This window comes from Corvus cornix, chromosome 7 (assembly GCF_000738735.6).
Source record: "Corvus cornix cornix isolate S_Up_H32 chromosome 7, ASM73873v5, whole genome shotgun sequence".
NCBI classification, from domain to species: Eukaryota; Metazoa; Chordata; class Aves; order Passeriformes; family Corvidae; genus Corvus; species Corvus cornix.
The window spans coordinates 12,776,758-12,848,846 of NC_046337.1; the positions used below are offsets into that span (position 1 = coordinate 12,776,758).

At 39.0% G+C, this 72,089-nt stretch overlaps 1 long non-coding RNA gene across 1 annotated transcript; it reads left to right on the forward strand.

Annotated features, from left to right (window-relative positions):
* The first annotated feature begins 20,563 nt into the window (after nt 1-20,563).
* On the forward strand, nt 20,564-54,225 carry LOC104693995. Its single transcript, XR_752670.4, has 4 exons — nt 20,564-20,668; nt 43,195-43,261; nt 44,056-44,223; nt 52,641-54,225. It is a non-coding gene; the product is annotated as an uncharacterized LOC104693995 (long non-coding RNA).
* The last annotated feature ends 17,864 nt before the right edge of the window (nt 54,226-72,089 follow it).

Sequence of the window (72,089 nt, forward strand, 5' to 3'; positions counted from 1 at the left end):
TACTCCTCAAGCACTGAAACAAGCAACTGGAATTAGTATTAGAAAGGAGGACCACTATGAGGTGAAACAAGTTTATTTATGTCCTAGTTTCAGTTGTGATAGAGTTAATTTTCTTCCTAGAAGCTGGTACAGTGGTGTGTGTTGGATTTTGTATGGGAATAATGTTGATAACACATTGATGTTTTAGCTGTTGCTAAGCAGTGCTTACACTAAGTCAAGGATTTTTCAGTTTCCCATGCTCTGCCAGGATGCAGGTGCACAAGAAGCTGGGAGGGATTATTCCATGCCACAGAACATCATTCTCTGTGTATAAGATAGGAGGATTGGCTGTGAGGGATCAATCCCTGCTCAGGGACATGCTGGGCATCAGTCAGCAGCGGGTGAGCAATTGCATTGTGTATCACTTGTCTTAGGTTTTATTCCTCTTTTTTTTTTCTCCTTTTAAAGTTTCTTTCTCTCTTTCTATTTCTCCCTTTTCATTATTATATTGCTATTATTGAACAGTTTTTATCTCAACCTGGGAGCTTGACAGTTTTCCCCCCTCCATTCTCCTCCCCACCCAACCACAGGGGCACATAGAGAATGGCTGCATGGTTGTTGTCTGGGTTTGAAGAACCTGCACTCAACCCAAATACAGCCTCAGTTGGATCAGGAGGCATTCAGGTCAGCTTGCAGGAGGACCCTTTTTATGAGAAGGAAATAGAAGTTCAGATTGCCAGAGGAATATGCCAAGACCTCAGCTCTGGGCCCTTTTGAAGAGGTAGATGAACTTCTGTCAGGAATAATTTAGATGTAGTTTTTCTTGCTTCAAGAAGAGATATGGAGAATGTGCCTTCTGGAAATATCTTTCAAATCAATTTGTCTAGCCTGCTACTTATTGTTCTGTCCAGGCTTAAAGATGAAGCCCTCCCAGGCTGAAGATTCCTAGGGAAGGCTGGAATTCAGATCAGATAGGCAGTATCTGATTCAGCCTGGCTTAAAGGATTCATGCTTTAATGACTGAGCTTTAAGGAGTCCTAGAAGGCATTTTATCAATATTGCCTGCCTCCAGAGACAGGATGGGGGTCATGGGATGCAAAAGACCTGTGTTCCTGACAGAGCAGTGTGATTAAGAACAAATTTTTATGAAACTAAGAACTGGGGGAAAAATACCTAAATTAAAGCATAAAATTTTTATTTTAAACTTTAAACATGTGGACTGGAATTGAAGAAAATTTTGGAGAGTCATTTCAGATGTGTTTAATACTGGACCACGCATATTGGATCATCATGAGCACTAGTTAATTACCAAGACGATATACTGACACAGAATGACTCACTTTCCACTTCTGGGTGAATCCTGCAAATTCTCAGTCTTGTCTATTTATCTCAAATTCAATGTGTCACCCCGCAGAAAAATAAACAACCAACATACAAACAAAGACTATGAGATCCCTCAAAAACCAAGAGAAACACACAGAGATTGTTAAAGAAACAATAAGCAGGTGATAATGACCTTTAACTAAGTAGTTAGACTACAGGAAAGAGGCTGATTTCATCCTTTATCTTCCTTTCTTAAGTGGATGCTTCATATCATTAGACTGTATTTACTGACCACTCACACTGATTTTATTGTAATACACCTTCAAACACTTTTAAAAAAATGCCAAACTTACAACAGAAAGTGATCAGAAACTTTTGTTTCAGTGCCAAATTTACAAAAAAATTAGTTCAAAAGCTTAGTAAACATAGAAGACAAAAAAATTATCTAGTATCATGATTCCTAGAAGCTCTTGCCTCTTTTCTATTGCTGGATCATGTTTGTCATAGCACAAAATTAAATTTGAAGGGGCCCACAGAGTTAATTTTCCTGAAATAATCCCTCCAAGTGATGGCTACGTTGATTCAGACACATTGTATCTGCACATTTGCATATTAAATAAAGGTCTTTCTTCCCCCAAGATGTTAGCATAGCCTTTTTAATAAATTCCCAATTAATTTTATCAAACATATTTGAATAAATAGAAGATGAACAGAGAGATGAGGTGGAACTCTGCCCTCTAATGTAGAAAGCAAGCAGAAACAAAGGTGGTTTTTTTCATTTTTTGGTTAATTAACTTCGTCTTCTGGGAATAAGAATGAGCCTTCAATTGAAAATATGCAACAAAGAACAAAAATGTGTATAAATAAAGAATCTCAAAGGAACAAAAGGGAAGGCTAAAAAAAGAGTACACTTTTTTCAAAGATAGCTATTAATTTTATTAAAATTATAGTTGAGGCTGACATCTGTTCTAGAAGGCCTACAAACTACCACTGCTAAGAACAAGTATAAAGGCTAAGGCAAAATATTTTTATAGAAGACCCATTCCATGCCAGCTTACTGCAAGGTAACATTCATCTCTTTTTGAAGATTTCATTACTGATCATTATCTTCATACTGGATTACAGGTTTGAGTCATCAGAGACATTCCTGACTTCCCATTTGTTAAATGCATTGTCCAAAGGAAAAAAGGGGAGAAGTATACTTTAGACTGATGAAGACTGTTCTGGTGATTTATTTCAGTTAACAAGGAGTAAAAAAAAAAAAAAAAAAAAAAATCAATTGTGTCTACTCCTGCAGTACACTTGAAAACCTTTAACTTGACTTTATGCAGAATGTTAATACAGAGATGATATGAGTATGAAGTCAGAAGAATACATACATGTAAATGTTTTTTCCAACTTGATTTGATTTTCTCAACTGTACTCTATACAAAAAAACGCGTTCAGGGTGAGGCCATAAAAAGTTCATCTGACAGTACTGGCTGAGGCTGATTACAAATGTGGCTCGTTGCACACAGAAAACACTGCTCAGAGCATAAATCGGATCAACACATCTCCCTGCAACTGTTTATTTAGATGTTCCCTCAAGGCTAGCTCAGCTTTCAATTACTCCCACTAATGAAATAAGGGAAGAAGGCCAAATGGTAAGTGACTAGAAGTTATCTCTTTATAAAATAACAGAATGGAAGGGAAATAATACCAGAATGCCATCATCCTCAAAGGAGTGCACTGGGCAAACCAAGGTTTGCTGGACAGGCACATGTGCAAAACTACCCTCAAGTCAATCTTATACAGTCAGAGTTTATCTACCACCCCTCTAATATATTTCCAAAGCTCCTGCTCTGTGTACCTCCTCTTTTCTATCGTTTCCCAAAAGTTGTGCTCTCTGAGCCTCTGAGAACTAGAGCTCCCATCCAGGGTGGGTCATTATGCTACTTACAGAAAATACCTCTCTAGCTCTCTCTCTCTTCATCACTCCTTCTGGAGCCTTCTCACACCCAGAAAATTCTCCTACATTTTTATTGCATAGTATGTTATTATTCCTTGGTTCTGCAGGCTTGAAAATATAATAAAAGGTGACAATAGCTGGACATCAAAATAGACCCTATTGCAAACCTACCCATGGATCTCATAGCCACATGACTTTTTCAACACCCCATTTAAAAGCTTTAAATTAAATTTGCATTTTGGTTTTCACAGAAGATGGGGATGATGAGGTGCTGCAGAGAGCATCTTAATAAAGTTGGCATAATATTAATTGTCATTCTTTTCCAGCTAAATATTCACTAATGATAATGACTCATTTTGCCTCATTATTTTTCTATTTAAGGGCGTTATATTGTCAAGGGTGTTACTCTTCCTTCTTTGCCTATCTTTCTAATCCACCGAGGTCTTTCTCTTCACCCTTCCTCCCTTATTCAAAGCCAGCAAAGTTTTCACTACCCTCGTTCTCTCAGGAACAGGCTTTTTGTGGTTTAGCCCAGCATTTTTGTGTTCAATCATCTTTCTTTTCTTTGTTGTCAACCCTTTAAAGATGTTCGTCTTGCTTTCCTGTAATTTATAGCTTCTCAAAAAGTCTAATCAATTTTTACCTTCCTCACAGATTCAGATCTGGCTTACAGTGCTGGCTGTTTGAAATTCACTGTAATAGGTGTTGCATTTTTGATAACACATTTACCAGCGTGTTAGCCAGGATGATTTATAAAGGGTGCGCAGGAAGGTTTGATTTTTTGCCATCCTTAACACAGATGAATTAGGTGAAATATTTCTCAATCAAAAGCTGCCACACAAAGCTTGACTTTCAACCACAGCATAAGCTCATTCAGATGGGATCTCTGAGCTTGAGGCATGCCACAACATACAGCACTACAGCAGACGGATCCTTCCGAGGCAGCCGGTAGCCATGCAGTGGGAGAATACTTTCCAGACTACTGGAAGCTGCTAAAACATTAAGCTTTCCACAATGAGAGCACAAAATCTATGCAAGTCTCAGCACACATTGATTTGCTTAGGTTAGCTCCTACACGGAGGATTTGTGGGCAAACCATTTTCTTTCTAAAGTTCTAGCTGGAGTAAAAAATCCTCCAAGCAATATCAGTCAGCCTGTGATTTTTGAGCACAAAGGCACATTAAGGGCCTTGAAATGAGCAGCCTCTCTAAGACACGAATCAGAAAGGGTTATTCATGTAGAAACAATTTGATAGGCATATTCAATTTCCCCTTCTATGGAAGGATTCCCCTGACATGAGATGTTAAAGGTCAGCGCTTTAGGACCCACAAACTTACTGAAGCTTCAAGTTGGCCCAGAGCTGCTCTTTCACTGCTCCTGTGCTTCCACCTGCTCCCTCACACTGAATTCCAACATTTCATATCCCTGTGCTTACAAGAGTATTTGGCCTTTGAGCCAGTGGTAATTATCAACACTCTAAGGTAACAGTGAGAGAACACAGTCTTCTTTCCCTTAATATCTAGTATCTGTTCAAGGACCCCAGGAGATGCAGACAGGAAGAAGTGAGAACAGAGAAGCAGGAGCAGCAGTGAAGGTGAATTTCCAGCAGAAGTCACGAGAACTCCCATGTCTTCTGTGATCTTTCATTAGAGAGAATGTGTGACTATAAGGTCTTTTCCTTCTTCAGAATCAGTGCTAGCTAACACTGCTTCTGGAATCAGAAAGCAGAGAGGCCTGAAATAAAAATCTTTATCCCTACCAATAAGCACTTATACAGAAGCACCAGTGACTTTCTAACCTGCATATTTTCATAGTCAGACCCATATTATATTGCCAGGGCTCTGCCTCCAGAAAAAAATCCCCTCACTTATGATTTACACTGGCACCAGAGCCCTAAATCAGATAAAAAAAAAAAAAAAATCCTTTAGCCTGCAGTCAGCAATATCCACTCATAGCACAAGTTTCACCACCCAGTGACCTTTGCTAAACTTGGCCAGCCAATTTGTAAATGATTACTACTGAATTGTTTCCTTCTACTCCTGCCCTGAAGGCAGAAAACCCAAACACAGGTGTTTCTATTGCAACTAGTGTCTGAACCAAAGTGTGTCCAGGTATTTTCCAGCTTCTACAGCTGGAAACTCTGATATTCTCTTCCAGGAAAAATCTGTCTGCAGTCAACTTGCATAAGATATCTGATTGCTTTTATACTTCAGTGTTTGGAAAACTATCCATGAGCTTGTCTTTCCACAATATTGCTAACCCTAACAAACTCTTACTGAATAGAATAAATTTCTTTTTATTATGTGACACTGTAATAATTGATTAGCTGTTAATGTGAAGGTGCATAAGGTGATTGTTTTTATTTGCAAAAATGTATGCCATTCTCTCCTCTTAATTGGGAATGGCTTAATTTTCTCACCTCATCTCACAGAGCAAACTCAGTGAAATAATTGCCATAGTCCACTTTTAACAAGGCTGAAGTTATCCATCTATGAATGGAACTGGCTACAATCTGAAATTCCTTGGCCTTGAGGATCTATTTTTTGTTCCCATTTATTAGAATGAGAATAACCACTTTTGCTGTACCACCTGGAGATACTCAAGTGCAGGAAGTCTAATATAACCCCAGAGGAAAAGACACTGCATGTGCACACAATCAGAAAATCTTAGCACTGGGATTTTCAGATAGAAATATCAGAATCCTGCTGAGAGCCCTAAGGGAAATTAAGGCAGTACAGTCTCAGGCAGATAAGACACTTCTCCTTTGTAGAGGTAATTGACATTTCAATTTTTTAAAAAATTTAAAAAAAAATCTGTTAAGAGAAAAACCCCTCATAATTATCAGTTGTCTGTGAAAGACAAGAAATTTCTGGACATAAAAGAATTCTCCCTACAGTCTTCTTTTTGGGGGGCTGCCATAAACTCACGCTTGGAACAGGACTCTAAGACAATGTATCTGGAAGCTTACTTTGAAATTAAAGGTACTGAAAGGCCTGGGATCCCCAGGTTTACAAAGTAACTTGTTCAATAATTCTGGAAGCTGAGATTCTGAGGTTGCTTATAAAATCTGTTGCCCAGGAATTAGGACATGGGAAATTTTACATTTCCTACCTCTGTAGTATTTACATGATGGAATACTCTCCATCACTGAGATCAGGCTTCTCAGCTGGCTAAGGAAATGGAGTGGCAGTACCTAAGTGTAGGAACCATGCCCAAACTTTGTGACAGCTTTGGGAAAACGAATCATTCTGTGTCACATATGCTTGCAAATTAGCAAGTATGGTACTAAAATGTAAACATTTCTTAGTAAACCCAGCACTCCTAATAAATAGCTAATAAATAGCCCCTAATAAATAGCTTTCCAAAGGCCAGACAAAATGCTTTCCAAAAATTCAATCAATCATCAAAGAACTGCCCTCACAAAAATCACCTTTCCTTTCGTCTGCATGTTCCTAAAGCCTTCCTTGGATATAAGAAGAAAATATGAATGCAGTCAGGAAGGAAATGCAGTATCTCTCAATGCAACAAAGTTCCAGAGTTATTCCTCAACAATTTTGAGAGCTTTCATCTGCTTTCAAGAAGCTTCCCACCTGGTTGATTACATTTATTTTCACTTCCCTCCCAAATAAAAACATCAGCACTACTGATAACCAGTAATCACTGGTCACTGTTCCTACCAGGGTTTACTTAGGTATGTTAGAATTAATGTCTCTCTGGTAATTAGTTTTAAATCATATTAATTCATATTCATATAAAATTCATTAAAAATCATCTACATAATGGGAATAATTCTTCTCTTTCTTTTCCCCCCAGAGTTCTTCATTATGCATCATATTTTCTGGTGAATGGCCACTAGAGAGGAGATAAAGCATCCATTACAGTTTTTGGAACCAAGAATAATTATTCAATGAAACCAAGTGAGTAAGGGATAGGGAAATGGTTTAATGGTCTGCTTGTTAAGGAGGGGCAAAAGTTGATGGCCTCAGAGAAATGGCTCAAAATTGATCCTCAGAGTTATGGGAAAGCACTGTTGCAGGTGAAATCTCTGATAAGTTACAGATGTGAGAGGATATCAGTTTCCTGGGGTATGTGTGCTTGTGTAAGTGCTCAGTGAGTACTTGAAAGTATACATTTTCAAATAAAAAAGAAAGCTGTTTTCAAATAAAAAGGAAAGATGTTTTCAGTATGCTTATATATATATATATATTTCTTGATATTGGCTCTAGGGCAAGAACACTTCCCTTAACTTGCTCTCCTCTTTCCTTATGGGATATTTTTGGGATGAATTTTGAGGCTTCTCCTGTAAGCTTCAAGTGACATAGAGTGTTGAGTAAATTCTTATGAAATAGATGTCCTCTAAGTGAAGCTTAACTCACAACTCTTAAACACTGTCATTGTTTCATAATCCTGATCCCCTAGAAACAAGGGCTACCCTTAATGCTGGGAAAGCCCCAAGCAAGGTACAGATGTTCTCCTAAAGAAACAAGAGGCCACGATATGCAATGAAGGCATAATGTAGCTTTGTTGGTTTTTTTTTTCTGATTCAATATTTTTCTATGTTAGGAAATGAGAGAGAACGGAGAATTTTTCAGTAAACCAAAAAGAGTCAAACCACAAAATGTCTTGTAGCACCACCCTATGAATCTTGTCAGCAACATGACTTTACTTTAAATGATGGCTAAAATATATTGTTTGCCGTGCCCCTTGATTTGTTAAACCATAATCATGAAATTGAATTACAGGACAGGAACGATAATAATAGATGAAACTATTATGTGTCATAGAGAGGCAATTATGCTGTAGCTAATGATCTTTACTAATGGGATAAGATATACTTCCACATGTGCCTTGAAGACCATCATCAGATAAAACAGAGTAATCCATCAAGCAAACCTTTAAGGCAGTGTTTAATTTGAGAGGTGAAAGAAATAAAATTGGACTTTGGAGGGCATTGCGAATTCCATCCATGTAATGAGATAGAATATTGATCTGATGAACTACATGAAGTCTAGACTGTATCATTTACCTGGAGCCTGGAGCAACTGGATGCACACACATGCATAACCAAAATGTTGGTGGAGTATAAATTAACTTTTCTCACTCAAAGGCAGTACGGTGTTCTGCATAAGCTGGAATGTGATTACATCCTGGCTACAGATTATGCATCACACATTAACAGCAGGATTTCTACTGAATGCTGTATGGCTTAATCAAAGAACCTGGGCATTGGTGCCTTGCATTTGTCCCTGCCAGTGACTTAACAGTATAGAAAATAGGGTGTTTAGACAACGGTCAGAGTTTTTTCGTCACTGCTGTGTTTCTCATCACTAGGCAATTTCCCTATTATTAACTGCATCCATTCTTCATTCTCCACCACGGTTCTTATGAAGTAATTCTTTGGGCAGCTCTATCCAACAGCAGCAGAGGCTACTCTTGGGCCACTCACACCAATCGAGCTGTCTGGCTACAGCTGATAGCAAGCATTTGACTGGATTATTTTCATGATGAATACCCCTGTGCACCAAGACAAGAAGGTATTTAATTTGGCATCCAAAAGATAAATGCCTATGCCTCACTGTGTGAGGGATACATGTAGATATTTATTCCTAAAGTCTCTGAATGGCAGCTAAAACAATTGCAATTCATTTGCAGCAGCTTGAGAAAAGCAGGTGCCAATAGACAGAAGTGACATTTATAAATACTGACTAAAGGAACAGTGTAAAAACAGAATAACCCCCAAATCCCCATGCCTTCCCTCTCTTTCTCAAAAGGACTCCTGCACTTCCTTCAAATTTTAAAAGGAAGACAGCAAAACCAAGTGGGAATAATCTACTCTTGAAATTTTAACTGACTGTATTATTGAGTTTTCTGCATGACAGGTGTTGACCTATATTTAGGACTTGTGTATAAATCTGAGTAAAAAGGGCTGATAATAAACCTGTGTTGTGCTGTGTGTGCTTTGTTCTCCATCCCTCATCATACCATGTGTTCCATGTTTTTGAGTATTGATGAAAACTGTATTGATTGGGGAGGTTTAGGAAGCAGGCTTTCATTCTTAGAATAATGTTAAGTCTCATATAGGCTCTCTGTAAATTTCAGACGATTTGCATGAGACTGAGCCAATTACCTAAGATGCAGCCAGCAGAATGTCAGCAAAAGCCAATCTGAGTTAATACAGACAGTTCAGTTTTGAGTCAGAGACTGCAGAGCCTCAGAGAGGTAGGAACATAATTCTGCCTCTGATTAAACACAATGCGATGTGCCAGGTGATTCAAGACAAATTACTGAATCAGTCAAGAAACTACAGATATTGTAGCAGTCCTGTTTCCTTTGTGCATTTTGGCTTTGTTTGTGCATTGTAGCAAGCATGGTATTAATCTAAAGAAAATCCTTAACTTGTTATGGATTTCCACTTTAAATCTGCTATCTAGCATAAGTGTTATCTTAAACCATTTATGTTTTACACTTGGATTTAATATAGTAAAAAACACAGGAGATAATTCTACCAATTACTTCTTGTAACATTTAGCTATATGTGTGAGAAAAAGACCAACATGGGCAGGTGGCTATTTTAAATGTCTGTAAAATTCAGTTCATTCTGGTAGGGGAATCTGTGAAATTTCATTTTAAGCAGACTTTGAATGCTCTTGTCTTCTCTGTCAGTCTGGTGATGTAATATGAATAAATGTTTAGCCATATTAAATGAAAATAGAAAACTCTTGACTGGAAAGCAGTGCATGGTTGGTAATATGGACAAAAATATGAGGTTTAAAGTAAAGGCAGGTGCTTCAGACAGTAAGCAATCTGGATATAAAATTAGCTCTGCTGGAGCCAATATTCATAGGTATTTTAGAGAAACTGAGCCTTCTACATAAAATAGAAAAAAATGCAGCAGGGAATCTGCCCCACAGAGGAAGTTAGAAAAGTGAAATGTCAGATCTGTGATTCCCATCAGGCATCTTGGCAACTTATCAAAAACTCACTTCTCATAATAAAACATAATAGTAAAAAAAAAACCCAACAAAAACTGGAGGAAACACTTTCTGTTAAAAAAAAAAAAAAGGGGCAGAAAGATTTAATAAAAATTTTTCAACCAGACTAATTTTCATTGCCAACTACATAAGCAGTACTCAGCTGCTTGTTTTTTTAGGATCAAAACAGCATTAATTAAGTCATTGGGAAATACCCATAACAGACATACTGATAACATGTTTTAATAGGAAGGCACCGGGGAACTTGGATGCCTTGTTTCATTCATGTCCAACCAATGGAGGTAGCACAGACATTTTAAGGATTTATTTAAGCTATTAGACACTCTACTACATGTGCATCTTCCATGTAAAAACAGTGCCAATGGCAACATGCTGACTCAGTTTAATGAAGTTTTCATTAATTCCTCTTTTTTTGGATACTGAAAGATTCATTGGCTTCATAAAGACGGTCTTAAAGAGGATAACTTCAGACTGAGGTGGCCAGATCTGAGTTGTTGTCAGATCCCTTAACAAGGGACTGTTTCATCTTGCTGATATTCCTAGGCTTGGAAATCTTCATCAGGAGTATATTTTTCACTGTCTGCCATGGATCAAAATTCTTCTGTTCGTGGAGAGGATGGTGACCAACTGAGTGCTTCAAAAATGTGGATCAAAATAGAAAACTGTATTGTAAATAAATTCAGGAGTTTAATGAAAAACTTAGTTATGGTTGAGCGTATTCATAGCAGTTGAAACTTTGAAGAAGGCAAAGAGTTTCACTCTGTTCCAGCTGGTGCTTGGGCAATCCTCTCCAAAATCAGCCATACCCAATCAGTGTAAGCCGGCCTGGACTGACCATGGGATGGGACAGAGATACAGAGAAATTCTTACTTTTCTCCAAGTATTCAATAATACTGCACTGCTTTGGGGCATCCAACACTTTCAGCCTTGCCCTAAGGAATTTCTTTTTCAAGTCATGACTTTAGAATAAAAATTGGCATGATTTAAAAATATTTCACTATGAAAAATTCCTTTAAATCAAAAAAACCCACATTTTCCATAGTTTTATCATCTTCCTGCATTTTCCCATTCAAACATATTGAACATATAACTTCAAGAATCTCAAAATTTATAAAATGATCCTATTTTTTCCCTTTTTTAAATTCTACCTTTCCCCTTAGGTCAGGATTGTTGTGTTAATATTCTATGGGCAGCCTGATGTACCATTTAGAAACCTTCTCGGTAGCTCTGCTATGGCAAGGTGGATAATACATGACAAGATCAATCCATGTAAAACAATTCTGCAAGTTGTTAGACTGTAAATCAATGCATGAGGGACAGGAGTCCTTCTAAAGAAATTTTGCCCCGTGGGGAAGATCTGTGAAAGCCTCCTGATATGAATGAAGCATTCTGCTCGTTCCTCTCTGAAGGGGACACCTAATTATTGTGCTGCCATGAAGAGTATCAGAAGTTACACTTTCTCCTCGGGGAGCTCCTCTTTGATTAAATACAAGCTCTCATTTAGGTTGCTTCAGTCAAGGGGTCAGGAAGGCAAAAGGAAAAATTCATTCACCCACAGCATTTGCATGTTAATTGTCAAGCTTCTTAGCTGTTCAGATGTGAGGTAAGCACCCGACCTACAGATATGTGGACAAGAAATGTGAAGTCTTTGAGCTGAATTCTTTCTTTTTTTTAAGGCAGTATAAGACCACTGTGGTATTATGGACCATGGGAGAGCTGCTGCAGAATTGCAGTGGAGTATGGCCTCTCAGGCAAGCCATGAGCCAACAAGGTATCAAAAGGGCAAAATTAGCTTCTGCTTATTTTTCCACTTGCTGACAATGTCTTTGGGCAAGTAGGAGATAAAATATCATTTAAAAACCTGCAAGAAATAGATTTCCTCAACATGTAATCAAATCCCCTCTCTACTGCAAATATTTCTTAAGCCTGACTTGGAGCTTTTCAGCTCTGTAGCTGATTTACACAGTGTGTACACCCACACTAAGCTTAGTCACTAGACTCTATATGAGAAGCTAAAACTCATTCACAGACTGAAAATTTGCTGCAAAGCAGAAAACGACAGGAAATTCATCAAGCATCTCTCTTAAGGACACAAATTGCTTAAAGGTGACTTTCCAGTCATTTTGGAAGCATTAAGAATGTTGCTCTTTCTTTTCCCTGCATAAAAAAGTGCTTAAAAGCATTGATCTGAGTGGAAGAGGCAAACCCATTCTTCTTCCCACTTGCTTTTACTTTAAAATATTAGGCATGTGAAAAAATATGCTCTTTCAGACACTTGGGATATTATTTGGCCTTTGCCACTTCAAGTAAGTGTTTGACAGAATTAAATCTTTCAACACAACCCTGCTTTGGAAAAGGTTTTATACCATTGGAGATACAGTTTATACAAACCAACAAAACCTCCAGCCTTCAGCTGAGTGCCTCATGGCGTTTAGACAATTTTACAAAAAGTGCAGATTTTTCCAGAGTAAGGCATGAATATCACCTCTGCTTAGCCTGCTGCATTGTCAGGTGGTTCCAGTGTGCCCCTTTCCATACTAAAGTACAACGACTGCCAGATTTGATAGATTAGGATGAGGATTGTCAGTGGTTTTCCAACTGCAGTTGTTTTGGGAACATGGATGGTTTTTATTGGGATTTCTGAATCAAGGGAACAGAGGAAAGGAAGGGGCAAACTGGGATACATAGTCCTGGGTACCGTGACCATTCAACAGAAATCTGACTTCAGGAAGCCCATGGAAGATATATAGCACACACCACCACATGTACCAGGCCACAAAACATTTCCTAGTGTTTGAGTTTGAGACTCAAAGAAAAGCATAGCAAGAATTCTGAGTAAATGGTGGTGAAGAATAAGTGAGATCACAAGTTTTGGTAGTTCCTACAGGCTCTTGTGCAGTAATGGATTAGCAGAGTGAAACTGCTAGAGATTCAACAAAACAAGTTTAATTTCACACTGCAGAACAAAGGACAGAAAAGGCCTGGGGTTTCTTACTAATATTAGTTTTCTGTAAATTCTCCCCTTAGAGTTTTGAAAGAATTTTGAAGAACTGATGGCTCTGACTCAACATCGATGTGTAGAAAAGTTCCAAGACTTTCACATTCTCAGTGGCATAGCTTTTTTTTTTTCCTTTTAATTTTTTTCTCCTTTTTAAACAAAACTCACAGCATTTGGTTGGCTATTTAGTTTTATAGGATATCTATTCATAAAGTAAAGGATATAAAGAGAAAAGAACAGATTAAGAACATCTGGATTTTTTCACTAGCACTACAGAAGACTTTGATTAAGATACTTCTCTAAGGGAAAAAGTCAGATTAGTTCTTGATTCTTCTTTTCTTCAGAACCTCATCTGTGTGTCAATGGGATGTTTCTTTTACATAGGGACTTCAGGGCACACCAGCACATAGTAACTAATTAATGTGTAAAGAGCTGACATTAAAAGGGGGAATGGAAACTTGCACTCACACAGCTTGGTGGGAGATTCTGTCCATGTAGGAATCTCACAACCTCAACAAACAAAATAAAATTAAATAAGTATAGCACAAAATAAGGCAAAAAGGAAGCAAGGACAGGTAGTTTGGATGTAATACAGAGAAACTGTCCAAGCAGCCAGGGATCAGATCCTGGAGGAATACCAGAGGTTCTACCACCATCACTCATGGACTCAGCCTCGGGCAGCACCAGCTCTGTCAGACAAGGTGGAAGCTTCCGGCAGCTTCTCACAGAATCCACCCCTGCAGCCAAAACCTGTTCACAAAAAGCCAGTACAGCTTTACTGGCTTTGTTTTGTAAAGCAGACCATTGCTGCTAGAGAAACACACTGAATAATAACAGCAAAGCCAAACACTGGTTTCCCACATTTCTCCTTTCCTGTGAGTTGTCCTAGTTGGGCTGCTAACTGAGATAGTTCAGCTTTTTTGGTAACAGCTTTTTTGGTCCAACACAGGTCATGGGAATATATTTCTACAGTCTCCCACTGTAAAGAAAGGTCTGGTATGGTGAAGTTGCCCATGTGCTTTTGAACAACCTCACTGTGGGATCATCACTGTTGCTAAAATTGTCAAGTGCTAAGTGAAGTGAAAAATATCTTGGCATTTAGGACAAAAAATAAACAAATACAAGAAAACCCCAAACAAAGCTGAATAATTAAAGGTCTACTAGAAAAAAAATCAACAATTTTTAGACATGCACAGATGTGTGAAATGAAAATTAAATTAGCCAAGTGCAAAGCTTAGGTTGAGAAAACAGAGAGCTTAAGACTTAAACAGCATATATATAGACACAGTTGAAACTGAGTTGAGCGCCCCTCTAGGCTTTAGTGCAAATTGAATAGACATTGATGGATTTGTTTTCCTTTCAGATTAAATTGAACTTTTGATTTGGAAGTAGTTTACCTGCTCCTGTACTTGAAAGCTACATTTTTCCTTAACTAATTTTCTCTTGTTAAAGCACTTTAGTTTTATAGTGGTTTATAGTGGTTTACAAATCGACACTGTAATTGTCTGGAAGGAGCAGGGAAAGAAAATCATATAAACAATACTTTCCTGTATTGCTTTGCCCCCACAGTGGCCTGTTCTGTTTTTAAGAAGCCCATTTTGTGCTGTTATGCTTTTAAATACACTTGAACTGATTTCTAAAGTCAGATATCACAGCTTGCACAAAGTACAAACCTTTCTGACAATTTTTAAGGTGCTGCTGCAGTACATAATAATATAAATAACATAAGTAATTGTTCTAGTCAATTGGTATTCACTATCAGCCTCGACCCTCTGCATGTGCAAACTATAGAGTACAGCCTTTGTACTTTTGGTTCTTTGAGCCCTTGCAGAGTTCTCAGACCTGTTCTCACATCTGCCTACTCTGGGGCATGGGCATGACTTCATCCTATCTCTGGATCATCTTGGCATGACTCAGGGAAACATGTTGCTCTGCCCTGAATCTTACATCAGACTCAAGATCATGTCATGTGTTGTGGGAATGTGCTGTCATGCCCTGTGGCTGGGCTTAATGCCTAACGTGTCCCACCTATTCTGTGACAACATCATGTGGTTAAATTGGCAGGCAGGAGTGAAATTTTCTCACAGTGGCTTCAATGTTTCTTACCTAAAGGGCAGAGGGGTCTCCAAACGCTTCCAGAGCAACCTCTGTGTGTGGAGAGCAGTCTCTGGAGGTGGGTGGCCTTCCATCTGGCCTGAAACTGCCTAGTTGAGGCTGGCCAGCAGAAAACAATACTGCATCCCAGGGAATGTATGCTTTGAAAAGAGAGAACTTTATGCTTGTCTTGTCATTATTATCTTGAGAAGAGTGACATCAGGTAATTCCAGCCAGAGATGCTGAGACACATAGTGAGCTATATTCCTTTGTAGAAGAACCAAACCAAACCAAACCCACCCAAACCAGTCAAAAAACTGTCTTCCAATCTAAATTAATCAGTAGAGAAATAATTATTATATCCTACTGGCATGCAGGGAAACTAAGGCACAGAGAGCTTGTTTGGCTTGGCTGTAATCATACAGTGGGTCTGTGGGAGAGCTAAAAGTCAGATTTTCCAAGCCCATTTTAGTTGTCAAACCACAGATACTGGGCATCAGTACTATCAAACTAAACACTATGACCCTACTTATTCAGGCCACTTTGCCACTAAATTCCGTGGCAATATTCACACACAGGAAACTGAGGTTTAAACTCCAGTCCAACGCAGTAACAACTAAAGCTCTGCTGAGTAGTCTTGTGACTGACTGTGTTGAGCATATGGTCCTAACATACAGGTGATTGGACCATATATGGACTGGTTGGACCAACATTCAGGAACACTAAGAATTGTCATTGTATCTTAACCTTTCAGGGAGGGCACCAGATTGCCTTTGTTTTGCACAGAGATTTCTTTGCTGCTTGGCATTTAGAACATCTGTTCCAGGGAAATATCAGTCAGTGGGTTTTCTGCTTTGTGCACAGATTAATCTCATAACATCAAAAATTAATGACTTATGCTCAATGTAAAGGGAAAAAAAATCTTTGTTTACCACAGCATCCTGCCCCAATCCCTGTCATGTCCTTCTGTCCAGGTGTTTTCCTCACAATACAGAGAAGTGAAGGTGGAGAGAGAAAGCTGAAGTTACCCACTATGGACTTCTGAACTATTAAAAATAAGCTTAAGAAAGGAAGAAAGTAAGGTAGGAGCTATGGGTGTGTGAGAATTGGTTGCTTTTTCTTGTCTGCCTGCTAAGGAGTATCACACACAGAGGCAGAAACTTTTCCTTCCCCTTATTGTGTTACTGAGCACCTTAAAAGGTTACACATTGTGCCCACAAAATTAAGGGTTCTGCTAGAAATCTCCCTTTGCTTATTTCATTTTCATACACACAGAAATAAAGAAGACAGGAGCATAAACTGTTTTTTCAGATATGGATTACAAAGTAACTTATTTCCTGCTCCATCAGATGCCCAGGAACCAGACGTTCAGTCAAGGTGAAATAGGTACCTGTATTGACTGCACTTGAGCTCTGATGGTTAAAACAAACCAAGCATCTTTCACTGTGCATGACATTCTCTCACAGAATGGAATGTCTTCTTGTACAGATGAAGAGGCAACTAGAGCTTGAGAGATACATGAAATAGAATCCTTAAGGATGATTGGATTATCATGGTCTTTTCAGACTGAGAGTTGCTGCAGAAGCATCTATCTCCAGTGGCAGGATTTAGGCAGATATTTGTTCCTGAATCCAGCCTTGCTACTCAAGCCACCAAATCATTTTCAGCTGGTAGCAATTTTTTGGATTTAACTAAAGGTCAGAAGGTGACTATAAGAGTCTAAGTCAGACTTTACAAATAATTCAACATCTACACTGGAGTGTAGAAATTGTTACAGTCAAAGCCCTGGCAAACAGATGAGAAGCCTTAGTGGTATTTTCCTGCATTTGCAAGACAAAATTTATAGCTAAAGCTGGTATCCTTATCAGAAGGAGTTTAGTTTTACATCTAAAGCATTAGACTGAAATGTATGTCTCAACTTTTGGTCCTCCATGACATAGAGAAGTCTTGCTTTTCTCTGTTCAAAAGAAACATGAGGTGTGGAACAGTGATGGGCTTTTAAGTCTCTTACTGATGTTTTAACTTTAAATTATATTTTACCCCTTGAATCATCCAGACAAAGAAATATATTTGGAGAAAAAACTATTGTAGAATATCAGAGGTGTGTATTTTATCCCATTCTCAGAACTATCAACCCCACCCTGGGCTCCTAATCTTTGAGGTACAAACAAATATTCAGAAAGATAGCTGTTCCCTGCCTAAAAAAGAGCAGGGGGGAAAACTCAGGTGGACATTTTCTGGAAGAAAATTCAGTACATCTTCATCAGAGCTGGATGGGAACTAAATGGTGGAGAATGCGAAAATTTACCCTCAGTTTTCACCATCTGTTTTAGTTCAGTTTTAATTTTGTTTGAGATATGATTTAAGGTTTCAATAGCAGAAAAGTCTTCTCTCTTCCCAGACAGCCAGCTCACCTTTAGTTGTTTCCCTGTCCTAATATGAAAGAAATTAATTTACTGGAAGAATCAGTGAGTGCCAGGCTGTTTTTCCCATGACAACCCTCGAGTTTATGCAGTACTCTTAACTTCTGCCATAAGTTTCGACACAACGGCCCTCTTTCCTTGTGGCTGAGCTCTCCCTCCAACAGCTCTGGGGAAGGATGCACAGTGAGTGTAAACAGCATCAACAGTGACTCAGATTCTTCCCTGAGGGGGTTAAAATGCTGTACAAATAATCAGAGTTGTACCAGGAATTAATGTGGCCATTCATGTGAGCAAGGGAATTGGGAAGTGTTGACTGCATATGCAGGCCCTTCAAAATGTGCTCTTGTGATCCAAATTCAGGAATGTGTAGAGTGAAGCAAACTTTTAAAATTTCTGTTTGAGAGGCTGTCATGTAGGATCATGATGTTGTATAATATGATGCATCATATTCCATAATATAAAAGAGGAAGATAAACCTTTTTATTTAAAACCTGTGACAATGCCCAGTGTTGTTGCTGACTGAATTCCAATTACCTGTAAGCATTCAGAACATCACATTTCAACATGTCATCATTCCTAAGTGGAACCAATTGCATTAAAACAGTCATGAAACTTCAGGCCCCCACACTTCAGTAAAAACATAATAATAAAAATTTAAAATGCATATATTAATTTTATCCCTTCTGCAACAATGTCAGGCAAATACGCCTCATTGGGATTCACCACAGGCACAATTATCAATGCTCTGTCTGCAGAATTGTTAATAGAAAAATTACATACACAGACTCTTGATAAACTGTGCATCTGATTTCACTGTTTGTGCAGCACAGAGATATTAATTATTACCGCTGTCACTCTCTGCAAAGAAATGGCAAAAGTTTTCTTTAGGCATTTCTCAGTCTTTCTTAAGCACAGAGTAGCTTGATCGAAGAGGTAAACACCAAAACAGCAGTGGCATGGCTGCACCAAATGGGGGCTAACTGGAAAACCCACAGAAAATTCCAGTGCCATATTGCTTGGTTTTAGTTAGGACAGGAAGTGCTCCAGAAAGCCTCAGTTTACACCTCTCTGGACTCCATTGTTCTCCAATATTTTGGTAGTTTACATTAGTTGTATATAAATAGGAACCTGAGATAGGACAGCAAAAATCAATTCCTTGATAAAAAAATGAAATCCAAATCCAAACTAAAACAAGTTTTTCTTAACATTTTGTTTTGCCTGTTCAGAGTAGCCTGTAAAATGTGAGGTCAGGGTTCAGATAACAAGGATCTGTGAAGCAGTTAGCAGCAAACCCCAGTACTTTAATTATATGAGGTATTGCTGATATATCCAACCATATTCAAGTCCAACTATTTTAGGCTCTGAGAGGTTTGGATGAAGTTTTTTTCCATTGTTCTTGGAGTAAGATATATTTTACTTTCAGAGATTTTCAGCTTAGGTTTGTCAGGATTTTTAGTTTTCTTTTTTAGATTCAGCATTTCTCTAGGCCTGCATGAATTAAAACTGTTAGGGCCAGTGTGGTCCTCCTCTTTCAGTCTGGCTGACTCCAATTTCAGGCTGGGCAGTGTAGGAGGTCACCTGCTAATAAATGGTAGAAACTACTCCACTTTTATAATTGGCTCTTCCAGCTGCAGATAGGTATTCAAGGCCTCTCTGGTGAGCACCCAGCCTCTACTCTTCTCTGAACATGGCATTCAAACAGACTGGTCACGGATCAGGTGTCACTCCAGGCCAGTGTATGTCAAGCCACTGCTGAAGCCATCCTCTGAAAATCTGTTCTAACAACTTTGCTCATCCTCCACCTTTGCACATCCTCCAAATTTATCTATTTCTAGCAATAGAAGCAATCCCTGATATACTGATGACATATGCTTTTATATGGCAGTTATTAGTTTAAATTTATAAGTCAGCATCTTAATTCCCACCCCACTTTAACTTTTATGCAGGCAGCTTTAGGGTTGTATGCAAATATTCTGAATGCATCTGTATGACATCCTCTCCAAAATAACACGGGGGTACATTACTTCATCACTGAGGGTTTTTTCCTCTTTTTTTCTTCAAATAAGGGAAGTTCTAAATAAATAATTCTGTTAATTGCTCCTTTTTCAATAATTTAATCTATTTCTTTCTCACTTGAAAAGCAAACAGTAAAGATATTATTAGCCTGATATACCCATAAATATACTCTCACTGGGAATCACTGGGAAAGATTTACAGAAGGTTTACAAAAATAATTTCAGAAGGAAACTGAAAGTGAGCACTGGAAATAATAAACAAAATAAGAAAATCTTCTGAACCGCTTTGGTCATGCTTGCAGGAAGAATGCGGAAAGTTGTTTGACAGATGATTGTAATTTGTCACGGTGGTTTTGTGGATTATGGTTCACCTCAGGCGACAGTGGTAAGTGAGACCTGAGTGAGAACTTTTAAGAGTGACATTCAGTATAGGGCAGTTGCATTGCAAGTGTTGGAGGGGTAAATTGCTACTTGTAATTTAGTAAGTGGCTTCCTCATTTTTATTTTGTCTGTGTGTGAAATGCTTTTCTCTCTTCTAAATCTTCCTGAAAACACTCCAAAAGCTGATGTAGAAGAATCAGTAATAAAGAAAAAATGAAGATGGTCTGTTCACCTGAGATTTTTCTTTCTTTAACTTCCATTTTTTTCTGAGGAACAGAATGGAAAGATTTTCTTTCATCAAACATTTTCTTTGATGGCAGTGCTTTGGAGTAAATGTGTGATAAGAATATCTGCAACATAAATTGGGAATTATGAATCAGTCCCTTGGCTGACAGTGGGCAGCCCTGAATGTTATAAAGGAGGGTATGAGAAATCTTATGCTTGGCACAGTTGGAATAGTTTGCAACCATCTTAATCAGGGTTGCCTTGGAGTTGATTTAACCCTGAAGCATGAGGTAAGCTTTTTGATTTATTTTGTTTGTTTGTTTTGTGGGATTCCCCTCCTCCTCCCTTCTCCAGCAGCTCTGTACGTTTCTTAGAGCTATACTTGGTACCAATGTAACTTGTAGTGATGAGTGTCACTGTTTATTGATTTGGTGAGTAAGGGTGCAGAACTTTCCTTCTAACGCAACAAATTGTCTTCCTTCATCAAAATATTTTTCTCTTCTGCAACTGCTCCCCTTGAAAGCAAATGACTGATGCTTTTGTTTTACGCTTAAGGACAGAAGCTTCCAGTGCTTCTTTTATGAGTGCATATGCTTTTTTTGGTAGCCTGTCTTATTAATCTCTTTAAGATAAGCAAGCCTAGTGTTTTCCATTCTTTGTAGATGAGTTTTCATGATAATTCTAGCTATCATTCTGGGGGCCTCTTTTAACTCCATAGTGCTTCTTTTAATCTGGAATGTTATAGATAGCAGTACTCTTGATTTATAGCATTGCATTCTATTTTTCATATTATATTCAATCCACTGAGGCACAGGTAGATCTTTACTAGGATGCCACTGGCTGGATCATTCAGAATACCACAGACTGTTGCTTGTAGCAACAGCAATGATTAACAAAAATAGTTTTAAAACCCCAACAACTAAAACACTGAAAAAATATCTTATCTATTAAGTTAAAGGTATTATAAAACACAGTATTATGAGGATATGATGTTAAACACACAAATTATAAGGGATTGTTTTTTGATTACAATAGCACACTGTGTAGATCAAGGTACCATTAGTTTGCTGACACAGGTTTTTCTGTATATGTACTTATTTCCTGACTCAATCCTGGCTACTGTTTAAACAGCTGAGAAAAACCTAGTAGTTGTGATGCTCAGCAACTCTATTATTTTCATTATTTTTACAGGCAGAGAAAAGGATTTATCTGCAAGGACCCATATCTTGCAATCACTTATGCAGTTAATTAAAAACAGATGAATAATCAGATTGATTACAATATGATTGTTTACAAGCTTGAGAATAATTAAGCTTGAATGGATGTGGTTAGGGGGTTGAGACATTTCTGCATAATCAAAAAGGTATTAGTTGTGGGAGAAAAATATGTGAATTGCATTATTAATTGCTTAAGTTACTGTCTTGGCAGAGTATGGATGCACAATTATGTCTTCAGTGGCCACTCTGTGAGAAAAGACATAAGATGGATGAGAAAAATAACAGTAGAAGTGAAAGCAGCAGTGATGTGAAGCTACTGCATTTTACTGCATTGCATATTTGTAGAGGTGGTCATTAGGGAAAGTCAAACATGGCAGGGTTGCAAAAGTCTTTGGGAAATCTGGAGAGATCTTCAACCAGATCTCAACTTGAAAACTGAGCTAAAGACATTAGTTAATAAAACCTTCATATGTGCCCTAAGCAACAGACTGATGCAAGGTATTGCTGCAGAATTAGATGATGTTCTTAAAACACTTCTTATGCTACCTTGGAAATGTGTTTTTTGTGGATAGGAAATCTGCTTGCAGTTTATTTGCTGCTTGGAAGAAGTGACGAAGCAGAACAGATGTTTTTACTTTTTGCTGCTTGTGTGGAATAATTCCAGAGAAATTTGGAAAGCACTAATAGAATTTAAAGACACTTCAAACATTGCAAAAGTTTATCTTTCCAGATGCACAATGCCTAGAAAGAAAGGTTTCTAGGTGAATTAAACAAAAAAGAACTATTCACAGGTTCTAGAGCTGAAAGACGTGAATTATTTGAGTCTCAAATAGGTATTTGTAACTAGAAGAGACGAGGCAAAGCCTGTGTTGAAGACATCACCACCTCTAGAGAGGAGGTGGATATGTTGCTGACATGCCTGTTTACAGGCCTCAGGGGCATCTTGTGTTCACAGAGTTGCACCCAGGAGCCATGGAGGCCATATAAGCACCCAGCTCTGCAGGCATTTTTCAACCAGTTCAAACCAGTTCAGACCAGACCCAGTTTGAACCAGATCTGACCAGTTCAAACCAAATCCAAGTAATTCAAACTGGCTGAAACCAGTTTTAACAGTTCAAAACGGTTTTGACTAGTTCAAAACAGTTCCAACCAATTCAAACTGGATGAAAAAACTTCAAATGGGTTCAGACCACTTCCAACCAGTTCAAACTGCATCCAGCTGGTTCTGTGCCAAGGTCAGAGCGGTGTCAGCCTTTGGGATGAGAAGAGGAGGCTTCCTGTAGCACAAAGAGCAGTGCACATGAGGCATCTTTCTGGAATCACTGTGCTCCTGCTTGGAGCAGACAGCATGCACCGCTTTTCTGTGAGGCACACAGCTTCTCTCCGCCAGGAGTTATCAGAAGAAATCTGACTCCTAGTCAGCAAGAATAGGATTGGTGAGAAGAGCCCGTGTGAAGATCTGAAGCTATGAGTGCAGTTGATCCTAAATGCCAGGGATCGCAGCCAGCGCTCCACGATCAGCCATTTGTGAGCATCTGAGAGGCACAGGTACAGAGCTGCCAGTGCTGAGCAACATGGAGCTCATAAAACAAACCCCAGAATTTAATTATTAATCAAAGCCAGCAAAAATGTGTTATCTTTAATATGTCAATGCCAGTACATAAACTCTTGAGCTAGCAGACACTCTAAAAAATGAACACTGATTGCTGTTCTAGCAGCTGTTTCATCGGCCACTTTAGAGCCAGCAATATGTTTGTCAGCCATACATTAACGGATGACATAAGGACAGTTCAGAGTTGAGGCTTTCCATACTGCAAGCTTCACTCAGAACATTTATAACATTTATAGAAATGCCTGTTGAAAATCCCAAGAGAGAAGCTGGGGACAGGGAACTGTAAGAGGATATCACTATCACAGGAGGTAAGGAGCTGGAGACTGTTATCTGAATTCCATTGGGGATTGAAGGTAAGAATAACTAAAAATGACTTCAGAGAGAAACCAAACAAGTTTGAAAAAACCTTCGTGTCTCTGCCCCAAAACAACCAACCAGTGCATAGTGGACAGAGCAAACTCATAGACACACAGCTGTGTTAATTCCATAGGCTTTGTGCTATACAGTGTTATGTGCCACCAAAGACTTTTTTGAGGGACACTGCCCCAGGAATGCTCAGATTAATGAAAATTGACTTAAAAACTCAGCCTGCAGTGAAGCCTGTTGGAGAGTACCATTAGAACTTCCCACATTCCCTTTTTTTTTTTTTTTTTGTCAGTATCTTAGTAAAGAAAACCACAAAACCCTAACACAAATACCCAAACCCACAAGCCATCCGCTTAAACCTCTAAAGAATTTTAAAACACTTCTAGAACATCAGAGAGCAGGACTGACCAGAAAATTTGCATTGATTTCTAATAACTGTTGCTGACTTGAGTGGCTTAGATGGGGATCGCAGTTTGCTTTTGTTGAGTTTTGTCCAGTACCACTTAACGAGAAGAGAGATTAAAATATCTAGACATCGAGGTTTTTTCTGTGAAATGTGTCCTGTGATTATTCTGTGTGTGTGCTGAATGTTTATAGTATTTGATTTTGCCAGTTATTTTACATATTTCAAGGCAGAGAGAATCCACAGGAAATGAGGAAACAAAACATCCAACCCCATAACATTTTTGTGCTTCATTCACTCTTTTCTTTCTACTGTGTGTCCGAAAGAAAGGGGTAAATATGTTGCCTTTGCAATTGATCTGTTCTGCAACAAAACCACTGAGCAACCTCTGACTCCAGAATCCTACAGGTTTCCTTGAAGGCCCAGGCGAGTTCAGCACTCTGCTGTGCTGAGTGTCTTCCCAAGCGCCGTCAGCAAAACCTGGGAGGAGCAGACAGAAGAGGGCTTTGATGCTGCAGCAGTGCCAAGGGAAAGGGCACTGGGCAGGGAGAAGCCTGCTGGGCTGCAGCCAGAAATAGGGCCTGGGGTGGCCATCTCGAACGTCGTTCAAAAGCCTGTTCTTCCTCCCTGCTCCACCTGTTGCTGCACACAACTGCTGAGAGGCATCAAATGCTTCTTCTGCCAACTTCGGTTGTTGATTAGGGAGTCCTGCCAGTGCCTCTGCTTCGGATCAGTCCCATACTGTACTCTGGCTTTTAAAATTCACTGCATACCCTCTGTTGTTGTGTTTTTTTTTTTTTTATTGCAACTAAAATTCCTGCTGGTTTATGATGCCAGGCTCTAATAAAGACAGACTTTGCGTTGTGCACTTATAATGCTGAATTAGTCATAGTGGCAGCTTTGAGGGCACATTTATTTCTAGAACCTCTTGTTTAATTTATGATTCTATCTTGTCTTTCAGAAGTCACATTTTTCTCAGTAATGCTTCCAATTCCACAGGTTTACCCATCCAAGGAATTTCCCTGACAACAAAAATATGAACCCTTGTTCTCTCATAAGGATGCATGCTGATATTGATTCACCCTTACTTTTAGAGCACTGGGTTCTGTGTAAGATATGCAGCAGGTGATTCTCAAATTCTTCTCTTCCCTTCTCTGGTATAGATGAACACTGCCAGTATTGATTCTGTGCAGAATTTATCTTAGTGCACTTCTTGTCCTCTCAATCATTATTGCACAGGTACTCCTTCCTCCAGCTTATGTTTTGCTAGCTGCAGTGATTGTTCATAGACTGACTAACAAGGCAAAAAATGGAACTTGTTTCCACTGCTGAGCAAGAACCCAGACCTGCCTTCTAAACTTTGCCTTTGAGCTGCTACAGGATGATTGCTTCAGCTGTCCTCCCTATTATGGTGCATTGTATTCGTCACATGAAAAATGGTACTGGAAACTGCCTGGAATAGCTAAAAGCAGGTTATACAGCACTTTGTAAGTTCCTCTGGGGTGGAGAAAGATGCTGCTTGCCAGAGGGGATTTTAACAGGTTCTGTTACTGGCATTTGGGTTGTGGAGGGTGACTACTCCTGTGGATGTGCTTCTAGACATCAGGGCTAGCATTTAGTTCCCTGGAAATAGAAACATCAGTGTTGCTTTGTTTCAGAAGTATCATAAGAAATTTCTTGAGAGCATTCCACATTATTTTTTTCCCATGCCTCTTTTCTCAGTGATAAGCTCTAAGTTTTCCCGCAGTTTCTGTGGAAGGCTCTGGTGCTCTGCCCTTCCAGTCAGTACTCCTCATATTGTCAGCTCTTCCATGGTGTACTGTAAGGCTTCAAGTACTGAAGTTAAATGTACATATCTTTTTGGTTATCCTACTCTATACAGACTCCTAACATGAGTTTAGATTGCTTTGCCTAGTGGAAAGATCCCACATAATTGTAGTAACAAAATAGAAACAGCATTTGACTTTAGAGAAAAAGGAAGCTTTTTTCCATGAATTACTCCCACTTTGACAAAATTCCAGCATAACAAGAAGGGGATCAATCTCAGTATTTTCCAATGCTTTGCTTTTGATATACCTGTGTACTGTAAAATGAAACATTGCTATTACTAAAAATGGATTATAGCAGTAGTATTCCCCATGTGTCCATTTTAGCCACCATCCACATCTAATCTATGTATCTGGGTTTTAGCATATGAATAGTCCCTCCTGGAAGTTTCTTATAGCTGAATGCTTTGATTGGGGTAGTGAAGGACAGATACATATTCCTTTGTCAGTGGACAATCAGAGGGAGCATTTTGCTTATGCAAATAATTAAGAAATGCTACAGCAAGGAGGACAAAATGGCTTCCCAGGACTCAGCAGCCCGCTGCTCGTGCTGTCATTTCAGGTTTGCTGCCTTGCAGAGAGGAGGGCTGGTTCTGTCACTCAGAGGGGGAACACACATTAACAAGCTGCATGGTTAGGGTTTGAGCAGTGCCTCGTGCTGCCAGCACTTCATGTGAAGTGCTCTTGTTCACCTAGGCAGAAGAAATCTCTGGGAACTTTTGGGCCCAGTTTTGCTCTATTCAGAATCTGTTAGAGATTTGTCATTGACTTTAATAGGCATCGGATCAGTCCATTAGTGCTGCATAAGTGGCAGACAGAGGAGAAATTGAGACTAAACGGGCTAAAGCCGTATTGTCTTCGTTTATTTATCTTTGCCAATGAATAGGTGCTGATGAGTTTAACTCAGTCTCATTACAGAAATGGGAACTCTTAAAATAATGCTACATTACAGCATTTTTTACATATGCTAAAACTGCAGTCTCATTATTCTGAAAAGTGGCAAATCTGTTTGCAAAGCTCATTGTAGTTTCAAACTGCAACTTAATATCATGGTTTATTCTACCAGCCCTTAGGATCATGACTTTCCAAGTGGAACTGAGGTAGAATTTAGACATTCAAAGACAAAATTGGTATACTGAAAAGCCTTGCTTAGATAATAACTTTTCTTCCATGGAAAACTGCATAAGACTGTACACATCCCAAGGCCTATCTCACAGAAACACTTGGCTGGCCAAGGGTGTACCCAAGTGTGCCCAAGTATGTTTCTGGTGCTACCCATGCTACTCATGCACTTCCCTTTGGTGTGGAAGGTATTCTCAGACCATGCTCTTGCATGTTGGGCTGGGCTCCATCAAGAAAAAGAAGGATGTCAGGTTGTTTCCTTTAGATTTAGCTGTTTAGGGTGAAAAAATTGTCTGATCTTCTTGCTTAAAGAGTTTCTCTGGGGATAAATGAACATGCTAAGCCAGAAAGGTTCTTCTCAAAGCATTTAATTGGTACTGATCACCTCCTTAATACTTAAATTGATAATTTTTCAAATCAGTTGGTATTAAGCCAAATTAAGTAAAATCTCCCTGGTTGTGAAAGTTTTGCCTGTGACCACAGGATGACTGTTTACAAAAGAGTGTGAACTGGTAATTGCCCTTCTTACCAGGCAGTCCTAATTCTTCACGGTGTGACGACATTGTCACAATATTGGCTAACAAGTATCGAAGCATAAAAGTCCTGTCAGTTACTTGAGGGCCAGATACCCTTAAGGAAGGCACTGAGAACACATGGGTAAATGGCCATATGTCTTGATCTTAACATGCCTGAACTGTTGCTCCTCATTGTCCTTATTGCACATGTGGTAATTTGCTTTTGGGTCAGCCTAGATCATTTTAAAACGCAATCACCAAGTACACCATGGGGACTAAGAAAGCTCAGCCTTCCTCTTTTCTCTGACTTTGATTTGACATGAACCTCACATTAACTGGAGAGTCCACTCTGTCTTAACGGCAGAGGAGAAGCTCTATTTTTCCTTATTTTCTGTTTATGTCTTATAAAAGCATGGAGGAAAGCTTCTTTTGCATTTCTTTGGAAGAAATGCCAATTACTGTTCTTCTAAGCTTTGTGCTCTAAGATAGTACACACTACACTGGCATCCCCACAAGGGGAAAAAACCATTTCATTTCAGCGAAAGTAAAATGCAGAGGGTAAGCATGTGTATCCAGCTGCCCTAAAGCTTAACAGGATTATTTGTAACAATGATAGCTGAGGAGCAACCTCTCATTAAAAAAAAGAAAAAAAGGATGAAAAATAAATTTTTCACTTTATTGGAATTATTTCTTGCACAGGAACTGAAGTAGCAGAGTGATGAAATTTGGCTCTTTGCCATTTCAGGGTGATAACAATTTCTAGTCCAGCAAATGTGACTTTTGCAACAAAAGGAGTCTGTAATCTGGAAGATAAGGGAGCCCCGCTGCCTAGGAAATAAACAAAAAAATATTATCCAGCTGCAAAAGATCACTGGACATAAGCTCTGTAAAGCATCTTAGCCCGATGTTGTGGTAGCCTGTGAACCCCCTGACTCTGTGATGCCATGTTGCCCCTGTTCCCTGGCCTTGGCCACTCCCTCAGACTCTCCCTATTGGCTCCTGTACCCCAACCCCGCCCAGGGACCGCCCCTGGGCCCCTGACAAAACCACCCCGCACCCAGACCACGAGGTCTCCCTCTCTGCCTCCAAGGGCGCCGGGACAAGATGTGAATAAAGCCATCTTCCCACCCTCATGGGAGACCCTTCTCTGCCTCCTTCATCACCACTGCCCTGTAACGCTGCTGGCTGCCGGAGCCAGATCGCGGGGCTGTCCGAAATGGACTCGGGGGTGCAACTGATGGCACAGCCCTGGGTAACCCCCGCTGAGCTCTCAGGGAGCTGCAGCCTGCTAGGCAAGAGTGCAGCGGGTACAACACGATGTCCCTGGACATATGCACTGAGTTTTATCCACTGAGTTTGAGGAATGTGAAGAGGACTATGATGGAGCAGGAAAAGTAGCCATTGTAGTGGTGTACACTGGAAGAGGACGGCTGGGATGTGCTGGCCATGAAGGGACAAGGCAGAGGTTACACCTGTTCAGGTACCATTGGATTCCTCTCAGTGGATCCACACTCTGAGGGGTGAAGGACAAGTGTCACTAAACACTGCCAACAAGAAATATTGCGGTCCCTTTAGGTAGGATGGCTTTATGTGGCAGACTGAAAGGCAGACCAACCCAGACAGTCCTTTACAGACGAAGAGCAGGAAAAGTTCTCAAGACTTGATGCCTTCAGCGGGAGGCAGAAGCCTGGGCTCTGACTGTTATCCCTGTTGTGCTGGCCTTGCTCTCAGAAGCCACCCTTCACTCTGTGCTGCAGTGCTGGCCCGTTTGCTCCCTGCAGAATTTCCCAGCTGCTGGTGCTCCTGTTTACCTGAGCATGTGCCTCCAGCCCTGGCTCTGCATCACCCGCTCTGGAAGGCTTCACTCTACTCTGCCTGCAAGGTGGGTTTTAGGCTGGACTCTTTGTATTCCTTGGCTGGTGCCTTAAGGCTGACAGAGCGTGTGGAAATGGATTGCTCGTTCTGCACAAACACTGCTGCTTTATCTCCAGTTAATGGAGCACAAAAAGACGAAAAGCACTACCCAGTCAGAAAAGAGCTGAAGACTCTACTTCTGGACATAGACCTATCTACCTTGCAGGCATCATATTTTTATCTGAACTAAAAGGTACTGGTCACTATCAAAAGCAGTGCAGTAGACTAGTGAGATTACATTTCTCACTATAGTGGCCTTTCCTAGGAGTGACATAACCTTTGTTTAACAGAAGGAACTTGGATGCTGGAGCAGCCACATGTTAATAGGGCAGAATAATTAAGCTTATAAAAATCCAATTTTTTGCTAATAAGAAAATTAATTTGATTTTTTTTGTGTTAAGCATCTGGAACACTTGTAATACCAGTGTAGAGATTTGGTCTGGAAAATTAGAGTATGGATAACAAGATGACAGAGGTAGTTGCTGATGTGAGAGGAAAGGTAAATAGCAGGAAAAGCATGGGTAGATAAGGAAAGGCTTAGAATATTTAAAGACTAATAGATGAAAAAGACAGTTCAGTGTAGATAAATGATGAATAATGAGTCACAGCAAAGCATTGCCAGCATTCCTAGGTGCTTCATACACTCAGAGAAATAAAAAGTGAGGGAGCAGATCATGCTGTAAATTAGCATAACTGCACTGAAGCCTGTGGAGCTTTGCTGATTTACACCTCTGAAGGACTGGACCCTTCAAGGGTGAGTGTTGATGATGAATGGTGAGAAACCAAAGAATAAATCATAGTTTCCTTAGAAGCTCTGGATGGGGCAGTTACCTTACTTGCTTCTTCTTTAATATCCAGTTTCCTCCATTTGTTAAGGCAACACAAACCATATTAGACATTCTGTACATTACTTTGAAAATTCACAAAATAAAAAGTCAGAGGCCGTCTAAAGCACTTCAGTCTAATAAAGGAAAAGTCTTCTCAAGTTTGTAAAGAGCTCTTAAAGTCTAAACTATGAAAGAGATTTACTTGACGGCGTTACTAGTTACTGAGAGCTGCAGTTTGAAGGCACTTGACACCTCTGCATAGTCCTGCCACATTTATTTTGGCATTTAATATTTTAATCAATACTTGGATTCTTTAATTGAAGCTATAACTACTTTGAGGATTTACAGATAAAAAGATATGAATGCCTTTTGTCTACTTTTAAATGCGCTAGAAAGTGAATTCTTGCACCTGGAAATACTAAAATGTTTACAAAGCTGGAATGGATAACATTAAAACCCTCCTGGTAAAGACCAGGAATTTTGAAAATTTCAGTAAATAATGCAGTTTCAACTTGTCTCTTATGGATGTGATGTATCCAAACACTGCAGCACAGTATTTCTCTCTGCTTGTTGATAACTTCATTAACCTCACTGTCACTGCTTGTTTTAGATTTATCTTATTAGGAGCTAAGCAGACTTCTACAAATAAATTTTTGAAGCTCACAGCATCAACTTAAATGAAGAAGCTAAAAATTTATAATGGCCTTACACTTCACAGATCTCGCAGAAACTTATTCCAGCCCTGACATTCCTAATCCCCCTCCTGCTTTTTAGTCCATCACTTATACCCTGGATGTGACAGTTCTTCATTGCTGTTTCTGCTGATTTCATTCTCCTTTTACCCTGGTTGCATCTTCAAAGCTTCATCCATCTGTTCTCCTGTTTTCCTCTTCTGGTCTTGAGGGCAGTTGCAAAAAGCAATCTCAGGTCTCCTGTCAGGCTTTTGCAGTAAGGTCATCTGCTAACATGGTTTCAACTGTGATTTTTCTATCAATGTCTGCTATTACTAATCTGTTGGTGGGGAAGTTGTTCCTATTATGTTTTATTCCAAAAACTGAAAGCATTGCTGTATCCAACACCTTGACTGTGTCCTAGTGGACTTCAAAGAGTGTGTTCTCCTCTTGCTAATACAGAATAGCTTCCGACCATTCAAGTCCATATGCTCTGAATGCAGGAGAACACGTGTGAGAAGCTGCAGAAATTGTCTCAGCTTCTCATGTGAAGGGCATTTCCACAAAGGGTGTCTGGGTGCCCATAATGCAAGTTTGCACCTTCACCTATTGTGTATCAGCCCAACCCTCAATATGATACAAAAAACTTACATCTCAAAGTGACTGTTGTTTACCTAAGGATGATAACATTGAAAAAGGCAAAGCCAGAAAAAATAGTTTTTCTTGTTCCCCAAATTTAAAGTATTCCTGACAAAGCTGTTTTCTTTGAGTTGAACATTCATCCTTGATGTGTTCATTACTAAGCTACATAAATATTTACGTCAAATATTGAAAAGAAGTGAGATTGTGATGAAGAAAATAAATACTCAAGAAGAAAACTCTGCAATCTGAAACAGGTTTTGCACTGCCCTTATAAATTGGAATTGACTTTACTGCAGGGAGTGTATTTGACTGAGATAGGACCTTCTAACTCAGTTGGTGTCATATAAATGCATTGCTATGGATTCTGGATTGGAGTAATCTAATTAACTGCAACAATTTCAGCACAACTCATACAGGTGAGATAACATCCAGTCTTTTGTCTGCTTTATTCTTCATTTAAGGTAGATTTGACCTCCTTCTTTCCCCAGACCTGCTGGCACTTTTTTTTTCTTTCTAAAATCGTTTTGCATAGTCCTTGACTGTGACAGGGAGAGATTAATGGCTGTTGCTCATCCTTCTGTCATTACAGGAGGGATTGTCATGTGTGCGGATTGATTTCACACGTTGGTCTGTCCTGTAAAAAAAATATTTGTCAATAAAACGGAGGCAAGGCAAATCCTTTGGCACTGATATTATGAGCTGATTTATCTTCACCACCATGAAGCTGGCTGGAAAGGATATAAGGCAAAGCAATCTGTTCTCATGATAAACCTGAATTGCACTTAGGATAAATACTACCCTACTTATCTGCTGAAGGCACTTGCACATTATAGTGAGACATGGAAGCTGAATAAGATAAATTTATTATTATGATCCCATTTATTTTCAGATTAATTTTCAAGTTCCTCTCTTATTTGAAAAAATCAACATTGAAAGTTGAATAGGAAGACTTTTCTCATTCCTTCTGTTCTGTTGGCTTGTTATATCTTCATCTTACCATTGTAGCACTGAAAGTATGAAGTAACTTTCTTATTGCTAAGTTGTTGTTTATCTACTGTAAGCAATATTGTGTCTTGGGAGGGTGTGTCAGACAATAAAATGAGATTGGTTTATCAGCAGTAAGGCTGTGTAAAATTATAAATCTTGAACATTCTTTATCTTACAGTCCAAATTTCACAGTTCTTTAGGAATGCTCATTTCCAACTTTTAAAACACCTATGCAGCTGAGAATACAAGCCACTTTCTATTAAAAACAAAGCAAGAGAGAAAGAAAATGTCAGAAGCCCCCCAAATTTTCAGTGGAAGAAGTACACATCCTTGACTGTCATTAAAGCTCTTTTTTGTGGTGGAAAATAAAAGCTTTTTTCTGTCCTTAAAAGGATCGTAACCACGGTCTTTAGGTCTTCATCCTGCAGTACATGGAATTTGGGTAGAAAAAGAAGAAATCAGAACATGTTCACTAGAACAAGACACGAATAATTCTTCAAGTATCAGAACCACTGATCTCAGCAGATGGAGTGAGTAGAGGTGAATTATTAGCCTTAGCTTTCAGAAAACTCTCCAAACTGAGCAAGAACTAAACTGCCTTTATACTCAGTGTAGTAATAGAAGAATTTCACATCATCCTGAGAGAAGTGTCTAAGACAACTTGAAGGAATTGTTCTTTGGAGAACTAAATTATTGAAAGTCCACAAAACTGCTGGCTTTTAACAGCTGAAAAATGTAGTAGTACTAATAATGAACAGAAAAGGCAAAAGTTGTCTGTACTTGAGCAAAGACAAAGAGTTTTGTTTGTATTGCATGAGGGTGATAAGGTATTTTGAAGTCTATTTGAAACTGAGGGGGATGTTAGACAACATCTAATTGAGCAAGTCTAGACAAATTACACATAAGAGCCCTCAAAGAACTGGTGGGAGGAAGCTGTACTCCTACCATGTGCTTCTCTGAGTACTATTTAATGAATTGTTGACTTTACCAGCAATTACCAGCAAGGCAAGTTATCGGTAGCAGTGACAGCACTCTTCAAGAGCTATGCACTCTTAAAACTTCACAAGAAATATTAAAAATTGAAAAGAAGCTTTTCCTTTACATCTGTTTGCATAAATATCTATGATCTTTTTCTCACACTGCTATTGAGTAAAATTATAGACTTGTGGATAAACAGGCTCAGAAGATTAATGTTCAGTCTAAATCTGTTTGTGCCTCAGTTCCTCATTTGTAAGAAGTAGATATTTAGTTTCACTTTTCTTTTTGTAATCTTAAGATGTCAAAGCAAAGATTCCTGTGTTATGAAAGGGCCCAGAACAATGGCCATTTCACTTCTAACACAGACTATCAGACCACTGCAAAATAAGAAGAATGAAATATGTTTTAGAATTCAGAAAAATTCTAAAAGATTCTTCTTTTTCAAGGACAGATTAAGTTCCTCATATCTACTTACAATTTCATCTTTCACATAACCATCTCCTTCAGTTTCTCTAAATTCCTTTAAGCTAGGAAGGCTTCTTTGTTAGTGTTACTATAGCAATGAAACACATGAAACTGTCACTTCACCAAATCCAGAACATTAGCAGTGAAATGGGATCAGAATAGAATGGAAGTTTTCTAAAAGACATTGTTCAGAGCCCAGCTTTCCAATTCTTACTGCAAAGAAGAGTACAGTGCAGACCCTGAAAGATGGTTTGTTCTCGTGTCAGTTGAGAAAGACTTCTGACATGCAGTGCATGTCACTGAAGTGTAGGCATCAGTCAGGGGAGTGGATTGGCCCAGGCAGTATTGAAACTAAGCATATAAAAAAAGTGGATTAAAAAAATGAAAAAGGGAATGTACTCAGCTGTAAGGACATTTAATTATAGCTCTTGCAGAAGGACTTTGAATATTATAATCAGTAGCATACAACTATTCTGCAGAACCTTTTGCTGGTCTGCCAGGTCCTACGGTGCTTCATATTTCTAATTTAAAAGTCAAACAAACAACATTTATTCAGTTAAGAGCACTTAAGTGATTAACCCCACAGCTGTACAACAGCCTATGGATCACAGGATGGAATTTCTTTGAAATAACCAGGCATTCTAGGCTAGATACTTGAATGCTGTTTCTAGATCCACATGGCAAACATCTACAAAGCACAGATACGACAAAAGCATCCTCATGCTAGTGTTAATCTTGAGAGAAGAATCAAAAGTTCCCTTAGGTGAATGTCACACAGTAGGTCATATTTGACTGTTGTGTGTACAGGCACTAAAAGGGCCAAAGGTGGCAGCAAACCAGGACTTTTGAGATCCATCTGCTCCCATGCAAGCTGAAGCAGCTTAAGGACTGCTTGAAACCTATGGCTTCTGTGCTGAATTTGCTCAGGTGCTGCCACTGCAGAGGGTGCTTTTCCCTGCATCAAGAAGTTTGTGCTGACTGCAGCTTGAGCTTCCAGATCTGTGTCCCACTGCTTGTGGAATATGGCATCCAGCTCTGGGGCTCCCAGTATGGAACAGACATAGAGTGACTGGAGCAAGTCCAGAGGAGGACCACAAAAACGATCCGAGGAATGGAACACTTGTGAAAGGAAAGGCTGAGAGAGTTGGGGCTATTCAGCCTGGAGAAGAGAAGACTCCAGGGAGACCTTATTGTGGCCTTTCAGTGCCTAAAGGAGGTTTATAAAAAAATGGGGACAGACTTATAAGTAGGACCTGTTGCAAAAGACAAAGGGTAATGATTTTAAAGATGAGTCAGACTAGATATAAGGAAGAAATTTGTTATGACAAACATGGTGAAACGCTGGACCAAGTTGCTCAGAGAGGTGGTGAATGCCACATCTCTGGGAACATTCAAGGTAAGGTTGGATGGATCTCTGAGGAACCTGACCTAATTGAAGATGTCCCTGCTCATTGCAGGGGGTTGGACCCAATGGCCTTTAAAGGTCCCTTCCCACCCAAGCAATTCTATGATTCTATGAATAGCAGAGCTGGTTTTGACCAATATTCACTGTGTATTAATTTTAATAAATCCCATTTTTGCTTCACCTTAGCCTTTCCAGCAATCTGCTTTCCTCTACCCACAAACATTCATCTTCCTTTCTTTTGTCAAACACACTTTTCAGTTTGCACTTAATTCAGTACCTGCCAAACAATAGATAATACATTCAGGGGGATTTATATTAAAATAGTGCTTTCCATCTAGATGATTACCAAGACCTACATACTTTGAATTATAAATTATGAATCAGTTTCTCAGCCAGTGCTGAGCTTGCTTGAGATCAGCCTGCTTATTGATTTACCTCACTTGAGGTTCATTCTCTGTTTTATAGAATAATTCTCCCCTCCATTACAGTGCAGGTAGCTATTGCCTGAATACAATATGGCAACAACTTAATAGCTTCTAATTTCAAATAAGGTTTCTCACTTATGTCTCTCATGGTAAAAAATGGTTTGTTGCGTTCTAGGTATCTTGAGGCAGGGGTGTGAACTGAACAACTTCTAAGAGCCTTTTTAGGCCTATTCTGTACCTTTATATAACAGTGAAACGGTACTGACTGTTTTATAGTTCTGTGTTAATAACATTAGGCATGTGCAAATTTGGCAAAAGTTAAAAATCTGGGGGAAGGAAAACAGAAAAAAAAAGGCGGAAGAATCTTCATGAGTACAAGTGGTCAGAAATTGGTTTTCATTTAAGCTGAGTGATGAGGGGAACAGCAGTGCTGCGTCCTCAGAGTGGGGACATTGAATGCTGAATTACAGTGAGGCTACCTACTGTTAAAACTGTCACATGGTGTTCTAAAGCCCCAACAACATCCTTGTTCAATCTCATTTTGTGGTAGCCGTGCATAAATGACATAGCTGCCTACTCTGAGCCTGCAGACTGGGGGGTTTCCCACGGGTTGTTCCAGTGAACCGTTGATCAGTTCTCTTTCATGAAAACTGGACAGATGATGGGAATCAGCGCCAATAGTATTCAAGAGGCCTGAAGGCCACAACCCATATTTTGTGAAAAAAAAAATCACCAAACCACTGAAACGATGTATTGTCCATCAAGAAAAGCTAAAAACATGGATATAAAAAGCAGTGAAGTGATTTGTCAGGATCCCACAGCATGATTCTTATGATATAAAAATATATAAGCCAGAAATATGAAGGTTCTTGTCTGGATTTTAACATCTCCAAAGGCTGAGGACATTTGGAAGTCCTCATGCCAGAGATAGGAGCAATTTTTAAAGTAAGAATTTATATACAAATTTTCTTAGATTTCAGGAAGGTTTTAGAAAATCAGTATCCAATGAAATTTTAGTTTTAGTTGTGAAGTCTTACAGAGACAAATGTTATTGACATATGTTTAGAGTTTTGAATATAACACTCAGAAGAATAGCTTTGGTAATGATAGCTTGCAAAATGCTGATCACTGATCAATTCTAAACAAACTTCAAAATCTGCAGCTTATGATAGTTCCACCAAATTTACACTGTAATTATAAAGACACTCCTTTTTAGCTGATAATAGAACTTCATCATAACTATAATTACAGATAACTTCATAATTTTCCAGTAATACATGGAAAATATGCAAGCAAATCAATTAAAAACGCTGATGGTGACTTGGAAGGTGAATTCTCTCTCAGATTTTTTTGATGGATAAACAGAAAATTTATCTCTTACTTAGGAAGTCTTCAGGATTTTCTCTTCTGCATATAGATAGAATGACAAGTACAGAGCAAATCTCCTAAGGTATAAAGATGAGATGTAATCACTTTTTGATTATTATACCCATAGACAGCAGAATGGTGTAGTTCATATCTTCATAAGATCAGCCTCAGTCACCCAACAGGAGAATAATAAAATTTTCTGAGGTATATGGCTTATGTGTTTGGTTTTTTTTTTAATTACCTTCTAACTGAAAAACTGTGTCTTTCTCTCTCTTCAAGGCTGTGTTTAGTGCTGATGTTTTGGCTGAGCCAGACACTGGAGCTGATAAGCAATGGAGAAACACCTCTCAGTTTCACATGCAGTTAAGCACTGCTACCGGCAGAGAGAATTTGGGCTTTGAAAGCTGCTTAAAATAGAGAAAAATATCTGAATGGTCTTTTAAACTCCAGGAGGAGATGCAGTGTCATGATTATTCTGAAGTGATCACCACATCCATTGTGTTGTTATGGCTTAAGAAACACTTGAGCTCTGTTAAAGTACCAAAAATTCATTTCTAGTAATTCCTGCATAAATGATGGATTGGGATGCAAAGCACTTCAGCTTGTCATTCTTTTCCTACTCATACTAAGGTGCTTTATTGCAGAGAAGGAGGAAAAATACTAAATATACTGGACTAGGCATTTTTATGGACTCTTTAATAAATACATGAAAGGGTATTCATAAAGGCTGCTAATTGTGCACGCGTTGCACTAACTAGTGGTTGTAAAAAATGTTGTTTATATTTTATATTCACTCATTGTAAAACTGGGATCATTAGTGTGAAAGCAATGTGCCTAATTTATAAAACTATTCTCTGTCAGTTCTATGGGGGAGACTTCATAATGAGTTAGGTTGTGCTGTGGCCATTGAAATAAAAGAGGTAAATTCATGTCCTAGTTTAATTTGTGGTAACTTTGGGCAATTTGTACAGAGATATGGATCATGGATCACAGGGTATGTATCATGGAGGAATGATCACCCATCATCCCTCTACAATATTGGATTATTTTGTTGCTTTCTTGTGAGTCAGTGGCCAGAGAGGATCTGCAGAATTCTGAATTGCACAAAAAAGGATTTATTTATGATATATGATTCCTTCTGGCCTGTTCCTGTAGTTCTCACTTGAACAGAAAATGTGGAAACAGCTTTTTCAGAATAACAGCTACAGAGCTGAGTGTTATGTTCATCTTACATTTAAACAAAAGTATGTGTTAATCTCATTTGGATATAAGAAACATGAAATGAGCCTATACAACCTATTGTACTTGAAAGGATGGATTTTCTGGTGCATACTGGTTGTTCAACAGCATTTCAATAATGCCATTAAAACCATATTTAAAGCTATTCAATGTCACTGGAATGGCAGAAAGTGGGTAGAGCACATTAGTCAGTTTGTCATTAATCCAGCAAAAAGACATTACTGATGCTTTTCTTTTTTTCCCATAGAGCTCTTTAAGTGATGTGATTTTCATGAGAAATGCTAGCAGCAAGACCATATCTTGTATGACTTTTTACAGCTTAATTCCTGAGTGTTTTTCCCCTACAAAACATTTATGTGAACAATGGAATCATGTAACAATTAAAGAAAAAAAAGTGAAATAAATCTGTTCATTGTTACTGGAAGTGAAAACACGCAAATTTTATGAGTTCTGACCTGTAATCTTAACAGAGGTTATATTGTTCAAAATAGACTTTTCGTAAGCTTGTCTTCTCCAAAACTGCATTGGTTGTTCTAATGAAAATTTTTTTTTCAAGTAAATGCTGTTTCATACAAAACTGGTTTTGGTGCACAATCAAGTGTTCACAAAATTCTCTCACAAAAGAAAGGTATCCAATTTCTGAATTTTTTATTTTTTCATAACAAGACTGGGATATTTTATTATTTTCCTGTCTTCCCAAACTGATAAATAAGATTACAAATAGGCATGCATTGAAAACTCCAGTAATTTTGAAGTCTCCAAGGAAGTACTGAAAATTATTATCTTCTTCTTAGGTGTGAAGACTCAATGGCTGAATTCGAGCTGTTCATCTGCTATAGCTTCTAGGTTGATGAAAACATTATGGAAGGACATACTATTTTCCACCACAATAATAACAAACTTGAGACTCAAAGCTGAATGTTGCTGCCTGTTCCGAGCTTCCCTTCCCCCTCCCCAAGACAAGCCAGGACTTGCCTCTGCCATGTGCTCCTTTGTTCCAAATGCGGGCAAAACCAAATGTAACTCAAACTCTTTAGCAGTGTCTGATTGGCCGCTCACCCCGGGTCCGCCCCCAGTGCTCCCCTTTCCCTTCCTCTGAATAAAAGAAGGATCCGAGAGGGACCCGCTGTCTTTTGCTTTGCATCCCTTCTGCAAACATCTGCCTCTGTCTCTGTTTGAAAGCTTCTAATTGCAGGAATTGGGCAACCAAAGGCTGTATTTCTCCCTCTTAGCTTCTACTGGTGGTATCAGCTTTGCAGCTACCATTTGCTGCTTTCAGAGCTACTGAAATGCTGGATTGCCCGTGCTACGTCTCTAGGCTGCCTGAGGCTTTCTAAGGCATTGAACTATGAGCCTAGCCAGTAAAAAGCTGTGAGTATTTTCCACAGCTGAATAGTACAACCTACCTCCAGGCTGGAGTGGAAAGCAAGAACATGGTGAGACTTACAAAGAATGGTTTTATACATTTTATTATTTTGAGCCTGTTTGTCACCAGAACAACAGTAATAAAAGTGGCACTACACTCCCTTCTGGCAAGACAGGAAATTCTTGGAAAAAATAATTTAAAAAAATACCTCTCACAATTTTCTATTACTGGGTATCACTTTTGAGAAGGTGGTCTTCTTTAAAAACTGTACAGGTTAGAGAGGCTGGTCTTCTTTACAAACTGTACAAGTCAGACAGAATAAAGGATAACTTTTTTATTGGTGTCTTATCAGAAAAATGACCCTTTCCTATCCTAACAGACAAAACATCCTATAATACCAGTTCAGAAGAAATTCTGATATGGTAACTGCAACTCAAATGGATAATGAGGGAGAGACCAGAACTCTGCCTATAGAAGAATTTTACTTCTGCATCTCTGTTGTGGGAACACTGAAGGCTGATCAAGAGGAATTGACAAGCAGAAGAACAATATTCCATTTCAGAAAGAAAAGAAAATATTTTGCCACTTCCAAATATAGTGATCATAAATCAAGAACGGAGAAAAGATAAAAGAGATTAGAGAAAAGTCTGTGCAATTCTGATTCTAAATGGAACACAGATTAACCTGCTCATGGAAAGTGAAAAAAACCCTCTTGGTAGTAAAAAAAAATTGGCCACATTTTTTTTCCACTGATATAGAACACTGAAAATCTGCGGATTCCTCCCTAATCATTAATTTAAAAATAAATAAAGCATATAACCCCATGGGTGAAACTGGGTCAAGGAAAATGTGCTCAACTAGTCATCTTTCTCTGCATGAAGTCCTCATTAAAAAAAGTCAGCCCAAATGGGAACCAAGTTCATCTATGACTTCTTTACTTAATGCAAAAATATGCCATGCTTAGTGTGTGCTGCATTTGCTGTTTTGGCAGTGAGGTAGCACATGCACAGGAATTGGGCAGGGAGGCTGGTAGGCGTTTGTGTATCAGGTTTGCTGAAGTTTCTTGTTAAAAACAAACAAACAAAACCCAAACAGAACAATGACAACAAGGAATCTTTTGTCCCTATTTCCACAGTCAGCATTGCTGGGGTTCATCCAAGACAAACAGAAAACCTCTACCCACCTTTCTTGAGACAGAAAAAATGTGAAAGACTGATGTGTCCCCACTCAAACTATGCTAATTCCTTTTCTTCTAGGCAGCTTCCTCTTCACTGTTATCTGTGATTGTTCACTGTATTACCATGGTTATATTGTGACCACCTGGAAGAACAGACAAGTTTATGACAAATAAATTCCAACATTTAAACTACTCAGCCCCCTTAACCTAGGAAGATCTTTGCATAAAATTAACCAAGTTTAGTTCTACATAGTTCTACATCATAGGGATGGTGAAGGGCCTTGAGGGGAAACCCTGTGATGAGTGGCTGAGGTCACTTGGTCTGTCCAGCCTAAAGAAAAGACTGAGGGGAGACCTCAGTCTTCAACATCCTCATGAAGGGAAGCAGAGGGGCAGGTACCAATCTTTTTACTCTTGTGACCAGTAACAGGACTCGAGGAAATGACAGGAAGCAGAGTCAGGGGAGGTTTAGGTAGGATACCACGTAAAGGTTTTTCCTCCAGAGGGTGGTTGGGCCCTGGGACAGGGTCCTCAGGGAAGTGGTCACAGCACCAAGCCTGTCTGACTTCAAAAAGCATTTGGACAATGCTCTTGGGCACAGGGTGTGACTCTTGGGGTGTCCTGCATAGGTCTGGGAGTTGGACTCGATGATCCTGCTGGGTCCCTTTGAACTCAGCATATTCTATGCATAACCACGCTGAAGACCTGGAAAGGGCATGTATGAATAGACATGCTAGAACTGGATGCTGAGGGTGACTAACTAAATCAGACTAAATAATACCCTTCCCTAGAAATCGGGTTGGCTTTTTTCCCCTTTCAAGAAAGGGGCCTCCCAATCTAAACCAAACCAAAGAAGTAGACAATGCCATTAATATGCTAACATTATCAGAAGAATTATTGCTAATAACATCACAAAAACTTTTACTAATATGATTCCCTCTTATTATATAGCTGGATATTGTATAAAAGAAAAAAAACAAACACAGAACCAAGGCTTCCATCATCAATATATTCCACCTGCAAGTAGTATATTTGTATAGTCCCAATGAGATTTGATGCTGCAGAAACCATACTCCTTACCCACTAGCCATGGAAACTTTCCTCCTTCAGCTGGCAGAATGGGATATGATTCACTGCGTGCATGAGAAGTCTCACAGCTCTGACCCAGCACGGATATCTTTAAAAAGCAGCATCTGAAATACTCCATAGATCTCATTACCATTAATTAGTTCTATTATGATACTGTCTGAAAGTTCCAGCTGAGCATGAAGCCATTATTGTTCTGTGCATTGTGTGAGCACGAAAAACACAGTCCATGCTTTAAGAAGCTTAGTGTCTAGATAGAACAGGCAGACAAAAGGAGAGAGAGAGAAAGAAATGGCACTAACAGTTTAAGTAACTTAACGAAAGTGTCATTTATATTTTGAGGGCTGGGTCTGGTATTAGAGCCTGGACCTCCTGCCTTAATGTGATGCTCTATTTGCATACATTCCTTCTTGTAAATAATCCTTGGTGCATTACTTCATAATCTTTCATGCTGGTGTTCTCTCTATGAATACATGCTTCATTCATTGCTCAGCCATTTCTCTAATGAAGAAAGAGCTAGTTTCCTCAGACATTAAAATACATAAGGTCAGATTCCTCCATCTCAGCTGGCATCATTAGGACTTTTCTTTTTCTTCTCTGGGTATATCATGCACAACAGCACGTCTCTCTGCCAACTAATGTTTGAAGATTATTTTAAAAGCCTCACCCACAAAGCGGCTGTTTCTCCTGCTAAAAAGCAATTTAGAAGCCTGAGTGCCACAGATAATATGTGGGAATTTGCCACCTGAAAGTCTGACCCAGAGGTGCTCCCATAGCTTTAAATTCATGTCTATGCAAATAGCCCACAGAAAGCTGTGCATCTATAAAACAGGCTAATAAATAGTTTTCTGCATAACATGGGTATTTTAAGACTTAGTGCATCAATGTTCATAAAGTATTAGGATTTTGAGAAGCAGATGGTAATGACAAATTTATATTTTATTGCAACTTTTGTTTTGCTGGAAAGTTCCCAGTCAGCTGTGACTGTAAGCATGAAGTAATTATTTCTCCTTTTTATCAATATTTTTTTCTCTTTCCGCCAACAGTTTAAAAACAATTAGCTTGCCCTCATAGCTGATTTAGAATGAGATGCATTTGTATCCATTATGCTAACACAGAAAAAAAGTTTCACTGTCAGTAAAATGGAAAATCCCCTGAGTTTTATGTCTTTGCCTTCGTAATAAGCAAGTTTTTCTTCTGCAAAGTTTTGTTCTAGACAGACTTCTGAATGGACTTCTGAATGTACTTTGAAGTGGATGTGGAGAGGAACAGGTGGGTATCATTCTTCCAATAATGAACTCATGCTTGTTGGACTAGCCCTAGGCAACTAGGAATCATTTTTGTTAGTGGCTTGGAAATGGCAGAACCAAGATAAAATGAAGTTTAACTGAAACATTTTTGGGATATTGTAGAATAAACTGGCAGAGTTTTGTGTGGGTCAGGACAACAAAGTTGTACTTGCAATGTATTTGACTCCAGACGGCTTGCTTGTAATTTTACTTCCTGAGGAGAAGTACTAAATTCTCACAGATTTAAATAAATGTTGTAAGTAACTGCATGCCTAATTACTTGCACAATTCACTCAAAATACACCTCTTAGGAGTTGAATTGATACATACCTGTCAAATACTGCTTTGGTGTTGTTTTTTCATGCAAATAGAGTCTAGGCAATAAATCAGATCCTTGGTGTGCAATTTTCTTAAGTACATGTCTGGTGTCATTAAGTAAACAAAGAAGTAATATACCAGGTTAGAGGAAAGAAGAAAATAACAGTACATTGTTTTAAGAACAGCACATAATCTGAAACAGCAGTTAACAATCTTTTTTCTTTTAATGATTGCTCTTAACAATGTAGTTGACCTAAGTGGTATTCTTTCCCCATTGCCTCCCTGTGGCTTGTCCTTTTACTCTTTCATTGCAACACTCTAAGTCATTTGTCTTATATTTCTTGGATTCTTTACACAATGGCTGAAGTGTATTTCAGTGAATAAGAACGTGGTCAGCTTTATGATCCATTCTGACAATGATGAGATCCTCTCACACTCCCTATATTTTCCCTCCTACAGTTTACTTGTCTGGTGCAATTACAATATCTCTGGAGCAGAGACGGCCTCCTACAATTGCTGAAGTAAGGCTGGACCTGGCTTTACCTGGAGCCAATAGGTGCTGATGCAACACCAAAGCATCAGGTCACAGGGAAGAATCCTAACATAACAAGATCTGAAGTTGAAGCTGTAAGTCAAAATGCATGAAGTTTAATGATTTTTTCACATGTGGAATTACTATTAAGTTGGTGGCAAAAACACAAGAGAAGGGAGTTAAAAGGAACCTAGGTAAGTTCTTTGATGAAAACAGCATAAATTTAGCTGTTCAGAAAAGCCTGAGAGCATTTTTTGCTCATTTCAGCATATTTCAGTGGGAGAGATCTCAAGTGAATTTGGGATGTCAAAACCACTCATTGCTGCCTATGCTAGGGCTGTGCCTACCTATTAACCTTTTTTCAATGTTGTTTATATAACAATGCTTAATGAAATGATTAAATTTTTAGATCAAAGGCTTTGTCAAATATTCTGCATCAAAAGCAGTACTTCTACAGCCTTAGGAATCTTGGGTCAGGTATTTGGTGGGTGCATCAGAGGTCAGGCTGCCAAATCTCCTACCTATTGACACACAAAATATGCTGAATATCTGAGAGGTAGACCAATGAACCACATAATACAAGACCGTGTGCAAGCTAAATTTTCAGTTGTAAATTGCAGAATCTTCTGGGTCAGAACAAAACCAGAACACTGTGTGATGCAAATCAGGAGAATGCAGTACAGTGAATTAAAAAGACCTGTCATTTAAAAGTATGCAGACTATTGTAACGATCAACCTCACTCCTCATCAAAGAAGAGAAAACATTTGGATCTTCACACACAGAACAATATGAAAACTGCCTTTTGAAGTGTTGATTTTGTGGCCTTTGTCTGAGCTTGTACCAAATTTGCCCAAATGTGCCTTTTATTGTTTAACCAAAATGTAGAACAGACACTTCAGATTTGCATACAATTTGATGCAGAGATGTAGCAAGCAAACAGAACTTTCAGACACAAGTGCTAAAATTAATAATAATTAACAATTAATTACTTTCCAGGGGATATTTTTTCCCTAATGTCCACTCTGAAGCTTGCCAGCCACAGTTTGGCCATGGTGCCTTGATACACTGCTCGGTGTTACTCAACACTGCCTGGTTTCATCATCCCTGTAACTGCCCTTCAAATAGTAATGGATTTAAAGCAAACTTCTCAACCTTCCCTTTGCCAGACTAATCAAGCTCAACACCACCAGTCTCTCTGTGCAGATCATATTGCCCATGCCCCACTGCTGGGGTTGCTGTCTGCTGGATCCCCTGAGGTTTCTCCACTTGTGTCATGGACTCTGTGTGTGTGTGTGTGCAAAAAGAGGACACACTGGTCCATCTGAGGCCTCACCAGTGCTGAATATATATATAAAAATTATGTATTTGCACCTATATATTGCTATACTTTTAAGTGACAGAAGACAAGACCAAAAATTCACCTTTTTAGTAAGAAGGTGGTGAATTTTGGATTTTCCTTGTAGCTGTAGCCTCAGACAAAGTGTAAGACTGGCCCTAATAGCATTCATCTTCTCAAGGAGGTTTAGCTGAACCCTGGAAAACTCCATTGTTCCAGAGTAGCCAAGATGCTGACCATGATTTGCCTCCCCAGTAGATTTGTCAGACTTATAGTAACAGTAAGCTACTTGAAGGTAAGGACTCTAAATTTTATTAAGAATGGAAGAGACCCTTACTGGCTGCAAACAAACCAAACTCCACTGAGTTCAGTGGGTACCCAATGATTTACCATGTAAATAAAATTATTACAAGGTTTGCTTTTGGAATATGAGAACTACCAGGACAATAAGAAAACAAAGTATTTTTAATCAAGAATTCCTATTACATATGCCTTGCTAACATGCACAAAGTAATGGTAGTAACAACAAAAATCAAAATAAAGCACCTCCAGGAAAGCACCTGGTAATAGGTAAAGGATGTAATACTGGAAAGGTACTAATCTGCAAATATCCCAGTATAAAAAATGTGCGTTTATATTTTTAATTTCTTGTCTCCTCTTATGGTTCAGAGTTTGTGTAATGAAAAAGTATAATGATGGTTGAGATAAAGGTATTTGACATTACTGGGTTCATTACCTTCCCCTCTGGACTTCTCATTCAGTCTTTAGTGTACAGCTCATTTATTACCTGGGCTTGAATTCTATTTATTAGAGAAACACCAAGGTTACGTTAGTTCTGCCATCTGTAATATCGTAGGTTCTACATTATTACATCTACACACAATAAGATGACCAGGGATTTGGGAAAAAAAAAAAAAATTCCCCTCCCCTCTCTGCTCCCATCACACACGATGCCATTAAATACAGAACTTTTCAGAAGAGATCATTGCTTGTTTGATGCAGTGGATGGAAATTCTCATTTCAATCAGGTAGTGAACCTTCAAAGGAAAGGATCATCAGGAGGAATGGGAGAGACCTTGATATATCAAAACAAGCCTTTAAATAATAAACACATTTCAAACCCAGGGCTTATCCTGCATGTAAAGCATAAGGACTGTGAGCAAGTCAACGTGAAAGATATTTACAAGGCTATTTTCTATGCAACACAAAACTGGCTACTTTTACACTCATAGATAAGGTATATTTTCATCATGAATCACAAATAAATAGTTTCTCTTCTCATGAATCCAAAAGAGGATTTCTGGTTTTAGACCCATATTTTGGCACAGAAAATTGACACTTTTTTGAAACTGCCAGCATAATAATGGGTAGAAAGAATTTAGACACCATGAATCTTCCTCAATACACTTAATGGCTTTTGTCTGTCCTCTCTGCACCTCCAGCCCAGCTAGTTCAGAATGACAAAATGTGAAGCATTCTAATATTGGCTTTCTCTTCCTCTGGGTGTAAGTTTGTTTTTAAACAAGTCAAAGAGAAACTTTCTGCTGACTTCAGAGTACTTTTGGATTATGTCCAGTCCAACTGGGTTTTCTCCTTGGACAATCTTTGGAGAATACAGACACAGGTTGCCCTATGCTCCACTTTAGGCAGCAAGCTCTTGACTGGCCAAGCAAAATTAGATCTTGTTTCTTATATTTTATTTTAAATTCCCATAGCTTCCTTCAAAGAAGAATGAACATTTGACATGTTTTCTTGTACAAAAGAAAAACATATCAAATGTGCCTAACTTGTGGTCCAGGACCTTTTAAAAGACATTTTACATGTAAGAAAACATTGCTGTGTGTCCCATTCAGAGTGAATGTCTAGAGAAAAGTGATGGTGAAACTATTATAAGTCACAGTAAAATAGATTCTTGGTTAATGTTAAGTGGGCTTCAAATGCAAAATATGTACAGCTTTGGAGGAGATTTAAAGGTTGATAAATAGTGCATACAGCTCAAGCAAAGAAACTGAATAGACCTGTGGAACTTCTCCCATGAAAGGAAGAAAATGTATGTTGGATGTCAAGGTCAGCATTAATAGAAGTGTGTAAGCACAGGGCATCAATAGCTTCATAGATTATTCATGCATAAAAAGAATAAAGAAGCCTATCAAGGATACGCTTTGAAAGTAAATATGGGAGGATTTTTACTATATGAAATGGAAAGAGGGATCATAGACATGAGGTACCATGACAGAGGTGATTGATCAAAGCAGTGGATATTTTTGTAGCCCCATTCACACTGGCCTGAAAGGGAGAAGAAAATGGGATCCTCAAAGCCCAAATAAAAAAGGTTCCTCTCTATCACTCCATTTTCTGTTGGCTGTGGGTCAGTTTTTATTATCCATCAGAAGCTATTGGATGCACTCCAGGTTGGGGCTTCTGTAATTTCAGCAGAGCAGTAAAAATAGAATGAAGGAAAGAAAAATTGATTACAGCTTGAAGGCTGGATATATAAAACTTATAGAATATTCAGGGATATTCACACTGCCTAACTTTTAGAGTAGTAAGTGTAAGTTCAAGCTAGGAAATGAGACTCTTGGACGGTCAGCAGACCTCTCTAGGTTTTTTCAAATGATGATTTACGGGACCTGAGTCACATTCCTGTTTGTTTTGCTTTTGTTTTGCCCTCACAAGAGACCTTTGAGTAGCTAAGAAGTCCACTGGTCTAATAGTAGCAATCTAAGGTAGGTGAACTCTTCCTTGTCTCTCTCCAAGCTTCTATTTCATGCAGCAACTGTAAGTAAATAGTTTTCATTCAGATCAGATGTTACTTATCACATTTTCTTCTCCCTGAGTGTAGAAAGAAAAGAGAGGAATTTGTAGCATGCATTTCATCTTATTAAATTAGTAGATTATCTGCAGAAACAGGTTTTATTGGGAGATTCAGACATATTGATTGGCTAGACTGAACAGAAAAACACACAGATTAATGTATGAACAACATACACTGAAGAGTGAAAATGAGAACAGAAGATGTTTTCCTCCTGGCTATTATTGGAGAATTATCTGTGTTTCTCCAGACAGTATTGTATGGGATGCATCCCTCTCACCATGACATAAAGTGTTATACTGGCATAAGCTATTTCACCTTATTAGTCTAGTTCTGCAACAAAATTAATGAGAGAAGAAGTTTGACTTACATTATTTTGAATTTTATTAATTAAAATTTAATAAATAACAACCTCCTTGTCTTCCTGCTACCCTAACCCCAAACCATAATTACACGGAAAATCATGGGACTGCCATCTTCCTCCCTCTTTGTCTCCCACTAAGCATTAAATTAGTTACACAGAGATAATTTCCCTGTTAGAAAGTCTGAAGAAGGCAGTAGGATCTTTTTTTTGTGGTTTGCAAACCCAACATTTGAATTCCTAGCATGCACAAAGCAAACAAGACTTCAGCAGATGCTACCCCCCCTTTAAAATGCCCAGATTTATCCCAAGTATGAAACAGGTTGATATGAAAACAGCTGTTTGAGTGAAAGGGAATTTTTGATGGAGCCAAACTCCACTACTCAGACCTTTTTTCCTGAAAAGACTTGTAAGTTACATAAAAGTTGTGATGGGTTGTTTTTGACATGGTACTAGGAAAAGGAGTTGCTTGTTGTAATGGGCATGAGCTTCTAAATGAGAGCAGGTCTGAGCTGAACTAGCTTTCACCCCTAGAAGTCAGCTAAGAGCTACAGAACAAAGGCGATTTTCCTATAACATCATATTGTGGGACACATTACCAGATTTTTTTGAGAGGAAAAGACACAGGGAGACTCAGTTGAGCATTTTACTGCATATGAGCCTTAAAAAAAAGAGTAGATTTTCAGTACTAAAAGGACAGCTGAGTGCACTGGGCTTGCAAGTCTCAGAAAAGCCCTTTTTATTAAGAAAAATAATCCCTTTTTATTGTATTGCAGAATCCCATCATCCCACAGTTTCTTATCTTGTCCTCTTTATAAGCATTCCCATGGAATTACAGCACTGAAAATAATGAAGTGTTTTATTGAGGTTAGGATGATAATTTCACCAGGCCAGATAGCAGTGGGAGGGTACTGAGTCTCAGGGTGAGGCAAACAGATCCACTTCCAGAGCAGAAGGGACACTGGCTTCTGAGGCAGCCTTCAGTGTTGGCTCTCTGCAGCCAGGTAGCATGCTGGAAGGACTGGGAATACAGGAAAAAGACAGGATTGCTAAGAAAAAGACAGGATTGCTGTCCCATGACATGCAGATGGCAGCACATTCAATGGCCTAACACAGGGGAAGAGGGTGTAGCTCCTGCAGGTGCTGTTGGCTGTACCGATGGTACACAGGGATTTCAGAAGACCCGGGAAAATGGTCCATCCTCACTGTCCCCTCACATCCCCAAATGAGCCCTGGCAGGTGACCTGGTTGCAGGTGATCCATCACATTTGTTCAGGGACAGATCGCAACTGGCCGCCAGAAGGATTCAGCTGACTTGACACCCCCTCCCCTCTCGGGTGTGACAGATTGGCAAGGATTTAATGTCCCTTCAGAGATACTCTGAACACTCCCACTGCCCATTAATAGCACAGATGGGAAAGCATCTTCTGCCTGCCTATATTGCATTAGGACAGAAGCCAGAAGTCCCGACGTGAATCAAAGCAATCCAATGGGTTTGCTGAATAATTCCAAGGTGCTCCTTTCCAGCTCTATGCACAAGGTCTTCTGCAGGTAGACCTGAAACTGCTCTGTGGGTCACAAATGGGATGGCTTGTCTCTTAAATGAAGCATTTATGAGCTAAACACAGTGCTATGCTTGGAGGTGGCTCAAGTTCCGTTGCTTAAGCTCAGGAACACTGAAGGACCTGTCTGTGAAAAACAGAGCTGACACATCTGTTTTGATGCCAACATAAAAGAAACCCACCAAAAACCTTCAGTGTTTGCAATTGCTATGTTATACCTTTTACTTTTGTCCCTATACCCATCTGAGAGTACCACCCCATCATTCCTGCCAGTGCTGTGGACACAACACATCCCACAACTGATGAGAGGAGAGGAGGGCAGCGGAAAGGAAGGCAGGGGAAGGGAGGGGAGGAGAATGGAAGGGAGGGGAGGGGAGAAGGGAGGAGAGTTTTCTTCCATTTTTTATGGACCTGTATTAAAAAAAAAAAGCATCTTCTTTCATTATTATTACTTGAAACTCAGAAGCCAGAACACTCCACATTAATGCAGCAGCAGCAGTAGCAAAAAAAAAAAAAAAAAAAAAAAAGCCCCCAATCAAACCCAAACCAAAATAAAAAAAAAATAAAAATGGGAAGAATATTGGTTAGTTCAGGGAATAGGAAATATGACACCATTATTCTGAAGGTGTTAAAAAAATGAATGCAAACCCACAGTTTATCAGAACTAAAATATTGCCACTGTTCAAGCAATGAGACAGTGTTCTGTAAAATGCTTTGCAAAAGCTCATATTCAGAATATGTGCAACATTCATGCTATAGTTTTAAATATGAGATTAATATCAGCATCCTTCAGTGGAAGGCTTCCACTTGAAAATCAGACTGTTAAAGAAAAAAATGCAAATGGTAAATGATTGTTAAAGTGATTATTAACATGTGACTGATCATACAAGTCTACAGCTAAATAAGAAAAAATATAATTATAATTAAAAATATTTAAAATATTATTTAAGTTATTAGTTTCTTTTTGCATTTCTCTCAGGAAAAATCAGTCTTTTAATCTACTTTCTTGGGTTATCAGTAAACAAAACTCCTTTTTCACTGTACCCACAAGAGCACAGAATCACAAAAGCTGTCCTATCAAATAAATTCTAAGTCTACGAAACCGAAAATGAAACTGAGCATTTCCATTAGATCATTTCATTTATTAAACTTCAATCAACCCTGCTTTAGAGATGCAGGATCAGGTCGTGGTACACAGCAGACAGAGCTCTGTCAACTGAGCTGGGAGTAGTTGCTACAGGTAATCCCTGCATTTATAAACCGACAAATACTTCTCATTCAGATATATAGGGCCAGTGCATATATAGGGCCAGGAATAACCTTGGTTTAAATTCCAGTACCATGAGGAACATTTTCCTGAGTGATTTTAGTGTGTTTAGTGGACTAACAATGGTGTTGAAACAAAATCTGCTTCTGCTTCATTGGTAAGAACAGTTTTGGTATTTTTATCCTAACTTTCTCTGTAAAAAATTTTAATGAAGCACACAATGTAGCTGGTAATTTCCTACCAGTGCACATCCATCACAAAGCTTTGCTCTGAGGCTGTGCTTTCCTGTTCTCTGCTCTGCTGCTCATTGTACTGCTGGAGTTCAGCAAATGTCTACTTGAGCAGATCAAAGCATAATCTTGGCTTTTGTTGCTTCTCTGTGGTTTCTGGTGCTTATGTTAATCCTGCTTAAACTAAGTGGTCAGAGATTTGGGAGATTTGAAATACAAAATAGATTCTAACCTTGAGATGGATTAGGGTTGTCAGATGACACAGAACTGCCATGTAGGACTAACATTATGAATACAAGAACTGAAAATACTGTTTTAGTGTAGCTGACAACAGGGATTTATCCTAAAAGAGACATGGATGTGTTTGACTAAAGCAGCTCCTTAGTGAATATGTAGCCTGAATGCCTTGCAAGGTTATTGATTATGTATCTTAAGTCAAAGATACGGCTTCGTCCCCAGGAGATTCGTTTTTTCATCCAGTAAACACAACAGTCTTCACAACATGGATACAGTCTTTCACATAAGCACTTTATTTTGTATGATAAGGAGAGGATTAACTTGCATTATAATTACATATATATGATTTTTTCTTGAGAAAGCCTGTTTGTCTTGCGGGTTATTTTCAAACAGTAATGAAAAACTTATTTACTGGGATACACTGGGGCAATCTAAGCCTCTCAAAGGGGAGAGGACACTCAATTTGCTCTCGACATATTCAGAGGGCAGAGACGTTGACACTGTAGACTATGGGTCTTGGTTGAATGAGTGGTCAGAGGCTGGTTTGTGGACAGATGTTACTGTGCAGCTGGCCAGCAGAGACCATACTAAGGAAAGAAGGTTTCTGAACATTTTGAAAATATTTCTGGGCTGATTTTTCTTTTAATTATGAAAACGTTTTCCAGGTTTTTTTCAACAGCTTTTTTTTCTTTTCTTTTTTTTGTAGTAACATCCCATTTTGACATAGAAATGTTTGCCATGACAAGCCTTCATTCTGCTCTAAAGAACAGGACTTTGTATGGTTTTATCATCAACCAGCAGAAATCAGTATCCACCACTGACAAGCATTTTCTTGAAGCTTGGTCAGCTGTCACTTTCCTTACAGTCCGCATCAGAAATGAAATGACAATGACATCAGAAATAACAAGGTATGTGGCAATTAAGAAAGTGATCCCCAAGTCCTTCCATCCCCTCCACGGTGCTGCACCCATGAGCCCAGCAACCCTCACAAACATGGGGCAGGACAGCAGTCACCTCCCAAAGACCTGCAACAGGCATGAACCAGGACTGAACCGATCCTCCTACAAGCACACATAACTCATGTCTAGCCTCGGATTCATGGGTTCAGGGAGAGGGAAACCTGGGGAAAGGCGAGGCAAGGAAGGCTTGGCCCTAAATTAGGTGTCTCGGTACATATTTGTTATCAGGCTGGACAGCAGGCATTTACTTTGTTTTCCTTTTGCTTTTAAGCATGAAACCACCAAGCTATGCTGGAGCACCCCTCTCATCGCTCCTCTTTTTTGGTGGACTGTGAATTCAGTTCTTGGAAGAGAGAACCCTCTCTTTACAGCACAGATGGATCCAGGTCCATGTGCCCATGGTCATGCTTGCAGTTTTTCTATGTCAGAAGCACATTTTTGTCCAAGATACTTATTTCCTGAGAAGCCAAATTCAAGCATAGCTGTTTCTTGATATTAAAAAAAACAAACAACCCATCCACAAGTGACCTTTTGTACTGGGAGCATTATTATGGTGGAGGGCAAAAAATCCATTCTCTGCTTTTTTAATCTGGCTTCCCCTTCAAGAAACAACTCTAATAAAATGCAACAAAACAATACCTGCAGAGAGGGCTCCCATCCTCCTTATTCTGTGCAGTTTTAAAGACTGACAGCTAAGTAGTCTTTTTCAGCCTTGCTGCTGCTGTATAGCTAGTTTGGGAAGCAGAGGGATAATGAGGTATCAAAGTAAAGGAAGGAGCTACTTACATGAAACAAAAGTGCAAACTGCATAGCAGACAGAATATTTATGACAGAGTTGTCTCCAGTCTGCAGATAATTATTTATTATCATAATCTCTATTCTTGGCAAAAAAACAACCTGCAGAGAAGACAGGGGTCTTGAACACACCCCATCTCTGTACTTGCAGCAGCCCATTACCTTCCCAAACATGGGCATAAGCTCCTCCAGCTCATGCTTTGGGACAGCAACTGCTCTCTGCCTGCTTGCCATTTCTAAGAGTAAAGGTAGGGATGGAACAGAGCTGAGGACCTCTCTGCCACATGACATCTACAGTGTGGAAGCACGAGGTCTAAAGACTCTTACTTTCAAAATACACTTTGAGAATGAACTAGATAAGCATTTTCTTCTAAGCTTTTTTCATCTTCTTCCAAGCATTCTTCATTGAAGCTCTCTTTTGGATGAATAAACAGTAAGTTGGAAATATTTTACCTGATGATATTTAAGCATCCTTAGTTCCTGGTACAAAATCTGATGGATGAATCATTACCAAACCATAATGGCTAAGTGGCAATGCTAAAAAACAACTGCCTATATTGATCCTACTGTTCTTCTCCCGACTACAGAAACAAAAAGGATTTAAATCATGTTTGCTAACACATTAATATCCTTAAGCAGCTGTTATCACCTCATGTAGACAAAGAAAATCATATTGGAAAAGAGGTAATGTGGTCATGATCAATTAGGCAACAGATTTACACTCTGAAGGTTCAGGGCCAGACGCTTCCTAATTTAACAGAACTCTCATAATTTCACAGAGAAAGGAACACCATAGTAAGAAGTATCAATATAGTAAACCAAATTTATTTTATAATGACAAACTCCCTTTTATGTCTGTTGAACTGACAATCATGTTAGTCAGAGATGCAGGACCAAAGACAACATTCCTCTGAATATCTGGGCAAGCTGTCAATACTTTCAGCCTTTATGTCTCTGCTTTTGAGTGTAAATAACAGCTTTCAAATGTGACTGCACTGCTCAAATACTAATTTCTGTTCATACACTTGGAAACTAAACCAACAATTAAGGATGTTTTCCAAAGATCACCTAAGTCAGTGGACATTCCTAATGGTCATCTGGAAATAAAAATAATCCCATGTAATGAGTAAGACCTCATTAAGAATGAACACAACTTGAACTGTACATGTGAACCACATTCCCTTTCCCTTCTTTAAGAAATATCAGCAAAAAATTCTTGAAAAAAAGATGATAATGCACTTTCAGATAAATTATTTAAGACAGATCCTTCAACTAGCTTTGCTTATAAGGATTAACTACTAACTTTGAGAGTGAAAAGTTTGGTAACAGGTATTATTAATTGCTATAGCTAAAAATTTATTGTCTCACTGATGTAATACGGCATGACTATTTTTAGTTCTTAGACTAAGAAAAACGTATCATTTATACTATGATAAATACAAGCAAGCTGTAATTCAGGTTCTGTTATAAAATATGCTTAATATAGGGCATGTCTCCTTCCTTTAATTTGAGGACAAGGTTTGCACTGATTTTAGCAGTGTAGGTTTAAGTCTTAGATCAAAATGGCCTTCCAGTGTGAAATTTCAAATGATGTTAGGTTTCAGGCTTTCTGAGTTATCTGAGCAGCTTTAGTTTGATGTCTTTTTATAAATTTTTGAAAGGGATTCTTTGAAATGTGTACATGGTTGAAATATTTGTATATGTCATCTTGTTTTTGTCACTTGTTATCTTTTAGATCAGAGTCTTTTTTTCCTTTTTTTTTTTAATGGAAGAATCTTCCAATCTTAGCAGAATGAAATAAAAGGGGAGTAAAATTAACCCTACAGTCCACCTTAGGCTGCCACTACCACTAACTTTTCTATTTCATCCCACCTTCTTTGTTTCCTTATTTATGCATATGGAGACAGGTTTTAGTTTTGGTTTTTAAATATTCAACCATTATTAGGGCAATCCTGTGGTATCTTACGGACCACCAGTAATTTGTATTTTATGTCTGATTACCTTTCCTTTAGAATGTTGATTAAAATGGAACATAAACCTCTTACGCAATGGACGGATGATACTGAAATCAAGATAAAAGAAAATTGTCAGTGACAATACTTTGGTTATGAGTTAGATGCTTCCATCAGTAAGAAAACACAATTTTGTTGATACTTGTTAGTATTTATATCTTACAGGCTGCCAAAGAAGAAGTTCTAGCACTGCAATTCTGACTCCCACTTGTAATATTAATCTTTCATTATCCTCTTCGAGAACCTTCCTGTCTCATCACAATTGACTGCCACACCAGATGCAGAGAAATACTTACTCTGGGAAGAACTTTATGATTAAGAGATGTGGGCAGGTTTAAAATCCTAAAGGGAAGCCTTGTGTATTGTAGTGTGTGGATTATTATCTGTGGGAATAATAAGATACAAAATCTTTGGACAAAACAGTTAAACTAGGAACTGTTCAGATTAGTTATTCCACACTGTTTGGGAAAAAAGATGCCCTTCCAGAAGGAGCATAAAAATCAGAGATTTTTCATTCCAAAATGCATTAAAACCCTCTCAGAAATATTAAAATAACTTGTAAATAAAATGGCAACCTTTGTTTTTTGGAAAAGAATCAAAATAGCCGGGGTTTCTTTACATTATATTTTGTTGGAAGTCATGTTTCAATTAAATTTTTGCTTTATTTTAATCTGAATGCTGAATAACCTTAGCAAATCAGGAACATATATATGGCCTTCAAAATGTGAAGTAGCTATAAAGACAGAATAGAAATTATTTTCACCAGTTCATATATATAAACCAATACAATATATATGATATATAAAAATAAAGATAGAATATTTTAGTCAATTTATATTTTCTATATAAATATTTTATCTAATTCTAAATAAATTAGTTTAAATTATACCTTTATTTGTAAATAGCATATATAATATGTTATTATCCATAAATTTATATACATGAATTGGTCATAGGAGTACCAATTTTTTATATAGATGTAGTATTATTACCTTATTTTTGGATGTCATCCAACATAATAAGCACTTTTTTCAAATGTTGTCTACTTGGTTTTTCAGCCCAGTGTTTTAATGGATGCAAATGTGGCATGAATAGCTCACAAATGATTAATGGATAATATTTCAAAATATAAATAACAAAAGCAATTAAAAAATCCATGATAGATTGTCTTTTTCATAAATGAAACCACTTTTGCTTTATGCACTATGCTTTAGCAACTAAAAAGGTTATTGTACATTGTGAAAAAATTGATATAAACTCACATATATTAGAAAAAAAGCAAATGAAATAACACAATTGACAGTATAAAGCTATCTGAATGCATTTTAAAACATACAGAGGATTCCATAGGAAAGGGTAAATAAATCTAATTCGATGATGTGAACATTACTGACATTAGAATTACATCAATAAACGAACTAGAAAGATGCTAGAAAAAAATATTGACTCTGAAGTCGTGAAGTCTCTGAATCCTCACCGTATATCCTGAAGGATGCAGTGAAGGGCATTGGTGAAGGGATCAAATTACTCTCAGCTCTAAGCAATCCTTGGCGACCTCACATCAAGTTCAGGCCTGCCTGGTAGAGTCATAGCCAATTTCTTTAGTGCAAAAACAAGTCAAAATAAGGCTCATAAAACTCTGACATGCTGTAGAAGCTCTCAAAGTTGAAGTTAAAAGAAAGATTTAAGCAAATAAGCAATGTGTGCTTTTCCATACCCTTGAATTTGCTCAACAGTGTAACAGTCACATTCTGTAGGACTGGTATATGGGTAATGGGACATTAGTTAGTTACACACAGTTTCTGAAGTACTTTCATATAGCAAGAAAGTTCAACAGTGGTCAGATTTCTTTCAAGAGAGTTGGTTTCATTCTTAAAGTTGTGCACAAGTAGTGAGAGTCATCCACAGACTGCCAGAAGTGTTGCACTGCCATAGTATGAGCAATGTGCTCCCACAGGCAGGCAAGCAGAACAAATTTGGGGCTCTGAACCTGAAGAAATGCCCAGTCATTTCTTCAGAGAGATTTTTAATTTGTTTGATGCAAAGTACCTGAAAAATTCTGTAAGGGTCAGAGTAAGCAGCAGCAGTGCGTGGCCTCTGGGAAGGGATTTACATGGCAAATGCTAATTATTACATGCCAGTGAATTTAAAGAAGTCTTTTTCCTTTCTGAGTTGGTGCAGTTATCCCCAGGAAGCTAAGGTACCTTGCCTTGCCAAACTGCCCCTTCAGTAAGAGGCCTCATTACCTTGCTCAGAGGTTAAAAACACTGCCCATCAGTCTAAGCCACCACTTCCTGGCAGGACTCAAAGGAAGAGGTGGCCAGTCTGGTCCAGAGGACAGATGTACAATTCCCACCCTGCCCTGTCGCTTGGCACCCTTCCAGAGCAAACCAAGATATGTTGGGGCTGCAATCGGGTTGACCCCACTGTGCTCCAAGTGTGGCCAAGGTGGGCACTTTCAGGGGGCAAGTCATACTTGCTAGATGCCTGGCTTGAAAGGACACACCATTTCTTACCTGCTGGGTGACAGCCAAACCTGGGACACCTCTCTCAAAGAAGGAATAATTTGCAGATTCTGGTTTCTCCAGTGTTTTACACAGCAGGACCCTAGAGGTATGTGACAGCTGATAAAGAAATGCTGTGTTTCTTCGAATCTTTCACAGTTTGGATGTGTGCTGTTGCTCTGCTTTCAAAAACGCAGCAGCTTGCTACTTCTGTGGTGAATTGTACAGCTAAAAACTCTTCCTAGCTTTTGATGAATGCTCTTTATAGCTGTTTCCTCATCTTTTGATGAATGCTTTCATAAGAATAGACAAATATTGTACTATTTTATTTTCTTGACACAATCTTTGTTACATGAATGAGGCAGTAACTTTTAATGTCTTGTGCCTCCTGTGAATTATAGAAATCTGCTTTTAACTTTCTGACCTTTTTCAGTGGGCTGTGTTTTCAACAGAAGGCCATTCTACTCTATTTTCTCAGCTTCACTGAATTTGTGGGGAAGGGACAGGCATGTTCAAGTGCAAAGAATAGAAAGTACTTTTTTGTGCTTACAGGATGGTATTTAATGAGTGATATACAGCATTAACATCCTGATGCACTAGCAGATGAGAAAATAGAAGATCATACCAGCAGAAATGTATTCCCACAGCAACAACAGGATGCAGCACATTCCTACTGCAGGTTTGTTATGAAGCTGAGACAGAAAATCCTGCACTTCTTCCTAGATGAAAACACAAATATGTCCAAATATCTTCTCATATAAATATAACCAGTCATTGTATTTTATTTGAGTGCCTTTAAATAGCAACAGCAACAACACAAATAACAAACAACACAATTTTAAGACCTAGTACTTAGAGTCCCTTACCTTAACCAAAGAGTAACATTACTTATTTAATGGATTAACTTCAAAAATTACTAGGGTTTTTCTCAGGGATCAACCCCTTAGTAATAGTATTAATTAAGGGCTTAAGGGCATAGTTTGGTCAGCTCTAAATCTGAATCACAGGTTGAGATAAAATACACTATGTGGCGATCCTCAGATGTGAGTCTCATAGTTCATATGCTAACATGGAGCTGATCTCCAGAGGTCTCTTCCAACCCCAACCATTCTGTGATTCTGGGATTCTCTGAAAGCTCTTCTCTAACACTAAAAAGAATTTCCTGTCTATTAATAGTCATTAGAAGAGGGAGCAATGTTAACAATTAAAGTGCTACTAAATTAATTAATTAATTAATTAAAGTGCTTTTACCCTTCTGCTTGAAATAATCCAGTCTGTCATTTAACAGAAGTTCAATTTACACTGAATATAAGATACAAGGTTTAGAGATGCAGGGGTATTCATATTCCTAAACACTAGAGTAAATAGTAGGTAGACTACCAAACCCCACAACCTGTGCTTTCTTATCCTCTTCAGTATGTGTTTGGTAAGACTTTGCACAAGGAAGTCCATCAAACTCGTAAAACAAGCCATGGAACAGAAAAGTGAGCTCATCATTTATAATTTTAATTGTAGAGCTTAGCACCTGCAATCAACCACTCACCCAAAAACAAACTCTGTGCTGCCTATTTATTTTTAGCCACTGCACAATTAGCACTCCATTAAATATTACACCTGCAGTGCCTTTTTGTTTCAATTTGTTGCTCGGTCTTTCAGTCTCCCTGCACCATAAAGTGTGCTCCAGAATTTATTTTTCTCTTTTTTCTTCCTTAACAGTTTCAAGTTTCGATAACAGTTATTGACAAGAGTCTAAGCCTTAAGACTACTTATTTTCAAGTATTTTCAAACTAGACGTGAAAGGATTTTTCAAGCATGTATAATTATACAGCCATTGTGCTAGAAAAGAACAAGGATACAGTGGTATTTTGCCTGTGTATTTTCCCACATTTCAGACACCTATGGACAGACAGGCTAGATCAGTATTTGTGTATCCCTTCTGCAGTTTTCTTCAGTAAAATACATGTAATATTTTTTGGCACTGATTCTCAGTTTTCCACAGGAAATCTAAAGCATAACCACTCCTACCCTATGCTGCTACATCCATGTGGTTAATCCCATAGAAGTGGAGTGTAGGTGTTTGGACAGTACTATCCCATCTACAGCTCCAGCACTTTATTTAGATAACCCACCACATACCCCCGTTTCCTAATCCTCTTTCATCCCTTTTTCTGATGTGGATGTGTTTGGCTGGCAGGTTGCACAGGTAGAACACTCACATGTGCTGAAGCCCAAGTGACACACCTTGAGTAAAGCCCATTGAGAGGGAAAAACCTATTGGATGTTTATTTAAAGGTTGTTGGACCAAGCTCTGCATCCACAACATTAGCTGCTAATATTATTTCCCCAGTCTACAGCTTTAGAAAAGACCTTTACAGGAAAATTTACTTCATACTGCTTTAATTCCTTGTAAACCAAAAGCAAACAGTTTAATCTTTGCTGGCATTACTTGTGCTTTATATGTCAGAGGGAAACAGAGAGGCGTAATTTACTGTCATGTTTTGCATGGCCAACTGGCTCACAGAGAAATAAAATAAATAAGGGAGAACGTGAAACTTAAGGCCTGGTGGTGCACCAATAACACATCCCAGACTGAACCTTTTAATTTTAATTTGAATGATGTCTTCGATGCACAAGGGTCTCCCAGCAGGGTCTCAAAAGAGAGAAGTCTTTTATTCCTGTCACCAATACTCTCTTCCCCCTTGCTTAAACAACTTCAATTTGAACCTTAAAAATGGCATTTGAATCTTCTTACAAATTAGTGTAATGAAGCAAGGGAAACAAATCACATCTCTTCCAAAAGTCTGTCACAGCTTTTTTTCCTCAAACATCAAAATCTCCTATTTTCTATACACCAGATGGCGATGTCTTCAGACAACTCCCAGCCTTATAATGACAGAGCATTGTGGTGTTACATGCACCCCTGATTTAAATCCCAAACAGTCTGGGTTTTTATTCAGATCATCAGAAAAGGATGTTCCAGTAGAGAAACAGCCAGATGACTGCCTCACATCTTTAAATCTGGAGACTATAACAACATATGCCACAGGCAGTTTGGACTGCTGCTGGGAGAGGTGGCCAAGTTCCCAGTTCTCTGCAAAGAGTTCTTGCACCCGGCAACTATACATAAGACAATAAATTTTTGCTGTATTTCTGTCAAAATGAGAAAAAATTCATCATCTTTCAGGATTAGACTTGTATTCAGGCCTAATTATCAATGGTAAAATGACTACTAAGAAGCTGTCATGAATTTGTGTGTCTGTGAGACATGAGAAGACAAAAGGTGTAAGAAAAAGAGGAAAAGAAACTTTCATATTTTTGAACCTGATTCAGTGCATTATAAACATCACAGCAGGTTCCCTCTTGAGCAAGGCATGACTCACCTCCCTTGCCCACACCTACTGCCTCTCCCCTGCATGACATTAAATAAGCATCTGCAAAAGTGCTAGTTACTAACAGAAATTCAATTCATCACACAGAAGAGTGAAAAGAAATACCAATCTTTTTAAGCTTTTGTGTTTCTTCTTCCAGCCCCCACCACCTCTTTTCCTGGCTCTTAATTTGAATAGATTTGCATTTGAGGACCTTTCAAAGAAGATAAATTGAATTAGGTGCCCACGTCTGATTGACATTCACCATACTGGTTTGAAAATTGCGACAAAAGACATTGAAGAAATCAGCACACCTGATTATTTTTTGACACCTTTCTTTCTTTTCTTACATCATTTTCCTCCTGTTCCAATCAAAGACTTTCTCTGCTTGACTTCTGGATTGTATTTCACCATCTCCTGCTACAGTCTCTTCTGTTCTAGGCTCCCATCTATGATTTTTAAATTTCTGGCTTGCTTTGTTTCTATCAGTCTTCATCTTATAACTATCTATAACTGTTTACTACTATGTTATGGAACTTACTCTCTTGTTACCCCTGCTGTTAAACATGGATGTCTTATTTTTAGGTGTAAATTTTTATCTCCCAGGTTTGGGAGCTTTTCACATGTTTTTAAAACAGAAGAGTTATCTTCAATACCAGAGACAAGTCTGCTGCCTTTTATGCAGACAAACTGGGAATTAAAGGAATTTGTAGACACAAGTGGAGACCTGAGTCTAATCTCCAAGGCCACTAACAGAGTACCACAAATAGTGAAGACTTGATGGAGACTGGGTAGGAGATGTCAAGAAGAACAGGTCAATCCAGAAAAACTCAGAGAAAACTACTTGTAGGAAAGAAATTGTAGATGTACTTATAAAATTAGGAGCCAAGAGATGTGTTGTTGGAAGTCCTGCTGCTAGAAGTAACTTTGGAGTCCCTGACAAAGCAGACAAATAGCCTGCAGAAACTTCAGTATCAGAGCAAATGGCCAAGCTGGCCAGGCTGACAGAACATTTCAGAGAGGACATATTTGGATGTATTTACTCCACTAAACATATCCAGGAAAGGGGAAACCCTGTTTAACTTTTCTGTGTGTGTGTGTGCATGTGTGCGTGTGTGTGTGTGTGTGTGTGTGTGTGTAAAGCATCTGTGACACCCAAACTAAAGATGGCAATGGCTTGGGTGGGAAGTAACAGAGCAGTTACTTCTCTGTTCCATTATCCAAGGCACCAGTCATTAAGTGCAGTGAGCCTGATGAGAACAGCGTCACAGGTTATCCCTCTTGCTTTGCTCAAAGGAAAGGCATTTTATTACTTTCATTATAACATATTTAATACATTCATTAAATATAGGAGAATCACAAGAATTTCTTGTCCCTCACATGTTCCCTACACACCTGCCCCCATCCCTAGACCTTCTTTTGCCATCAGAGATTTCTAAAAAGTTTTCCCTTCCATTTAGAAGACACAGCTGTTTCCTGAGGAAGAACACACACAAAATATATTAGAAAAAATATGACTTCAGGAGTCATTAGAATCTTAAAAAGATATCTCAATTACTTATTTAGTGAAGAAAGCAAAGGGAATAGTGTGAAGAAAATAAGCAAATTAAAATGAGGAAATCAAAGAGAAGCCAGCCTAGTGGAATCCCTGTGGTCTTTCTTCACTTGTTTGTTATTACTTCTTAAAAAATGTATTTGAACCACTTTTGTCTATTGCAATTCTTCAACAGTATTCCATGAGGATGTGAGAAACCATCCATTTAGGCATGAAGAATATGTTTCATTTAATTTTATTTCATTTCATTATTTAGTACATTTGGAAGAGATTTATCACGATTAATCTCAAGAGGCAGAAAATGAATTAGATACCTTTGGTGTAAATCAGCTTCGTAGGTGATGAACTCAACAGTTTTGTCTGGCTAATTAGAAGGGCAAGTTGCCACATGAATCCCCCTCTCTAAAACATGTGTTTAAAGCCCTATTCCTCTTCAGGACTTTAAATTGAAACATATACTTAATTTAAGTTACGCCTGAGCTTTGGCACCGCTTAGAAAGATGACAGATTTACGTACATTGAAGTGCCTTTCTGAAGTCTAATTTTTTTATATTATAGTGGCCATCCTTCTACCCTCCAACCACATACAGTTTGTTAATGTCTTTATACCTTTTTAAAGGTATAAAGCTTTATACCTCTTTAAAGTTTTTTTTTTTTTTTTAAATCTGACTTTTTGCAGTTTCTAAGGACATAATTTGGCTGGCACTGCTTGCACCAGAACCCCCAGTTAATGCACAGTCCAGGGCCCCCACCACAAGACATCATTTGCAGCTCAGTGAAGTTCCATGACTGCATTCATCTTGAAGGTGGTGCTGGCACTTGGAGCCCAATGTGGCTGCCAGGTGAGTGAAAGCAGCACTCACAGCAGTTCACAGTTCACTGATGCCTGATCTTAATGAACTTGAATTGGTATTTCTTGCTGATGGCAGATCTTAGTGTACAGTTTGGTTTATTTACAGGAACCAGTATGCATACTTATCATTTTAAGTGAGGCCTAAGATGGTGTGAATGCCACACTTCAATTTTAACAGATCCTCAGCAGGTCTTGAGACAAAGAAGTCCATCAAATTATGTGACATTTACACTGGATTTAATCTGAATACTCCTGAAGATACAGCACTTTCACCTTTCTTGCCTGATGCTTGGGAGGCCAGGGCTGTTCTCCAGTCTGAAGGCAATTTTCATTAATTCTATATTATCCTGTAATGGGATGAAATATTGTGAACAATATAAGCGAAAATTTTTTCCTGGCTTCAATTTTGCCCCCAAAGGATTTTTACTGCAACAAATAATGTGACATACACCTGGCTTGATCAAAAGAAATCAGTTTTTGGTATTGAGGTTACAAGAAAAATTCTTCCTTCTCTGTCTACAACACATTTTACAGGGAATTTCATTTATCTACCCCTTGCCAAATACAAAACTTTGTATGTTATGAAAAGGTCTTGCCTTACTCTTCCTCTTCTTATCCACCCCACTAATTGGAACTGAAGCTGCAGGGTGGGCCAGAATGGCTGCTTAGCAGATTGACCAGTGGCCAACTTTTATCTGGAACGAAAAAATTTACTAACAACTTGATTGTAGTAATTGTGCTTACAATTCCTTTGAAGCAGCACCAAACCATTCCAAAATGCAGGATCCCAATTTTAATTAAAAATTACTTAAACAATGTCTAAATTGGCCAGATAAACTGAAGCCCTAATGTGAAGTGTTCTTTGTGGTTAACGAACCATTCCCCTGACAGTAAAAGCTTGGTACAAAATCACTGGTGTTCATAATGTGGTCCAATAATAACACTGTTCATTATGATGATGATTATTTCTTGTTACAGTACAGCTTAAGGGGAAAGATGATTCATTAATAAATTTCCATTATTTCTTCTAATTCTGATAATTACTGCTTTTCTATTTTGTACCAGCATGATGTCTAGATTCAAAGGTTAAGCAATGAGTCCTAAATATCTGGTAGGCCTACTGCACACCTCAGGATATTGTATTCATGGAAATTTAAGAATGACGCAAGAGTTGTTCTATCAGTTCCTGAGGTTCTCTGTATGAAATATGGACTGAGTTTATGATATATTGCATCAAAGCTGATGCTAGATCTTTGTAGCTTTCATTCCTGGGAGAATTATTAATGCAAAAGGCTTGAAAATAATATGGAAAAATGAGAGCAAAGGGACATATTTTCTGTGGAGATATTCAGCTTTTCCAGAAGTGTTTAGGTTGGAAAAGACCTTTAGTATCACTGAGTTCAGCAATGAACCCAGCATTGCCAAGTCCATCACTAAACCATGTCCCTAAGTGTCACATTTACAAGTCTTTTAAACACTTCCAGGAATGGTGACTCTACCCTAACCCTGGGCAGCCTGTTCTACAGCTTGACAACCCTTTCAGTGAGTAAGTTTTTCCTGATATTCAGTCTAAACCTCCACTGGTGCAACTTAAGCCATTTCCTAATATCCTATCACTTGTTACTTGGAAAAAGAGACCGCCCCCTGCCCCCAGCTACAACTTTGCTTTCAGGCAGATGTAGAGGGTGATAAGGTCCCCACTGAGCCTCTTTTTTCTAGGTTAAATAACCTCAGACATTGGGCTGACTCTAAGTGTGATTTTAGCCATGGACAAATACATGTGCAAGCAGTAAAATACGTGATTAATAAATCTTTAATTTGCTTATGCAATACCTTGATTAGTGCATGAGGACAGCCTTCCTCATGCTGAATATAGACAGTAGGAGCCAGGATTGCTGAATAGTTAATCACATAGAAACCACTTTTATTGCACTTTTGATCAACTTAATTCAAACGGCTTGATTACAAAGCTGCCTTAAAATCAGGGATATTTTGATATATAATGTGCTTTAAATAGATGCATACATAAAGTACCATGTCTTGCTGAGTCTTTATAGTGCAGTAACAGGAAAGCAGTGTGTAGTTATGGACACTATTTCCAAAAGGATAAATTGGATCTCATCTACTACAGAATAGATGGAGCACAGGTGAAAATGGACAAACAGTTTCAGACTAAGAGACCTTCTTGCTAAAGGATCTGTCCTCAAACAGCAGCCAACAGTGAATGCCTAAAGTTATTCTAGCCTGACAATTTGCTATCCTTTTTTGAAACTACAATCTACAGGTTTTAGATTTTCCAAAATAATATGCCTATCTCCCAAATTCCTTTGGCTAACAACTCAGTTAAACAAGGTTTCTTCCCATTGTTATGAAACACAAAGTGCCCTGGTTAGATTAGTCTGAACTGTCCAGCCAGAACATTCACTTGCAAAGCAGTCACATGCAAAATAATACACAACTGTCTGTATTTACTTCAGTGACTTCCTAATCTCATGGACAATATGTTTTAGAGATTCTTAGGGGTATAAAGAAATGCCATCTATGGCAGGAAACCTATTGATGGTGGCATGAAAATGTAACATAAAGCTGAGAAAAAGTAGAGTGTGGCTGTGTGAGTTTAGCTGTGAAATCACAAAGCAGCTAGGCCAGGTAAGACCCCTAGCTCTCCTTCTCATATATGCCACTGGCTATCACCAGATGCTTTATATAAAACAAGATATTGGCAAGAGATATCTCAAAAAGTAGTTAGCTTGTACTTCAGAAATAATATAGAGTGTCAGACTGCCCTGGACTGGAGTGCTGAGAACCTTCAGGCAGAGTGCTGGCAGGCAGCCAGTGCCAGGTCTTGGTCTGAAGCAATTTGTGTAGATGTAAGGCAAGACAGGCTATGACTTCCAACTTCAAGGCATTAACCAGTAGGTATGATTCAGTATATGTTCTAACTATAGGCCTGAGGCTTAACACTGAAATCCTTAAGACAAATTCTTGCAGATTAATAAAATAATGAAATATGACAGATACTTAAAGCCTTCCACAGACATAAAACAGTGGAAAAAATCTTGATCTGACATCATTAACATAGCTATTCAAAGAAGTTTTTGGAGCAATTTGATGGAAAAATTGAAAATGGCTTGTCACACCCCTTTTTGGAGATTGTCTCTAAACCTGCAAAATCTTACTCAACACCACTGAAGTATCCCAGACTATTTCCTCAGAGACCTCTAAACTTCACCAGAGTCTACCTGTTCTAAAATCCCATGTGGGAAATTTTTTCATTTTTTTATTTTTTCTTAAATATCACAAAACCTTCTATCTCCTCATTAACTTCATGAACATCTGTCCTGGCAGTAGCCTGTAGAATAAGTAAAATCTTTCTCCCAGTAGGCACACCAATGCAAGATATTTCCAATATTTTGCCTGTCCTCTATCATTGTGACCAAGATGAAAAACTGAGAGGAAATAGACCTTATAAATGTTTGATGTCATTGTGATGTGCCACTGCTGTAAGACCACTTGTTTGGGTATCTTTTGCTCTTCTTTGGAGGGCTGACAAAGTCCAGCTGGACCCACCTGATCTGTCCGACCAAGTCAGGACTCCATTGCAACTTCTCTGAAACACATTAACACGTTTTCAACATACTAAGACAGAGCAACAATGTAATGCCAGTGTGCTAAACCTAATTCCAGTCTGAATTTAATCCACAACTCATTTTGCCTTATTGAGACTTCAGAATTCAATTCTTTTCCTTATTTTGTTAAAGAAAGTATAATGTCATTGCTGTTATAAGCATATAGCACATGCATTGATCTTTTCCAACTCCATTTAAGTTAATGGAAAACTTACTACTAATTCTCTTTGGAATTTACTCAAACCCTGTGAAGAGAGATGAATTCTTCTCTAACTTTAAAAAAAAAATGCTATAATATGTTCAGGGCAGAGGCACATGCTCTATTATTCTGGTGGTGTACTCATTACCTGTAAAACCCAAAGCTGATTGGTGGACCTTAATATAGGCTCAAAAATTCACAGGTAAGTCTATAATGTCAGCTATGCATTCACCTTTTCTTGATGGTAAATATTTATGCCAGTGGCATTGTAAATACAGTTTCAGTGGGTAACTGAGAAACATGTAGCATGCGTTAGAACTAATAACTTATGACTTGTTATTTGAATACTACAGTTAGGGCACATTTTGGATAATTGTGTCTAACAATTTCCTACAATTCACTACAGTGGTTTTCTATTATAGAGTCTCTTATCTCACAGTTGCCTGGAGAGAAAGGTTTTGAGGGGAGTACACTTGAAAGAAAGGCTTCTAGAACCACATTCTTGCAAGTGTGCAGGTTTTGGCTTCGATAATTTTATTCACAGTAGCTTGTACGGGGCTGTGTTTTGGATTTGGGCTGTGTGTTGGTTTAGCACGGCCGGGTCCAGGTTTTTGGTAGTGGGGGGACTACGGAGGTGGCCTCTGCTGGAAGCTTCCACCATGTGAGGCTCTGAAGATGGACATCCTGCTGGCCAAAACTGGGCCAATGAGAGAGGTTGGTAACACCTCTGTGATAACATATTTAAGAAGAAAATCAAAACAAGTGCATGCAGTTCTTTCTTCTAGTCAGAGAAGAGGAGGAGGTGAGAACATGTGATGGAAACAACATGGAGACACCAAGGTCAGTGGAGAAGGAGGGGGAGGAGGTGCTCCAGGAGCTGGAGCAGAGATTGCTCTGCAGGCCGTGGTGCAGACCATGGTGCAGCAGCTGTGCCCCTGCAGCCCATGGGGATCCACGGGGGATGCAGAGATCCGCCCACAGCCCATGGAGGAGGTGCCCATACCGGAGTGGGTGGATGCCCAGAGGAGGTTGTGATCCAGTGGAAGACCTGGTGGAGAGACAGGGCCCCTGCTTCCAGGCTGGAGCAGCATGTCCTTGGAGGACTGCACCCTGTGGAAAGAGAGACCCATGGGGCAGCAGTTTTGGGAGGACTGTCTGCCTGTGGGAAGGTCTTACATTGCAGCAGTTTTGGCAAGACTGCTGCTCATGAGCGTGGACGCATGCTGGAGAAGTTCATGTAGAACTGTCTCCCGTGGGAGGGACCCCACGGCCTCACAGGGGAAGGACTCTTCTCCCGGAGCAGCAGAAGTAAACCTTGGGTGATGAACTGACCAAAACCCCCACCTGCGCTGTCGGTAGGAAGGAAGGAGGGGTTAGGGGAAGAAAAGGTGTTTTAAGGGCTTATTTTGCTTCTCATTATCCTCCTCTGATTTTATTAGTAATAAATTCACTTTGTACTTCTAAGTTGAGCCTGTTTTGCTCTTGGAGTGTTTTTTGCCTGGTCAGTATGTCAACTCATGAACCCTTCATTAATTTTTCTCTCCTCTGCCCAGCTATGGCAGGGGAGGGTGAGTGAGCAAGTTTTGTGGGTGCCTGGCATTTGGCCAGTGTCAAACCACACCAGGCTGGAACTCGTGTTGATAATACAGAGGTGTTTCAGTTATTACCAACCAGTGCTTGCACAGAGTCAAGGCCTTTTCGGCTCCTCACCCCACCCCACCAGCAAAGAGGCTTCGGGGGCACAAGAAGTTGGGAGGAGACAGAGGCAGGGCAGCTGTAGGAAGAAGACGGAAGGAGGGACATTGAGTATGATGGTGTTTGTCTTCCCAAGTCACTGTTACATATGATGAAGGCTGGCTGTCCCTGGGGATGGCTGAACGCCTGCCTACCCATGGGAACAGGTGAAAGAATTCCTTGGTCTGCTTTGCTTCCATGCATGGCTTTTGTTCTACCTGTTATTCTGCCTTTACTTCAACCCAGGATTTTCTCACTTTTGCTCTTCTGATTCTGTCCCCCAACCCACTGAGGGAGGGGTGATAGGCTGCGCGGGGGGTGGAAAGAGCGTCGCGTCCGTCCCGATCGCGTCCTGCTGGAGCTGCTCCCGGGCGTGCTGTGCGAAGGCGCTCGGACACGCTCTGGCACAGCGGGGCTGCAGGATACTCGCAGCCACTCACACACACAGAGCCTGACAGCTTCTGCAGCGCCGCCGGGGACTAAGAGGCGGGACGGGTCCTTTGTATGGAACTCCGAGCGGTTTATTGGTTTATTGGGGTCCCTGCTCGAAGGGATCCCGCAACCAAGAACACTGAAGGGTCCGGGGTTTTATCCGGATCGGCACCGGGGGAGGGCAGAACATCAGAACCTATCATTTGGGGGCCGGGGGTGGAGAGGGCGTGGGGTAACAGAACAGCGACAGTGGGGAAGGCAAGGGGTGGAACCAGGAACCCGGGAACCAGTGGGGTATTAAGGAATGAAGAACTATCTAGAACATGGGCTTAAAAAGGGTAAAAGGGGGTGGTCTTAGACCTGAGCCTGCCCACCAGCGGACCTCCACTGTTTTGGGGCTCTGTGGCGCCTTGGTCATTCTTGCAGTGGACTCACCCACTGCAACAGAGGGGGCAGTGAATAAGCAGCTCTGTGGGGCTGAGTTGTCGGCTGAGGTTAAACCATCACAAGTAATGGCATTTGCCTTCTTTTCCAGTGCATATGTGAAATGTGGATAAATTTCAAGAGGAGTGGTGATGGTAGAAGGAGCTTTAAAAAATAAAGGGTGATTTTCTTCTGCCAGTCAAATACCACATTTTGCAAGGAATGAATTTTTATCCACACTGATGTATAAATGCAACAAAGAAATCTGATCGAACTTCAGAAATGAAAAGCAGAATCATGTGTATCCCTAGGGTCAGGCAGGGAAAACAACATGCAAAATGTCAGGTAGGAGTAGAACATGTAGGATATTCTGGTAATATCAATCACAAGAATTGCAATAGGAGAAGCAGCAAATCTTTCTCGACAATGCATTAAAAGGTAATTTTTGAATCTGTCCACTGCTCTCTGCCAACATGATGGGATGCAGCACTAAAATGCCTCCATTTCTTTCTGCCTTGGGACATAACAACCAACCTGAGTTCTTTGCTTGGTACATAAGAACCATGAAGGCTGCTTCTCAGTAGAAGAGTTTCCATAAACACGGAGAGTCTGACATGATGATAAGGCATCTTACATGTGATTGTACTGTCAGACTCATTTACTGGCCTGTTACCTTTCTGTACACAGAAAGATTGTGAAGACTTCAGAACAAGAGAGAAGTTCTGTGGGAACCAGAGACAAACTTTAGCTATGTACTACAGACTTCACCCTGCTAAAATGATGACACTATTTTGACCTTGTATCTTGATAAAGGAACTTGTCTGATATAATCCAAATCTAATTATAACTTAATCTAGATGGTGGTGGTTTAGTCTCTTATTTGATATTTCACACTAAGAAACTGATGGAAGAAGGAGAATTGCTAACATTTTTATTCATTGAAATGAAGGGAAATCTTTGGGCAGAGAAGGAAAGAAGTATATGAATAATGCTGCAAGAATGAACAAGATATATGAAGAGACAGCTGAAACAGATATCACAGCTATAGACTGTCACAGCACTAGACTGAAAAAAATAAATTTGTATTATGCCAAGCAACACTTTTAAAATGAAGCTTTTTAAAAGACTGCAAAACTGGTTCAGATTCTTTTCTTCGCCCTCATGCACTGCTTCCTTGCAGCCAAAACTGAAAAAAGAAGTGCTGGCAAGGTAATAGGAGGACATTTGTACTTGTGATTAGAACGGTTTCTTGCAGAAAAATGAAGCTTCAGTTGTCTAAAGTTATTTTGAGATCATGAGGAAGTATGGCTAAATTAGTCTGGGTTAAAGTTAATTTAAATACTCTTGTTCTTAATTAAAAATTAATTTTGACATTTTAAAAATTAAATATCTTGATATTCTATTTTGAAACAATATTGTTTTAAAATATGCTTGAATTCAAAATGGTAAGAAGGAGAAGGAAGACAACTAATACATATAAATAATTTTATGGTGGACAAAGTAAATACGGTGGTGAATTTTTAAATCTTTTGTTTTAATCAACTGGGATACCAGTTGTCCCAGAAGTTTAAATTTTGACAGCTTTAGTCCTGTTTTGTAAAACCATCTTCCCAGACATGGGTTTGTCAAAGTGCTGTATGCTTTTCTGTTTGCAACTGCATGTGAAGAGAGATTGCAATTTGAATGAGAAAA